The following is a 72,089-nucleotide window of genomic DNA, read 5'->3' as shown; positions in this document are numbered from 1 at the left end:
CACCAGTTTGCGCCCAAAGAGGGCACTCAGTGGCTTTTGCGCCACTGGCTACAACTACCGCGATATTTAGCGGGGCGCTAATGCCGGCGTTAGCCTGTAGTGCTGCGCCGCCACCGATGACGTCATCGGTGTGCGCAGCGCCCCACTCCCGCCCTGATGACCATATTTGGTCGCGCCCGCCTCTTCAGCGCCGGCCGCAAATAGCGACCGGTACACACGGGCCTACCTGTGGCGGTAGTGACGCTAGTTAAGGTGGAGGTGCGGCCGGCCGCTTTTTCGGCGGCCGCCTTCCAGCACCTCCGTCCCCGGCCTCCTACACACACACCTCCCCCCGGCTGTTTCCCGAGAGCCCGGCACTTCTCCTTGGTGCTGGGCTCATTTGCCGGCACTCGCGAGCGGGGATTGCGCTGTTGCAGGCACCTCCCCCTTAACAGTGGGAGGAAGGCCTGCAGTACCGCAGCGTGCCGTGCCGCAGCGTGTGGCGCAGCGTGTGGCGCTGCGGCCCTTAGCGCGCTGAAATTCAGTTTCAGCGCCCCAAGCGGGGCGCGGGAAGCCTCGATTAGCGGCCCGCTTCCATTTGGGGCGCAGAAACTGAATATCCGGATGGCGCAAGTGGCTCCGCTCGCAGCGGTAATTCCGGCGCCCAGGCGAGCTTAGCGCCCCAAACGGCGCCCAACTGAATTTTTAGCCCTATCTTCTCTAAAGTCGACCTCACCTGTGGATATCACCAGGTTCCTGTGCACCCACAAGATGTCCCGAAAACCGCAGTCATCACCCCTTTCGGCCTCTTTGAGTTCCTGCGGATGCCATTTGGCTTAAAGAATGCAGCACAGGCATTCCAGCGTTTAATGGACTCCGTTCTTCAAGACCTACGCTTCATCTTCGTCTACCTTGACGACATTCTCATCGCCAGTGCCAGCAAGGGGGAGCACATCTCCCATTTGCGTTCCCTCTTTACGCACCTCAGCCAGCACGGTTTAATCATCAACCCGGCCAAGTGCCAGTTTGGCCTGCAACAGATCGATTTCTTGGGACACCACATAACATCGGACGGCGCCGTCCCCTTAATGACGAAGGTGGAAGCGGTTACCTCTTTCCCGCGGCCACCGACAGTCAAGGCCTTGCAGGAGTTCCTGGGGATGGTCAACTTCTACCACTGTTTTGTCCCCAAGGCGGCTCAACTTATGCAACCTTTGTTTGGGGCCCTCAAGGGCAAGTCCGGTAAGGATCCAATCAGCTGGACAGCCGAGATGGTCCAGGCGTTCGGCAACACCAAGAGCGCTTTGGCCAACGCAACCATGCTGGCGCACCCACTTCCAGGTGCCACTATCGCCCTTACCACTGACGCGTCAGACTACGCCATCGGTGCAGTGCAAGAACAGTGGGTCAACGGCACCTGGCAACCGCTGGTGTTTTTCAGCCGTCAACTACGGAAAAATGAGAAAAAATACAGCACCTTCGATCGGGAGCTACTGGCCCTTTTCCTCACCATTCGCCATTTTCGGTTCTTATTGGAAGGGCGCCCCTTCACAGCTTTTGTCGACCACAAACCCCTTATGTTCGCCATGGCCAAGACCGCCGAACCGTGGTCCGCTCGTCAACAACGTCACATGACGTTCATTTCCGAATTTACCACGGACATTCAACATGTGTCTGGTAAGGACAACCTGGTGGCGGATTGCCTCTCCCATGCGACGGTCCACGCGGTGCACCTGGGGATCGACTACGCCCTCATGGCTGCAGATCAGGCCTCGGACTCTGAGGTCCAATCGTATAGAACCGTTCCCTCTAGCTTCCAAGCGACCGACGTCACTTTCCATGCCGCAGGCGCCACGCTCCTTTGCGACGTCTCCATGGGCTTTCCATGGCCTATCACGCCAGTCGCATGGTGCCGGAAGGTTTTTGATGCCATACACGGGTTGTCGCACCCTGGGATGAAGGCTTCACAACGGCTTATGTCGCCGAAGTTCGTCTGGAAGGGTAGGCACCTCGATGTCCGTGACTGGGCTAATACCTGCATCGTCTGCCAGAAGGCTAAAGTCCAGCGTCATTTTAAAGCTCCAGTGGTTGCGTTCGCTGTTCCGGAGCATCGTTTCGACCACATGCATGTGGACCTTGTGGGGCCGCTTCCGCCTTCTCAGGGTTATACTCATCTCCTCACCATGGTGGACCACACCACTAGGTGGCCAGAGGCAATTCCTTTGGTTTCCACCACTTCGGCAGATGTCGCTAGAGCTTTCATCTCCTGTTGGGTTGCCCGTTTCGGGGTACCGGCGGACATCATCTCTTCTGACCGCGGGCCACAATTTTCCTCGGAGCTTTGGAACACTGTGGCTCAGGGGCTCGGCACCAAACTTCATCGCACCACCACCTATCATCCACAGGCGAACGGCCTTTGCGAGCGATTCCACAGGTCGCTTAAAGCCTCTCTTCGGGCCAGTCTTCAAGGTGCAGGATGGGTGGACAGACTTCCATGGGTCCTTTTGGGTCTTCGTACGGCGCCCAAAGACGACCTGCAATCGTCCTCAGCTGAACTCGTCTATGGCCAGCCGCTCCGAGTACCAGGGGATTTCCTCCCTTCTCCCACAGAGCCGCGGTCCGCCTCCCAGCAACTCGTTCACCACCAGGAAGCAGCCAGATGCTTCGCTCCGGTGCCTACATCAAATCATGGTTTGCAGAACTCCTACGTGCCACCGGGACTGAAGAATGCAGAGTATGTATTCATCCGCCACGATGCTCACCGGGATCCGCTCAAGCCCCCTTGCACTGGTCCTTTCCGCGTCATCGAACCAGGCGACAAATCCTTTTCAGTCGACGTCGGAGGGAAGCCGGATCACATCTCAGTGGACCGATTGAAGCCGGCTCACCTGGACCTGGACCACCCTGTCGTAGTCGCTCAACCACCCAAACGTGGCCGACCACCCGCAGCCGCCGCACCAGATCAACCAAAGCCGCCCGCCAACTCGACCACGCTCGCCGCGCCTGCTCAACCACAACCAACTGCCAACTCGACCACCGGTCATCAACTTCCTCTACCAGGGTATCGAAGTCGATCGGACAGACTTGTCAGACCTCCTCCTCGTATTACTTTTTCTGTTAAAGACAATTCTGGGGGGCGCATGTGGCGGAACCACCAATGGACTCAGAGCGGTTGTACATAATTCCTTTAACAGCAATGTAGTTACTGTCTGTGCCTGTACCTTTAATTACACTGTTTGACTGTACAATGTCTAGTTACCTTTACAGCGCGGTTTCAACGTGATGATGTCATGCCGTCAGTCACGTGATGCCCCAATGGCGGGAAGAACGTGATGACATCATGACATCAGTCTTCTGACCAGGGGATGAGTCCTCGTAGAGCCCTCAAGGAGAGCAGACCTGTTATTGATGTGTTCTAGCAGTTTCCAGTTAAAACCTGTTTTGTTCCATTAAAGTTCATTGTTTTAATTGCCTGAGTCGAACTCAGTCTTTTCGATAGGAACCTCCGTTTCTACAATGGGATCTTTTACGTCCACCTGAGAGAACAGACGGGGCCTCGGTTTAACATCTCATCCGAAAGACGGCACCTCCGACAGTGCAGCACTCCCTCAGCACTGCACTGGAGTATCAACCTAGTTTTATGTGCTCAAATCCCTGGAGTGGGACTTGAACCCACAACCTTCTGATTCAGAGGCGAGTGTGCTACCCACTGAGCCACAGCTGACACTTAATAATAACTTCATAACTGTAGTTATTATAAATTGAAGTTATAGCAGGTATCAGAGTGTTTGGATTTCAGACAGTGCATTTTCACCTTCTCATTTGAATTCCATGAGCTCTTAGTTACAATGTGATTTAATACAAGAATTTCTGGGCATTTGATCACAATTGATTGACATCCTTGTCTTCAAAGGAATTAAAGATATAAAAGAGAAATCATTTTCAGTGTTCATCAGTTCTAGCATCATGTTTGAAGTTTGATTGAATGTATAGAAGTGGATGTGCATTTGGGCTCACGTACTACATGGGGGGTTAAATTGGATAACCCCCGGAAACGTGCCAGGGATTGTGATGCCCAATTAACTCGTGCCCATTGTTTGCACTGCTTGGCAGGACACTATCTTCATGCTGCCTACTCATTATCATGATTGCTGCGGCAGCCAGTCCTCTCCACACTGCTCACTGGCTGCACGCATCAGCAGGGGACCCAATATTGTGAGTGCCCGGCACTACTTAGAGCTAGCCTGCACTACTTAAAGCTAGCCTGCACCTATTAAAGGGGAGGTACATTGTGGCTGGTGGTGGTGCTGAGATGATTCTGAATGTTGCGCTGTGGAAGATTCAACAATGGCTGACCATGAGATAGAGCATGCACCAAGATTTTTGGAGGCTGCACTGGTGGTCTTGGTGGAAGAGATGGAAGGAAGGAGAGATGTTCTGTATTCTCGGAGGGGGGGGGCTAGAGGCCCTCCAGGCACATGCTCAGAAAGCAGTGGCAAGAGATAGCAGCAGAGGTGGTCAATGCCAGGGACCTGGATGCATTGCAGGAAGAAGTTTAATGATCTCACACGAGTTGTCAAGGTCAGAAGTGCATCTTCAAATGCCATATCCAACCAACTGCACCAATTGTCTTATCCACTGACACATTCATCACTCACCTACAAACAATCTCTATCAATCATGACTCATAGCTAACATTGATTTGCTTTACCTCACCCTCACACACTTAGCACTGTTGCAAGTCTTGCACCCACATCTCACAAACTGGCAGCTATTCAACTATGACAGCCACATCACCCAAACATATTGCATGACACTCACTGACACACTTCCCTCTTTCTTGCAGGAGAAGGTGGCGCACAACAAGAGGCAGCAGGAATTAATGGCGGGGGAGAGGATCGCCTGCATGTGTTAACCCCCATGGAGGAGACGGTAATGGCCATTATGGGAAGGGGTATTGCTGCGAGCCCTTCTCCCTCTCCACTACCTCCCTTTTCTAGCAACTTGTCCTGCTCTGCGTGGCCTCTGCTCATTCTCATGCTCAATGCCAAGTGTAATCTCTACTTGGCCACCCATTGGAAGCAACTGATTTGTGCACAAGCCTTTACATCAACAAAAATGTACTTCAGCACCAGCCCGACCACTCCTTGTAGACTATTTAAACTTTAAACAAGTATGGAAAAGCACCCAAAACATGTAGCATTGCAGCAACAGCCAGAAGAAATAATCCAGCAACTAACCTGGAGGTAGTTGATGATCAGTTTAAATAACGCTGGTGGGGGGTCCTTAATGCTGTTGACTGCATGTTCAGCTGTGCAAGGTTAAGAGAGGGCATAGGCTGCAGCGCAGAGATCCAAAATGGCAGCGCTGGCAACAAATCAGCGTTACATGCTGATTGACGTCACGATCTGCCTGCTCTGCCTGCTGCTGGCAGTCATTAGGTGTGCACGCACAAACCTCTTTAAAAATATGGTGTCAGGCGCGCTTCCCATTGGAAGTGTGCACATGCACTGCAGACGCCATTTTGGGAGTTTATGAGGCCTCCAAATGACGGGCACTACAGAGCCCAATTTTGCCCCCCATGTGTCCACGGGCACATCTTGAGACTGCATTCTGTTTACCAATTGACGACTTGTCTCGCCCTAAGAAATTCTTTCTGTAGCTTGAAAGAGATAAATTACCATCTTGTTGATTGTTTCTAAATCCTTCCGACAACTTTAGCATGCTGTACAGTGTTTCGCTATTACTACTCTAAATGATTCAGTTGTAAATAAGTTGAAGTGGACCGAGAATGTGATACTTTCCACATTCAGCATTTGACAGGAGATGAAGTGGAAATCCATTGCAAATTCTATTGCAGGGCGAGGTTCTCGCTAAGTGGCGCAAGCGCGCGGCTGTGCAGTAATCTGCAAGGTCCCGCGCAGGCTGCTCACCGGCTTTTACCGTGTAAATACCATGCAGAAATTTAAAGGGACCGCACATTAAAAGAAACAGGCCACGCAGAACAAAACGCAGCTTCCAGGGAACATTGGTGCAGGGTATTACTGTCAAATACGGTAATAGTTAACCCGGGGCTGCACAAACGTAGGCGTACACTCCCAGTGCCTGAAAGAAATCAGGTACAATTGTTGACAAAGAATCGTTAGGTGTTTAAATCGCCCAAACCATCACAATAGCCACTGAGCTGTTTTTGTTTCACCGACCTAAGGATAGGCTGGACAGTTCCAGGCCGCTGCTGCGTTGTATTACTAAGCATCGGACAGAATTTTCTGCAGAACATAGTCCACTCAAAACAGGATTCCTACGCCCATTAAAATATATCAGCAGTCTTCTCACATGCTTATAATTAATATTTATGATGAAAATGTAATCAAAGTTCTGTTTAAACATAGATTTGCATTGGACGTTCCTCTCTTCAATTGCCCCTTGTGCAGTGATACCTTTGCATTACTGTCAGTATGTACGGCAGTATCAGCTTTAGGGGCAAAAAACCAGGGCGATTGCCCAGGCCAGGACCCTAGGTCATGGGGTCTGGTGGCTGTAAGGGGTGGTGTTTTGGGGTCAGCTTCACCTCTGACTTATGAGCATTTGAATCGCTCCCACTCCCTTGGTTCTAGACCTTGGACTTATTTGGGGGTTGTGATAAAAGTACAGCAAACAACTGATTTTGGTGCAAGAACTTTGATCTTTATTTGAGAAAGAAAATACAACACAATAATAACACTCTAATAAAATGGGGAAACACTTCGACATACACGAGGGGAAAATTACAGTGGACAAATCTCTCACACCTCCCAATCCCACCTTACTAGCTAAGTTAGGCTCTGAAGGACATGGGATAATGCTCACCAAAATGACTTCTTGACAGTTGAGCTGGTTCGCGATTTTGGGGTTCACTAGATGTGTCGGTTGGGACCTGCTGTACCCAGGACTTCACCTGCATAGCTGGTCAGTCTTCGCGAGTCCGCTGATGCAGTAGGGTGCGTATTGGATCTATCAGGTGAGTACCCAATTTCCTTTGGCTAGAAATAGGGCCTAGAGACTTTTGGATAAAATCTTACCCAGGGGTAAGTCAGGATAGATTGTAGAGTGGAAAAGACTTGCGGAATCTTCGGTTTCTTCCAAGTTGGTCTTTCGTTGGTCGTGGTGGCCCAATATTACCCGGTTGGCTGTGGGTAATATTCGGTTGGTTTTTTTGTGGAGCCCTTGGTGCCGCGAGGTGTCCATTGGTGTGTTACTGCTTCTTCTTCGAGAGAGAGAGAACTGCTTCAAGATGTTTGCTCCTCGACCTCGATGTTGCTCGGCGATGGCTCTCCTTGAACTTGGAACTGTGAGATGATACCTTGCTGAACTGTACTGTTTAACTGTTGAACAGGCCCCCAATTATACAAAATGAGGCCTGCTAATCAGTGTGCCAAATCTGTTCAAGTCCTTTGTTAGATTTTGGCGGGCTTGTTAATGATAAGTTGTGTAAATTGTTTAAGCAGTTTCGAGATGGCTTCCTGAGTTGTTGAAGTACTTAAAAATGTGAGAAGTAGTTTTGGGATGGTTTTACTGAGCTGTTGAGCTCTTATCTAATTGTAGTGAATTGTCCTCAAGCTTAGAGTTTCCTGTGGGGCCTGAGTCTTTGTAGGTTGGCTAAATGATTTGTATTATGCATGATTTTGATGGGTTCTGTGAGGCTGTTCTTTCGTGGGTCTTATTGTTAGCATGTAAATTTCATGATAGGGGCTGAATGACGTTTACAGTTCCCCCAGACAGTTTGATTACCTCGAATACTCAAACTGGCTGCTGCATAGGTAGATCCCAAATTCTTTGTTGCAGCCTTTTTCCTAAACATGCCTGAACATGTCCTTTTAAAATGCCAAGTCTGATTTCTGATCTTGAATCTCCTTGTTGGGCCCAACATGCCCTTTTATCACTCCTGAAGTTTTTAGCAAGGGTCCAAAATCACTTTAATAGGGTCATCCTTTGTTTTGGGGGATCTGTTAATTTTGAGAATCTTACAGGGCCCACTAGGTTAAGTTAGGTTATATGTGTGGGAGGGAGGGGAGGGCCCATATCATGTGCTGGATTTTATCAATGGGGACGCGTTGGGGGGTGGGACTGCTGGTTGTCAGGTTTCAGTCCCGCCCCCAATCACGTCTGGCCAATCCACGCTATTTTTCCTTGATTGACCTTGTTAAGCCCGCCCTATGGGCTTAGCCTGCCAATTAAGGGAAAGCCGGTGACAGAGGACGTCAGCATTAAATGGTTCATCTGTCAAAAAATTTTGACAGATGAATTGTCATTGTTTGACAGCTTTGAGAAGCTGTCAAACACTGACAATCTCTGTTCTAAGGTGAGCCCTTGTACTGAAGACTCACCAAACCTCTTTCCTGAGCAGAAATCAGATGGCTGTTGCATCTGAGAACGCAGCAGCCATTCTGTCATCTCTGCCATTGAGATGAGGCACCTCTGGATCCCCAAGGGTTGAAGCCTTCAGGAAGAAACAAAGGTAAGGAAACTTTTTCTAACAATTTACACTCACCTGTCATACTTACCTCTCCACACTTGCACCCATCACTCACCTCCACAGCGGACTTTTCGACCCCTCTCACCCCACAGACCCACTGCTCGCCTTGCTGACCCTGGCGAGGTTTGCAGCCGTCGGGAAGCCCGCACTTGTGTGGATAAAATGGGGATAAGGCTCTTAACTGCCTGTTAACTACCTGTTAACAGGCAGTTAATTGGCTGTAATCCCCTTCCCGCCTCCTGGGAAGATGGTACGGAGGCGGGTTGGGAGCGGGGTTGGTACCATTTCCCGGCAGTCTCACCTCCATACCCACCTCCCTAGGGCTGGCAAAATTCCCCCCCATGGCGTCTGCCTGGGCCCCTAATGCCGGCACTGATGCACAGTATATTTTTCGTTATGAAATTTATTTCGATTCCTTGAGGTAAATGAAAGGATCCAAACACTGGCCTCAAACCATTTCAATATCCTTTAAACCACTGCTCTCTAGAATGGAATCCCTTCATCCTGCTTACGCTAGATTTTCTGATAGTGGCCCTTTTCCTTTATATGAAAGCAGTCATGCATAGTAAATAATATATAATAGTCGTCTCCCAATGGCCAAAATCTAAAAGTTGAATTGAGTACCAAGTAGCTGTAAAGCTTATTTGGGAGCTGAAGTCATAGCTATCCGCCGTCCTCAAAACTAGTTTTACTGTAAGCCTGAATAAAGGTTGCATGGGTTTTTTTTCTCCTGTGTTGTACATATGTGGAATCTAGGAAATCTGCTGATGTTTTAGTTCTGGTAGCACTGTGGAAATTAAGGAAAAAAATGGCAGACACTTTGGACATTGAAGTTGGTTGGAACTATGGGGCTCGATTTTAATTGCCAAAGTGTGCTGGAGTCGGGTTGCTTGGTGAACGGGTTCCGGAGCCGCTTCCAGTGGGACCAGCTGCTGATGTCCGATTTTGATCCAATGAGCTTCTTGATTTCAATGAGGCGCGCCGGCCGGTCCAATGAGTGGAATCGGGTCAGCTGGCCACCTCTGATGATGTCATCATAGCAGCTGCTTTTAAAGCTGCCATTCAGCCTAAGCCTTTCTCTTCTGGATTCCTGGACTCATTGATATTGATTTTGATGCTATGACTTCTTCCAGAGGCAAGGCAGCTCCTCGTTTTAATGATGAGTCCCTCCAACTTCTTGTTGATTCCGTCAGAGGGCGCAGGAAGATTCTCTTCCCTCCTGATGGCCGGAGGGAGCCTCCTCAGCAGACCAAGGCAGCCTGGTTGCGCATTGCCGAGGAGGTCAGCGCAAGGTCCATATGTTCATGCTCATGGATCTAGTGCAGGAAATGGTTGAATGATCTCGTGCGAACATCAAAAGTGAGTATCCCATCTCACTTGCCTTCAATCTGCTTCCCTTCTCTTCTCATCACCAGCACTCTGCGTTGTAAGCCTCCTCCTTCACATTCCACCTTACTTTTACTTCCCTTGCACCCTTTCCTATCCATCTCTGTCTCTGCACTGAATCACTTCAGCATCCTGCCTATGCACCCCTTAGACTCACTCTCACTGTCATGCAGTGACAACAACTAACAATGCACAGGGAGCTAGCTTCCTCTTGGCACCTTACCCCATCTTCGTCTCCCTCAAAGCTTCTATGGTAGGGATTAATCACACTCACTCCATCACTGTGGCTGAAACACCACTTGTGTCCCTCCTTGCAGGAAAAGATAGCCCACAATAAGAGGGAGCGAGCAATGACTGGAGGAGGAACACCTACCCTAGCCACATTGACCAGTGCTGAGGAGGCTACATATGAGATTGTTGGCGGTGGCGAGAACCTGGAAGTGGGCGATGGGGAGACGGGCACACCAGAGGAAGCTGGTGACATAATAGTTTCATCCCTCTCAGAATGCAATGGCATAGGATGTTCATAGAGAATCACGTTGTATCATCTGCTCAAAAGGATGTGTCTGCTACTTCAATATCAGATGTTTAAATCATGCCTTTACTCTCCCACAGGGCCATCGAGCGCCCCCCTCCCCAATGTCCAGGATGAAGAGCCGGACAACTCCTCAGAGGAACCTGAAGCCTCTGAGGAAGCAGCGTCACCAGGACTCAGCGCACCCAGCACCAGCGCAGCAAAGTTCACCTCGGTGGGGCCCTCGCGAGTTAGAGCAGTGTTGCCACCTGGTCTATCACAGCGCACAAGTGAGCATCAGCAGATGGTGGAGACAGCGACAGCAGTGGTGAGTCCTTGGTGGAGGTCACAGGACTCTCTTAGCTCTGCTGAGCTGCATGCAGACACTGTGCCTCTGGGGCCATCCAGAAAAAGAGCGTCTCGGGAAATACAGGAACAAGTGCAGGAGTCTCTGGTAATGTTTGCCTCCAGGGTTAGTGTGAGTGTGGCGAGAATGGAGGAGTCCATCTCTAACATCAGCACTGCCATGGTGGAGGCAATGGTGCATGAACGCACCACCATGGATAGGATGGCAACCTCCGTGGAAAGGCTGGATACCTCAGTGGAAAGGATGGCTACCGCCATGGAGAAAATAAATTGCCAGAGTCAGGAAAACATGGTGTTGTGGCGGAGCCACCAAGGGTCTCAGAACAATTAGTAATAATCCCTTTAACTACAGTGTAGTGCAGCCGCGGACTGCACCTTTAAACTGCTTGTTAATTGTACTTTCCTGCACTCCACGTGAGGACGTCATGACGCCGATCACGTGACCGCCAGTGGCGCGAAGAACGCGATGATGTCATGATGTCAGCTTCCAGAATCTTCCAGCAGTCGTCGAGTGCCCAGCAAGCTGATTAGACCTGTTTACTGTTTCTCCTGTAGTTTCCCTGTTAACTTCGTTGTTCATTAAAACCTGTTGATTTGATTCATCGAGTCGAATACCTTTATTCAGATAGGAACCTCCGTTCCTACAGTGTCTGTTCAAAATGGAGGAGCGATGGGCAGCTATTGAGCAGAGAGACCAAAGCTTCATGGACGTCCTTTTGATGAGGACTGCCAGTGCAGATACGGGTCCTCATGGTCCCCCTGATGTGCAGCAAGGTGTTTTCCAGCCACTTGCCAGCACTGAGGTGCAGCTGACCCATGAGAGAGATGTTGTTGGCAGGATAGTGTGGGCTCCTCTCAAAGCACTCACACGACCATGCCACTGCAGAGCCTTCGGTCAGAGACCCACTTTGCAGAGACAACTGAGATGGCCATTTCAGACCCTGCACCCTGAGACACCTGAGATGAGGAGGAATTTCTTCACTCAGAGGGTCATAAATCTGTGGAATTCTCTGCCCCAGAGAGCCGTGGAGGCTGGGTCATTAAATACATTTAAGGTGGAGATAGACAGATTTTTACAAGATAAGGGAGTGAAGGGTTATGGGGAGCGGGCAAAGAAGTGCTTTAAGCCCAAGATCAGCCATGATCTTATTGAATGGGGGTGCAGGCTCGAGGGGCCAAGTGGCCTATTCCTGCTCCTATTTCTTATGTTCTTCTGTTCTTATACCCAGATCTCGGCGGAACTGGAATACACCCGAAATTCTACCCATCCTAGACAGCAAATCAGGCTTTTTCTTCCCCCCTACCCCAGGGGTTTTCAGGGACACTTTACTTATGACACACAAAACAAATTACAGCACATTAGGTATTGCACAAATAACAATTATATGTTTATCACATAAACACAACTGGCTTTGTTCACTTAGCAGGGAGGGCTCATGCACAAGAAACCCACAATCAACTGTGGACATTTTCAAATAACACAATGTAAACGTGTCTCTGCAATGTGAATGTTTACTACTACATTCATAAAGTATAATAGAAGAACTGCTACTAACAGTTGACAGTTTTGGCCCATCATAATCAAAATAATTATCCATGGACTTCATGTCGATACAGTTGTATCGCTTTTTCCTCTGAATGTGGAGTAGTGGCCATCTGCTACAAACTCGATCATATACTGAAACCTTATTAACAAAGGCGTTATATCCGATGAATACTCAAGTTGGTCTGCTCATATTTTAGACTTTCTGGAACAACCTCTCCAGATATAACAAACAATAGATGGATCATCGACCTGAAATGTTAACTCTGTTTCTCTCTCCACAGATGCTGCCTGACCTGCTGAGTAGTTCCAGCATTTTCTGTTTTTATTTCAGATTTCCAGCATCCGCAGTATTTTGCTTTCGTAATAGATGAGAGGACCCTGGAGTGTAATTGCTACAGTATGCTTACTCCTGTCAGGGGGCCCTTGAGTGTCTAAATACCAATATGCAAATACAATACATATCACAAGGTAGAAGCACAAAGTGGGAGAAAGGACTTGTAAAACACTTATCATTCATTACTGTAATTATATATTTGATTTTTTTATTGGTTGTTAGCTGCCCCCTGGTCCTGCGAGGTTTGTTGCTCTGCACTGTCACCAATGAGAGAGTCCACCTTCTCCTACACTGATGCTTATGGCTGCACTCTTCTAAAGTCTCGACCTCCTCCAGATTTAAGGTATTTGGCAAAATAAACAGAGGCGAGATGAGGAGACTTTTTTTTACGCAGCGAGTTTTTATGATCTGGAATGCAATGCCTGAAAGGGCGGTGGAAGCAGATTCAATAATAACTTTCAAAAGGGAATTGGATAAATACTTGAAGGGGAAACATTTTCCGGGGTATGGGGATAAGGCAGGAGAGTGGGACTATTTTGGAGAGCTTTTTCAAAGCGCTGGCACAGGCACATTGGCCCAAATGGCTTCCTCTGTGCTGCATCATTCTATGATTCTATGAATGCCAGTACAGCATTACCTCTCTATCCTTTAGAATGAAATCGCTGGTGAAACTGAGCCCCATTCAATAATGTCATCCAATTTTTTTTATATGGGCTGCAACAAAATGTAATGTACTCTGGGGGGTGGAAATTGATTTGGGGAACTTAGTCCGCGCCTCAAAATAGCTGAATTTTCAATTAAGCGCATCCTCTGAGAGGGTCCACCTCCCAACCACTGAGTGATCACCTCAGATGCTCTGTCTTGTTGGTACACGGGATTCTCCAATGTCATATTCTATGAGCAGTGTGGAATTGGTCAGGTAGTCCAGAGCTACGGTACAGCACTCCCGATTTCACGGGAGAAGAACATTTTTCATTATTTTTGAGACCTTCAGGGTACATAAATTACAGGGAATGAACGAGCCAGGTGCAATATTCATTTTGCAATCACAGATGTTTCAAGATAGGTGCAGCGACAGCTCTTCCTGTTGGAGATTGGGCTTTTTGTTGAGCTAAACTCAGTTTACGCCTGGAATGTAGGGTGACATGAGTAAACGCCAATCATTTCAAGGAGTAATTTTTCTGCAATGTGCAAATAGCATTAGCTTGAACATTAAAAGTTACTTAACATTAACACTCGGATTGTGCTTGCAGTAACTGACTAATTTCTACCTCAATGAGTGGAAGCCAGGCATAATGATAGTTGGTGTTGTTCATGGTTATTTCCTACTCCTGGAAAGTTAAACTTCAGAAAAATAGGTTTAAAATCAGCAGTTTTATGGATAAGACATACATACGCATCTATTTAATATAAAATGGAGATCAGTCATTGGCTCACAATTTGCAGAATATATATGTCAATTTTTTTTTATTCTACAGTAGGCTTCTGGATTTTTCCCATTACCCCTTGTAAAATAAGCTGGACAAACTAAATTTGATGAGCGCAATACATCATTAAAGCAATGTAGGATCTATTACATGTGATCAAGTTACTGGGGGAATGGAAGGAATCTCAAGTGCCGCAGGCCTGTTTACCCAATTTACAACTCACTGTGTACAGGAGCTGACAAAGCAAACAGGCCAGCCATACATCATCAGATGTGAGTGGAAAGTTGCCTATTATCCAAGCGGTCAATGGGGTTATTTGGGAGGTATTATTGTTTTACACATATAAAAATAGTGGGGGTGAATGTTATATTAGTGCGAGGATTCCTTTAGTTAATGTATGGCATGCAGAGACAATTGGACCAAATAGATGTGTGTGATAGCAGTTCCAAGGAGCTAGATTAAAAATTCCACAGTACCTTTGCCAACAGCTAATGTCAGTTTCAACCTCTTTCCTTTTCCCTTGCTGCTTTAAGTGATTTTGGAGGTCCGAATTCACAGAGAGTTACAATATTAAAGAGGCTCCAACAGAAGCAGCGGTCGAATAAATCTGACTCCTCTGTAAAGATCCTTTGATGATTCTCCAAGAATATAGGCAAATCCTCCCTGACAGCCCCCTTGTTTTTAGCAGGAATCGCAGTGACATCTCGTCAGCCTTCAATTCATCAGTTACCTCCCTGGAGACACCACAAGGAACAGAGGTGGTGACAGGTTGCTGTCTGACATTATTTTAATTGCATTCATTATTTCAGCTGCACCTACAAGCAGATTATGTAATGAATCTTTTATTTTGGATAACTAGCAGTGGAGTGGCTATGCATCTTCAGCAAACAGCTATATCACAGCTGACAGGCAAAATTGGGAAAGACAATTTGTGACCTTTTTTGGGGTTCCCAGTTGAGTGCCTGTCCTTTTCAGAGAATTTGAAGATGTAGCTATTGACACATATTTGTGCATTCATGAGCAGAATTTAAGAGGAGCTCCTCCTTCCTGAAGTTATGTCTTGTTTTGGGATAACAATGACTTGCGGCCAGGGGGGATAAAAAACACAGGCAGGTAGAAATTGGTTTCGGCCAGAGTTCATGCCCATGCGCCAGAAGCTGGGTGCCTGAAGCTCACTCTTGGGTCTTGGCGTCTGTTTTTAATTATAGCGGTGAGCTGCCAGTGCCTGTCATACCACCAAGAGGCAGCTCACCCAACCTCGAGGATTGGATTTGGGCCTGCTGCCTCACCGGCAGTGGTCTACAGCTAAGTCCTGGGGTGTGGGGTGGTGGTGGGGGGGGGTTAGCGGAATATATCGCAGCAGGGCAGCAGCCCACAATATTGCTGTGGGGCCGGGAGGAGAAATCTTTTTTAAAAAACCTTTCCCTATCATTTCTTCGGCTGCCTCCAGCGGTTCTTTAAAGACCTCTGCTTAGGCCACTGTAGAACTGGAAAAACTAGTTGAATCATGCACGGTGCACAGTCTACCTAGTTTTTCACAAATTTTGCAGCAGGGTCCTGAAACGGGCACAGGAATCCATCTCTGCATATTTAAATTGATCAAACACCGATCTCAGGCGACCGCCAAAGACGCCTAAAAACAATGAGCACCAAAAATGGTGGCCGCCAAGCCCCCATCACAGATTAGGCACAGAACCCCACACCCACAAATTGATATAGATTGTGCCCGTTTTACGCGGGGAAAAACAGGTGAAATTCCTACCAATTTTTACCCCGGCATTTGAAAAATAAAGTGTTAAATAATTAGATTGCCCTAAAGTTAGTCTTCTTCGCTTGGATTTACTCAACTGAAATGGTTGCAATTTCAGTCTTGTATTAACAGCACATCACAGCCAGTGGAGTTAGATGATTTAATTTAATAAGAAGTACAGGGATTTATGACCAAGATCAGAATTGTTGGGAGGACTGAATAGGAGGAGGGACACGACACTGATGGATACAGTCAAACTGTAAAGAATATGAAGTCCATTACTGTTGGGTTTGTAGTTCAACATCGCATTAAATTATTGGAAATCTATAGTGATATAGCAGATCCATGCAAATCCTCGCTTTAGTTAATGTATGACATGCAGAGACAATTAAAACTATTGTGGTATTACTTGAACCGGTCTGTAATAGCTTGCAGTTCCACTATACAATTAAAATAGAGATCAGGGGGAAAAATTTGGTTGGTTTGCACCTCCCATTAGCGCCTTAATAGGGCGCTAATGGGGTGCAAAGCAACTAGCGCCCGGGTGCAGCGATGTTTGCGGCGTTCGCGAAATTGACCAGACATTTTGCGGCGGCGCTAAACACTACCACCACGATTTCCTGCGCTGCCAGATCGTGACATCAGTCAAGCGTGCAACGCCCCGGTAGCACCCTGCACTGGATATTGAGTGGCGCCCCCTGCCTTACCGCCTGCCGTTAGCAATGACAGGTTGAGGGGAGCGTTTCGCAGTCGGGAAGGGACTGGGGGAGCGCTATTTAAAGGCGACCGCTTCCTGCCTTTTTTTGTCACCGCCATTTTTGCGCCACGCGTTCTGAGTGAGAGAGAGAGACTTCTGGAGATATTCAACGCTGTGTTGAGGAGTTTTGGGTACTGAGCAGCACTTTGCAGGTTCATTTTGATTTGATCTTCCTTGCATCGATTTAGAAGAGAGTATGGGGGCTGCACCCTGAGGTCTTTCCCTGGGCATCTCCATTGTTCTTTCCAGCAGATTTGATGTACAGGTCTCTCCAGGCTGAGATTCAAGGCTGCAATGAGCAGGGTTTGGATGGAGAGCAAGATTGACCCTCCCCTTTAAGAACTGCCCGGCTCCAGTGTGTCTGTGTTCCATTGCTGACTGACATCACATGAGCTTCGCCAGCGCTCTGAGGTAGCGCCTTGCTCCTCGGCGTTAGCGCCTTAAAGAGAGGTGTGTAGCACCTGATTTAGCGCTCCAATCACCTCCAGGGGCGATAGAAGCCAAGTTTGCAGTCGGAGGCGATAATTAGCGCCAGGCGCTAAACTTTGCGCCCAGCCGATAAGTACGCCCTAAATGGGGTGATACCAAAATTCTCCCCCCTAGAATTTTCGTATTTTTCGATATCAGAATGATAATTGCAAAATAAATATCAACTTCTCAAGAGTTGCCGTTAAGTGTACAAAGTGTTTTAATTCTAAGAGCCTTGTATGATGAAGTTTTGCCTGTTCAGTATTCCCTGTATCATATAAAATTGCTGAATGTTAATTTTTCTGTTTTAAAACTGTAATCTCAACTTGCATGTGTACTGGGGGCACTGCACATCAGCAATACTAATCGGTTCTCAAGGCAACTCATTCGCTCAAGAAATTGAACATTTGACTGCCAACCAGTAGGTCAGGAGTTTAAATTTGAAGGCACTCCATCTACCTCGCTGGGTGAATTTCCATCCATCCTAAAATGGCAACTGGGTGACACAGGAGAAATAGTGGAGTCATTTTAATGCCCCCCACCCCCGCAGGCAGGGGATGGGGGGGGGTGTTAAAAAAATTTTAAATGGGAAACCCGACCCCAACCCACCCACTTCCAGTTGTAACGGAAGTGGGTTGCGGGGGGGCGAGTGGGGGGTGCAGACGACCAATCCACTCTCAGGAGATGGGTCGGTCACTAAAATCTTTTAAGGCAGCTGTGTTCCTCCATTTTAACTCAAGTTTTATTTTAAACACCTGCAGGCCGGGATTCCCGGGACTCAGGAATCCCAGTGGATGAAAGGAGGCGAGAAGGGCCAGGGCCGGGTCCATGAGGTAAGTGCCTTTATTGCTTTGCTTTGCTTTGCAGGAGTGCTTCTCCAGCCCCACCAAGCTTACCTATTAAACACTCCGCGATGGGCCCCCATGATCAGCCGACACCCGCCGATGTTCGGCTCCCCCCATCACGCCGCCCACCAAACCCCCCCCACCCCCCTGCCCCGCAATGTCCGATTTGCCGCTCTTTTCCGGTTCCGAGTTATTATTGGGCCCAATGAATCAGATAGTAAGTTAATCAGCTCCAAAGGGGTGAAATTGCTTGGCCTGGTATGAGGGTATAAATGCTTAGCAAGTTTGTAATAAACTCCTTCATCTGCTGTTTTAGCTGACGTGGTCTCCTGTTCAAAATGAATACATTAGTGCCTCACTTAACAGGGCAACAGAAATTCATTTGAAGTTGTCGGCATGATTTTGCCCAATTAATCTTCATTTCCTTTGTAAGCAACAAGCATTTTGGAGAGCAACTTAACACATTTGGTTGTCTTATCTATACAGGGTAAGAACATAAGAACATAAGAAGTAAGAGCAGGAGTAGGCCATACGGCCCCTGGAGCCTGCTCAGCCATTCAATAAGGTTTTGGCTGATCATTGACCTCAACTCCACTTTCCCGCCCGTCGTACAGGCTACTGTAGTCAAAAGGGAAGAGAGGAGCATAGGTACATTCCCAATAAATATCTTGGTGGCCAAAATGTGGGAGGGAAGGAAAAGGGAAAAGAAAAGAAGGCCCATTGGAAAATCTTTGAGAAATATTTTCCTTTGCCTAATGCCTGGGAACACAGGGCATCAACCAGAGGAAAGTCAGCCCCTTTAAATCTGTCAATTAACCATCACACGGTGGGCATACGGAACCAGCATTACTTGCTCCCTATAAAATTATTAATTTTAAAACGAAAATGCTGTTGACCTCTATTAAGTGTCACAGTAGTAGTGGATGGCTCTGAACTGGGATGGTTTCCATTTATTTGGAAAAACATTGTTCAGATTTCCTACCATTATGAAAATCATGCATTACATGCAGAATTGGATAGTTTGATACTTTTTGCCCATACAGTGTATGGGCACCACTCTTCTTTAGTATCACTGCAAACATTTACACACTGCCAAATTAATTATTGCAAGGTGTAGGAACTGGGGTTCCTAGCCGAAGAATTGAGATCGACTCAGAAAATCAAAAACAATAAAATTTAATGAACAAACGAAGCTGTACAGGAAACTGTAGGATACAATGCAAATAGGTCTGGTCTGCTTGAAAGCCTCGCTGGAAACTGCTAGAAGGTTCCGAGCTCAACTGCTAGCAGGTTCCGAGCTCAACTGCAAGCAGGTTCCAAGCTCAACTGCCAGCAAGTTCCGAGCTCTACTGCTAGAAGGTTCCGAGCTCTGACGTCATCACGTTCTTCCCGCCGTTGAGAGATCACGTGACGGACGGCATGACGTCATCACGTGGAGTACAGGAAAGAAGCCCTAGTACAGTTAACAGATACATTAAATGTGCAGCCCCCAGCTGTACTACATTGCTGTAAAAGGAATGATATACAATTGTCCGTAATCCTCTGGTGGTTCCGCCACATGTGTCCCCCCAGAATTGCTTTTAACAGAGAAGGTAAAGTGAGAAGGGGGTCTGACGAGTCTGTCCGACTGCGATACCCTGGCAGCTGGAACGGAGCGCTAGAAGACGAACTGGCCGTTGGCTGTGGTTGGGATGATGCCGCAAGTGGAGGAGAAGAAGAGGCCGGCTGCGGTCGACCCGGTGAGGCAGGCACTGGCGACTCGGCGGATGACTGTGGCTGTACTGGACCGGCAGTCGACGGTGGACGACCACAACGAGGCGGCTGAGCGGTGACGGCTGGTTCGCTCAGATCCAGATGCGCCGGTTTCAACCGGTCGATGGAGATATGATCAGGCTTACCGCCGACGTCGACTGTGAAGGACTTGTCACCTGACGAGATGACGCGGAATGGACCTGTGTAAGACGGTTTGCGCGGGTTCTTGCGAGCATCCTGCCGAATGAACACATATTCTGCGCTCTTAAGATCCACCGGGACATGGGAGCGCTGCAGGTCATGATGCGACGTAGGCACTGGGATGAAATTCCTAGCCGCTTCCTGATGGCTGATGAGCTGCTGAGCTGGGGACCAGGGTTCCGTGTGAGGAGGAAGAAAATCGCCAGGCACTCTGAGTGGTTGGCCGTAAACCAGCTCTGCTGAAGAAGAATGCAGGTCGTCCTTAGGCGCCGTGTGAAGACCTAGCAGCACCCAAGGGAGCCTGTCCACCCAACTAGGACCACGGAGACTAGCATGCAGTGCGGCTTTAAGGGACCTGTGGAATCTTTCACACAAACCGTTCGCCTGTGGATGGTAGGCGGTGGTACGATGAAGCTTGGTTCCCAAACCTTGAGCTACGGCGTTCCAAAGCTCAGAGGTAAATTGAGGCCCCCGGTCGGAGGAGATGTCAGCCGGTACCCCGAATCGAGCTACCCACGACGAGATGAAGGCTCTGGAGACGTCTGCCGCTGTGGTGGCAACCAAAGGAATTGCCTCTGGCCACCTGGTGGTGCGGTCTACCACGGTGAGGAGGTGAGTGTACCCATGAGAGGAAGGGAGAGGACCAACCAGGTCCACGTGCACATGGTCGAATCGACGCTCCGGAACCAGAAAAGTGGCGACTGGGGCCTTAACATGGTGTTGTATCTTGGACTTCTGGCAACTCACGCAGGTATTGGTCCAGTCACGGGCGTCGAGATGCATGCCCTTCCAGATGAATTTCTTTGCCATGAGTCGATGTGACGCTCTCATGCCAGGGTGTGACAACCCGTGGATAGGGTCGAAAATTCTCCTGCGCCATTCGACTGGAACGATTGGACGTGGGACGCCCATCGAGATGTCACACAGGAGTGTGGTCCCTGCGGCCTGGAAACTGAAAGCAGCCACTTGTAAGCTGGAAGGTGCGGTCCGGTATGCCTGCACTTCAGGGTCTGCTTTCTGTTCTTTTGCCAAACCAACATAGTCGACTCCCAGGTGTACTGCGTGGAGCTGGGCGCAGGAGAGACAATCTGCCACCAGGTTGTCTTTGCCCGAGACATGTTGTATGTCGGTTGTAAATTCAGGTATGTACGTAAGATGACGTTGTTGCCGTGCTGACCATGGTTCCGCTGTTGCTGTGCTGACCAACAACTCCCTATCAAAAGCACTATACTTGCGTTCGTTCTTCCGCAATTGGCGGCTGAAGAAAGCCAGTGGTTGCCATGTGCCATCGACCCACTGCTCCTGTACTGCCCCGATGGCATAATCAGATGCGTCGGTGGTAAGGGCAATGGTTGTGCCCGGAAGGGGATGTGCCAACATGGTCGCAGCAGCCAAAGCGTTCTTAGTGTCGAGGAAAGCCTGGTCCATCTGGGGTGTCCAATCGATCGGGTATTTGCCCGATTTACCTCTGAGGGACTCGTACAAAGGTTGCATCAACAATGCCGCCTTGGGGACAAACCGATGATAACAATTGACCATTCCCAGAAATTCCTGGAGGGCCCTGACGGTCTGAGGAAGAGGGAACGAGGTGACTGCTTCCACCTTCGTGGCCAGCGGGACGGCGCTTTCTGAGGTGATTCTGTGTCCCAGGAAATCAATGCTGTGCAACCCAAACTGGCACTTGGCCGGGTTGATAATAAGGCCATGTTGGCTGAGATGAGAAAAAAGGGCACGCAAGAGCGTAATGTGTTCTTTCGTGCTGTTACTAGCAATAAGGATGTCGTCTAGGTAGACGAAGATGAACGGCAGATCGCGCAACACGGAATCCATGAAACATTGGAAGGCTTGTGCTGCATTCTTCAGCCCAAATGGCATACGAAGGAACTCAAAGAGCCCAAAAGGTGTGATGACGGCAGTTTTGGGGACGTCCTGAGGATGCACGGGCACTTGATGATAGCCTCGGACGAGGTCTACTTTGGAAAAGATGGAATTCCCTGCCAGATGGGCCGAAAAATCCTGAATGTGAGGAATTGGGTACCGATCCGGTGTGGTAGCCTCATTCAGGCGTCTGTAGTCGCCGCATGTTCGCCATCCGCCACCCGGCTTAGGAACAATGTGTAATGGCGAGGACCAAGGACTATTCGAACGTTGAATAATGCCCAGGCATTCCATTGTATGGAACTCCGCCTTGGCGGCCGCGAGTTTACCGGGTTCCAGCCTTCGAGCTCTCGCATAAACGGGGGATCCTGTCATGGTAATGTGGTGCGCCACACCGTGCCTCACGACTGAAGAAGAAAATGTGGGCCTAGTGAGCGCAGGGAACTCACTGAGAAGACGAGTGAACTCATTTGGAGATGGGACTGCACAGGCAACTGACCAAGACATCGCGGTGCTTCGATGGCAGGGGACCGAGTGAAAAGTGGAGGCACTGATTAGCCGGCAGTGTCGGACATCAACGAGAAACCCGTTTGCGCAGAAGAAATCTGCCCCCAGGATGGCCTGTGAGACTTTCGCCATGATGAACTCCCAAACAAAACGTTGGCCGCCAAAACTCAACTGGACCCTACACTTTCCGAACGTGCGAATGGTCGTACCATTGGCTGCCTCGAGGGGGGGACCTTGACCGCCGGATTGAAGATCTAGCTTCGACGCTGGTAGGATACTGCACCGGGAGCCAGTATCACAGAGAAAACATCGCCTTGACAGGGAGTCTGTAATGTATGGGAGTTTCCCTGCGGACCCAACGGCCTTCGCAACTCCGGCGCGTCCCTTAGGCCTTATTGATCTTCTCAGAAACCGCTGGTTTGAGGTAGGTTTTTTTTGGGGGAGAAACTGCAGGGCGGACGGCAATTTCTGACCTTCGCGCCAAAACAAGCGTGGTATGCACACCAGCCTGCAGGAGGAGGAGTCAGATTCACTCTTGTGGGGGGATGGGCGCCTCGTGGCTGCACAAGATTGTTGTGAGACGGTGAATATTTTATCCGCTTCCGAGGCGAGTTCAGCACAATCCGTGATCGCGGAATTGGCCAAGGCCATCTGTACTGGCTCTGGTAGTTGACAGAGAAACAGCTCGCGGAACAGAAAACATTATGATTCCGAGCCCAAAAGCGTGAGCATTTGGCTCATGAGCTCTGAGGGTTTTGAGTCCCCGAGGCCGGGCATGGAGATAAGTCTGCGAGCGCGCTCCGACTTGGACAGACCGAAAATCTGCAGTAAACGTGCTTTTAAAGCTTCGTACTTGCCATCGTTCGGTGGACTCTCGAGGAGGCTGATGACCCGCGAGGCGGTGGCACTGTCGAGGGCGGAGACCACGTAATAATAACGGGTTGAATCCGCTGCTACTCCCCGGATTGCAAATTGGGCTTCCGCCTGGAAAAACCACGCGGCCGGTTGTTGCTCCCAAAATTGTGGCAGTTTGAGGGTGACGCCATTCGTATCCATGATGTAACTTCAACGAAAATTGTTCGAAGAAATTGGGGTCACCAATGTAGGAACTGGGGTTCCTAGCCAAAGAATTGAGATCGACTCAGAAAATCAAAAACAATAAAATTTAATGAACAAACGAAGCTGTACAGGAAACTGTAAGATACAATGCAAATAGGTCTGGTCTGCTTGAAAGCCTCTCTGGAAACAGCTAGAAGGTTCCGAGCTCAACCGCTAGCAGGTTCCGAGCTCAACTGCTAGCAGGTTCCGAGCTCAACTGCCAGCAGGTTCCGAGCTCTACTGCTAGAAAGTTCCAAGCTCTGACGTCATCACGTTCTTCCCACCGTTGAGAGATCACGTGACGGACGGCATGACGTCATCACGCGGAGTACAGGAAAGAAGCCCTAGTACAGTTAACAGGTACATTAAAGGTGTAGCCCCCAGCTGTACTACATTGCTGTAAAAGGAATTATATACAATTGTCTGTAATCCTCTGGTTGGGCACCACTCTTCTTTAGTATCACTGCAAACATTTACACACTGCCACATTAATTATTGCAAGGACCATTTCCATGCTAATGGAACGCAAGCACCCATTCCCATGATGCATTACATCTAATTAGGCATTCACATCGAATTCTGTTTCCCTAACGTTTGGGCAGGAGGTAACTATCAAAGGCACCATTTCTTGTGAATGGAGGAATTCATGTCTCTGATGTTTGTTTCTCTGACAGCCAAAGGCCTTTGGATTTTCATTTCTTAACCATTGTAGCAGGTGTGTAGCAGTTCAACAATCAGAAAGAGCACTAATGCAAGGTGATTAAAAGTAAAATGTGCACATCTCCGTGGGGTGAAACCTTGCTAATCTTGGCACAGCCTTGAACTGTAGATATGTCAGTAACTAATTTGACGCTTAGTGTATTGAACAGGTTTGTGCTAATCCTTTAAAAATAATTCCATGGAAACTAAAAATAGCCCAACATCTGATTTCACTCTAATACTGTAGCGAGAATCCAAAAATACTCAGTGGTTCAGTATTTATCTCTACATATCCTTTCTGGGAGTAATTTTATGACTCTGTGTGTCTAGTGGCAGGGGGCGGGGGAATGGTTGAAAATTCAGCCAGGTACTCTGGCTGATTTCAACCAATCATTCAAATAGTTAGAAGATCATGTGTAGCAGCACCCAACTTCCCAATACGCGCTCCTGGCGGGCAAGGGCTCCCGCTGCAAACGCAGCGTCTGTAATTTACCGTAAATAGTTTCTCAATTGTAGAAGAGTGCTTAAATCATTATTAGATGAACTAAAGGCCATTGTTGTGTGCCTCTGCCCTCACATTACAACACTGGTTACTCTTCCAAAGTACTTCATAGGCTGTGAATTGCTTGGGGGTGTCCTAAGGCAGAAGTTCCCAAACTTGACTTATTGCGTACCGCCTTCCAGATCTGCCAGCTGTCCGCATACCCCCTACCAGCAGACAGTTTAATAACCCCTTTCATGTACAAAATGCACAAATTATAATACACATATACAACTTAAATACTGGCTTAATAGTACTGCTCACCATTAATGTGGTGGATGAGGTTGTTTGTTCGAGCATAAGCACACAATGTTTGGAGTGATAGGCGATAGTTTGATTCATAAGTTGTTTTCTACACAAAGGCGCTGATGATACTTTGAATTCATTCCAGTGAGTGATGAAAATCTACTTTCATACAGGTAACTTGTAGTAAACGGTATCAAAAGCTTGACAGTCCCGTCTGACAATTTGGGGAACTCTGCTTGCGTTTGGACCCAAAACTCAGCCAACTGCTTTTGTTGAAACTCAATCTTGAGTCCACCATCAGCTGAGATGTTCAGGAGGTTCTTGTGTTCTTTTATTGACAGGTCTTGCGGCATGGGTACCGCAGATAAATTTGTGAAAGGGTATCAGACCCAGCTGTTTGCGTTTCCCATTGAAGGACTATGCTCATGTAATTGCCTCGCCAGTTCAGTGAGATGATTCTTGATGTCACCTTTAACATGGCCCTGCAACTGTAGTTCATTCGTTGTCAGGAATTCATGCATGTTTGGGAAAATTTCAGTGTTGTTTTCCTCCACAAAGCGAGCCCAGAATGCCAGCATTTTTTTTTATCATTGACCCAATTTTGTCACGGGCATTGAAGATGGCTGCATTCAGCCCTTGCAGTCCTAGATTTAGCTCATTCAGGTGAGAGAATCTATCTGATAAGTAGCCCAGCCGTGAGAGCCAGGCCATGTCATGCAAACAGTGAGAGAGTGGGAATGGGTGGTCTGTAAAGAATAACTTGACCTCGGAGTGAAGTTCAAAGAAACGTGCCAAGACCTTGCCACATGACAGCCATCGAACCTCCATGTGGAGCAATAGGTTGATGTGCTCACTTCCCATCTCATTACATAGAGCGGAAAATATTCGGGAATTAAAGGCTCGAGCTTTTATAAAGTTTACCATCTTCACAGCATTGTCCTGCACCTCCTTCAAGCCGGTAGGCTTGCTCTTGGCAGTGAATGCTTCCCTCTGTATACTGCAATGCACCCGCATCGGATTGGGAGCGACTGTTCTGATACGCGTCACTACTTCAGAGCAAAGTACTGGCTGCTAATGACACGGCTCACTAATTGAGTTAAGACATCATTGGCCATGTCATTAATTCGACGTGGCACTGTGTTGTTTGATGATGGCACTAACTGAATTAATTTTTGGGCCTTCTCTCCAAGCATAGTGCTTACCATGCCTGCTGCCGCAGGTAGCATTAGTTCCTCTGCTATGGTGTGAGGTTCTCCTGACTGCACAACTCTGTAACTCATGAAGTATGAGGCTTCAAGAGCCTTAATGTCGTCATCAGCAGCAGAGCGCAAACTGTCTTGCTCGCCATTAGCTGTGCCCACGTCCGTTTGAAGTGTTTGGGCAGTTTGTCCTTGTGTTGTTCCTATTTTTGTTTCCAAGTGTCTGCGTAGAAGAGATGGTTTTAGGCTGTAATTCGGCAGGAAATCCCCACATAACACACACTGCGGCTGAGCGCATTCACCAGCTCCAGTCCAAGTAAATCTCATTTCAATGTACTTTTCGACATATTTAGGTCTCTTTGATATAGATCCTGTTTTGTGCCTGGTGTCAATGTTTCGCTTCACAGGCTGAAATTCGCATGTTGAGTCAGTAGCCGTCGTCTCACCAGCGATTTCAGCAAGTGTACTGGTACTGGCAAGCCAAATTTCATTACTTTGCTTCTCATCACTGTTACCTTGTGTGTTCTTCTTAACACTGCCTGCCTTTAGCCAGCTGTCCATTTTTTATTTTTACATTCCGGCAGATATAGTTCTAGTGCGATTTATACAACCGAAAAAGTTCGACTTAGTTCTGAGCTCAGTTAGACTGGACAGTTGCTGGTCAAATCAAGCCACGCTGTAGTGTCCGGTGATTGGAGGCAAGGGCTTTATTCATCATTGTCTCTGTGTATCTGTGTTCTCATTGGTACATCCTGAAGTAAATTAACTACTTTATATAACAATTAATAAATAAAATCCACCATTAGACAATTTCCCCTGCGTACCCACCAGAGATGTCTTGCGTACCATTGTACCACAGTTTGTCAACCCCTCTCCTAAGGTCATCAAAGGCGTTATAAATACACGTTCTTTGTTTCTTTTTCTTTACTTTCACACTTCCACCATCATTTGTAAAATTGATACTAAAGATTGGATATATCTGGAATACCTTCATCCTCCACATCTAGATGTTCTTCCTTCATCCCCGAGTGCTCTTACCCTCTCTTGAATAATTATTTTACTTTAATATGCTTATAGAAGCCCTTACAATTTATTTTATACTAGCAGGGGAGCCCCGCGTTGCGAGGGCTTTTTTGGGGCTGGTCGATGTGTGGGCCGGGAGCCTGGGACTGGATTTGGGATGTCAGCAGTTTCCAGGGCTTTTTTGGGCCTGGTGGATGTGTGGGCCAGAAGCCTGGGACTGGATTTGGGCTGTTGGCAGTTGGAGAAGCCTAGGCCCATTTTGCACTGTTTTTTAACCTTAACATTTCTAGCTTTTAATACCTTCAAAGATGAAAGTTAAAGTACTTATAAAACATTTTTGGTAAATCTTATTTTTTTTTAAAAAGAAACTGACCTGGATTAGCAAAGTTTTGAGCTGCCCTGGCTGCTGTATAATGGCTGACAGATCCCTGAGATGAAAACGATTAGTCCCGCCCACACACACACCGATTGGTCAACCATCAGGTGACTGAACTGTAGGATTGGTCAATCATCACAGGATTGGTCGACCTTGACATCAGTCAATGCTAATGAATGGATAATGAGTGGAATTTTGAAGGTTTTTTGTATAATGTGCGAACAATTTTTGTCCGGCCAAAAAGTAAATATGCTTATGACCGTCCTGGAATCGTAAGCTTTCTTTTGATGTAACGCACGTGTAGGTACGCTCTATAACTTGAGAGTGTATAGCCGGACAAACAGACGGAAGGACAGACAGACAGATCGATCCTTTTATTTATATATATATACTAGCTGGAGTGCCCGGCGGTGCCGAGGCTTTTTCGAGGGCATGTTGTTGTTGGAAGAGAGAGAGCGACTGGGGGGGAAGAGAGAGAGCGACTGGGGGGGAAGAGAGAGAGCGACTGGGGGGGGAAGAGAGAGAGCGACTGGGGGGGAAGAGAGAGAGCGACTGGGGGGGAAGAGATAGAGCGACTGGGGGGGAAGAGAGAGAGCGACTGGGGGCAGAAGAGAGAGAGCGACTGGGGGGGAAGAGAGAGAGCGACTGGGGGGAGGAGAGAGAGCGACTGGGGGGGAAGAGAGAGAGCGACTGGGGGGGGAAGAGAGAGAGCGACTGGGGGGGAAGAGAGAGAGCGACTGAGGGGAAGAGAGAGAGCGACTGGGGTGAAGAGAAAGCGTGACTGGGGGGAAGGGGGGAAAAGGGGGGAGGGGGGAAGTGGGGGGAGGGGGAGAAAGGGGGGAAGTGGGGGGAGGGGGAGAAAGGGGGGAAGGGGGGAAGGGGGGAGGGGAGAAGGGGGGGAGGGGGGAAGGGGAAGGGGGGAGAGAGAGCGCAACTGGGGGGAGGGGGGAGGGGGGAAGGGGAAGGGGGAGAGAGAGCGTGACTGGAGGGCAGGGGGAGGGAGGGGGAGGGGGAGGGAGGAGGGGAGGGGGAGGGGGGGAGGAGGAGGGGAGAGGGGGAGGGGGAGGGGGAGGGGGGGAAGGGGAGGGGGGAGGTAGGAAGGGGGAGGGGAGTGGAAGGGGAGGGAGGGGAGGGGGAGGTGGGGGAAGGAGGGGGGGAGAAAGGGAGGGGAGGGGAGGGGAGGGGGGAGGAAGGGGAGGGGAGAGGAATGGGAGAGGGTAGGAAGGGGGGGAAGGGGAGGGGGGAAGGGAAGGGGGATGGAGGGGGGAGAAAGAGTGGGGGGAGCCAGCAGACCCACTCCCCTCTGCCGGCGATGGCTCCGCTGTGCTTCGTGCCGCCCCATGCACTGACATGCCGAGCACAGCGCCCCGGTGAGCCCGAGCCCCGCCCTCCCGAGGCCGGGCCTGAGACGGCCGATTGTGGCTGGCCGGGCCCGGTTGCCTTGGTAACCCTCCTCCCCTCTCCGCTCCCCGATCTCCAGGCCTGGGCCTGAGCGGCTTGAGACGGCCGATTGCGGCTGGCGAGCTCGGTTGCCGGGGTAACCCTCTCCACTCCCCCTCCCCACCCAAGCCCCGCCCCCCCAACCTACTCACTTCCCTCTGGCCGCTTTCTGTGTGGAGGTGCGCGTGCGCCATGCAGCGCGAGCGAGGAGCTTGCAGTGAGCCCAGCCAGCCTCTACCAAGATGGCTGGCCGCTGGTTCGGAATCGGGCCCAGCGGGATGGCCGGTACGTCGCTCGGGCGTGGCTGGGCAACAGATGCCTAGGCTTCGAGGCCTGCCTGGAAAAACGATGAAAGGTAGGAAAATTACAGAGGTTAGAAAAAAGATTTACATATGAATTAACTTTTTTAAAAACAATTTGTGTTTTAAAAGCAACTTTTTTTTGGTGGTAATGTAGATTTGAAAAGAAACACGCAGAAAACGGGAAAAAGAAATGAAAAGTTTGGAATCAACATGGCGGCGACTCACCTCGGTTCAGAACGATAAGGCCCGCCCACACACGCACCGATTGGTCGACCATCAGGACACCGAAGCGTAGGATTGGTCAATCGTCCCGTCACTCGAATCTAGGAGGGCCCGCCCGCATGCGCCAGGAACCCGCCCCCGCCACGCAGCGATTGGTCGACCGTCGAGTCGCTCGACCGTACGATTGGTCGACCTTAATGTCACTCGATGCTAATGAGCGGATAATGAGATGCTAATGAGCAGAATTTTGAACTTTTTTTGGATACCGCGGGTGCAATTTTTGTCTCGCTGAAACGTAAATACACTTATGACCGTTCCGGAATCGTAAGCTTTCTTTTGATGTAACGCATGTGTAGGTACGCTCTATAACTTCAGAGTGTATAGCCGGACAGACACACCGAAGGACAGACAGACAGACAGACAGACAGACAGACGTATCCTTTTTTATATATATAGATAGACTAGCTGAAGTGCCCGGCGGTGCCGAGGGTCTTTTGAGGGCATGTTGTTGTTGGAAGAGAGAGAGAGAGATCGACTGGGGGGAAGAGAGAGAGCGACTGGGGGGAAGAGAGAGGGCGACTGGGGGGAAGAGAGAGAGCGACGGGGGAAGAGAGAGCGTGACTGGGGGGAAGGGGGGAAGGGGAGGGGAGGGGTGAAGGGAGGGGAGGAGGGGGGAAAGGAAGGGTGGAATGGGGGGAGGGGGAAAGAGAGGGGAATGGGGGGAGGGGGAAAGGGGGAGGGGGGAAGGGGTGAAGAAGTGGGGGAGAAGGGAGGGGGGTGGAGGGGGGAAGAGGAAGGGGGGAGGGGGGAGGAGGGGAGGGGGAGAGGGGGAGTCCCCGAGCCCCGCCCCCCCGATCTCCCGATGTCCCGCCCCCCGATGTCCCGTCCCCCGATCTCCCGTCCCCCGATCTCCCGTCCCCCGATGTCCCGCCCCCCGATGTCCCGCCCCCCGATCTCCTGATCTCCCGTCCCCCGATCTCTCGATGTCCCGCCCCCCCGATCTCCCGATGTCCCGCCCCCCGATCTCCCGATGTCCCGCCCCGCGATCTCCCGATGTCCCGCCCCGGGATCTCCCGATGTCCCGCCCCCGATCTCCCGATGTCCCGCCCCCGATCTCCCGATGTCCCACCCCGCGATCTCCCGATGTCCCGCCCCACGATCTCCCGATGTCCCGCCCCCCGATCTCCCGTCCCCTGATCTCCCGGTGTCCCGAGCCCCGCCACGGATGTCCCGAGCCCCGCCCCCCCCCCCGAGCACCGGCCTCCTGCTCTCCGGAGCCCCGCCCTCCCGCTCTCCGGAGCCCCGCCCTCCCGAGCGGGCTTCAAGACCGCCGATTGCGGCTGTGAGAGACGGCCGGCAGGCCCGGTTGCCGGGGTAACCCTTCCCGCTCTCCAGGCACCGCCCGAGATCCGCACTCCCAAGAGCCCCGCCCCCCGCCCGAGCCGAGCGGGGAACAGAGAGAGACGCCACGTCTCAGCTGCTCCTGCTGCGTGCGCACCCTGTGTATGTCCCGTGAACCTCGTGGCTGACGCCGTTGCCCCGGGTAACGTGACGGTGTGGGGGGGGGGAGCTTAGCAGAAGCCGTGGGACAATTACCTAGCTCGGGCGTGGCTGGGCAGGAGAGGCCCAGGCTTTGAGGCCTAGGTTCTGAGGCCTTACAAAAACGGGGAAAGGTAGGAAAAAGAATCTTCAGTTTAGAGAAAATATTTACAAATGAATGAAGTTTTTTTTTAAACAATTCAATAAAAGCAATTTTTTTTTGCTGGAAATGTAGGTTTGAAAAGAAAAATGCAGAAAGCGGGAAAAAAAATGGAATCAAGATGGCAGCGACTCACCTCGGTTCAGAACGATAAGGCCGGCCCACACACGTACCGATTGGTCGACCGTCAGGTCACCGAAGCGTAGGATTGGTCAATCGACCCGTCACTCGACTGTAGGAGGGCCCGCCCGCATGCGCCAGGAACCCGGCGTACGATTGGTCGACCTCGACGTCACTCTATTGCTAATGAGCGGATAATGAGATGCTAATGAGCAGAATTTTGAACGTTTTTTGGATACCGCGGGTGCAATTTTTGTCCGGCCGAAATGTAAATACGCTTACGACCGTTTTGGAATTTTAAGCTTTCTTTTGATGTAACGCACGCGTAGGTACGCTCTATAACTTTCGAGTGCATAGCCGGACAGACGCACACCGAAAGACAGACAGACAGACAGACAGATCTATCCGTTTATATATATAGACTAGCTGGCATGCCCGGCGGTGCCGAGGCTTTTTCGAGGGCATGTTGTTGTTGGAAGAGAGAGAGCGACTGGGGGGGAAGAGAGAGAGCGACTGGGGGGGAAGAGAGAGAGCGACTGGGGGGGAAGAGAGAGAGCGACTGGGGGCGAAGAGAGAGAGCGACGGGGGGAAAAGAGAGAGCGCGATGGGGGGAAGAGAGAGAGAGCGACGGGGGGAAGAGAGAGCGACGGGGGATGAAGAGAGAGAGCGACGGGGGGGAAGAGAGAGAGCGACAGGGGGGAAGAGAGAGAGCGACGGGGGACGAGAGAGAGCGGGGGCGGGGGGGAAGAGAGGGAGCGACGGGGGGAAGAGAGAGAGCGACGGGGGGAAGAGAGAGAGCGACGGGGGGGAAGAGAGAGAGTGACGGGGGGAAGAGAGAGAGTGATGGGGGAAGGGAGAGAGCGACTGGGGGGGAGAGAGAGAGCGACTGGGGGGGAAGAGAGAGAGCGACTGGGAGGGAAGAGAGAGAGCGACTGGGGGGGAAGAGAGAGAGCGACAGGGGGGAAGAGAGAGAGCGACTGCGGGGAATTGAGAGAGCCACTGGGGGGGGAGAGAGAGAGCGACTGGGGGGAAGAGAGAGGGCGACTGGGGGGGAAGAGAGAGAGCGACTGGGGGTCGAAGAGAGAGAGCGACTGGGGGGAAGAGAGAGAGCGACTGGGGGGGACGAGAGAGAGCGACTGGGGGGGACGAGAGAGAGCGACTGGGAGGAAGAGAGAGAGCGACGGGGGGAAGAGAGAGAGCGACTGGGGGGGAAGAGAGAGAGCGACTGGGGTGAAGAGAGAGCACGACTGGTGGGAAGAGAGAGAGAGACTGGGGGGGAAGAGAGAGAGCGACTGGGGGGGAAGAGAGAGAGCGACTGGGGGGGAAGAGAGAGAGCGACTGGGGGGAAGAGAGAGAGCGACTGGGGGGAAGAGAGAGCGTGACTGGGGGGAAGAGAGAGCGCGACTGGTGGGAAGAGAGAGCGCGACTGGGGGGACGAGAGAGCGCGACTGGGGGGAAGAGGGAGGGTGGGGAGGGAGGGCGGGGAGGGGGGCGGGGAGGGAGGGGGCGGGGCGGGGAGGGAGGGGAGCGATGAGGGAGGGGGGCTGGGGGCAGGGAGGGGGGACAGGGAGGGTGGACAGAGGGCAGGGAGCAGGGGGAGAGAAGGGGGAGCGGGGCAGAGAAGGGGGTCGAGAAAGGGGGAGGGGGAGAGAGAGGGGGGAGAGAAGGGGGGAGGGGGGAGGAGGGGGGAGAGGGGAGAGAAGGGGGGGAGGGAGGGGGGGGAGGAGAGGGGGTTAGAGAAGGGGGGAGGGGGGGAAGGAGAGAGAGAGACAGAGGGAAGGAGAGAGAGAGGGCGAGTGGCCCGCGGCCGCAAATGGAGCCAAGCCCCGGGAACAGGCGTGAGCCGGCTTGAGGCTGAGAGACGGCCACGCCCGGTTGCCGGGGTAACCCTTCCCCCCCTTCCGAGCCCCCGTCCTCCTGAGCACCAGCCGCGCCGCCCCGCCCTGCACACCCGAGAGCCCCGCTCTCCAAGCCCCGGCCGCCCTGCACTCCCGAGAGCCCCGCTCTCCAAGCTCCGGCCGCCCCGCACTCCCGGGAGCCCCGCTCTCTGAGCCCCGGCTGCCCCGCCCCGCACTCCCGAGAGCCCCGCTCTCCAAGCCCCGGCCGCCCCGCACTCCCGAGAGCCCCGCTCTCCGAGCCCCGGCTGCCCCGCCCCGCACTCCCGAGAGCCCCGCTCTCTGAGCCCTGCCCGCCCCGCATTCCCGAGAGCCCCGCTCTCTGAACCCCGCCCCCCCCCGCCCGAACCGGCTTCAAGACCGCCGAGTGGGGAAGAGAGAGAGACGCCGCATATCAGATGCTGGCTTCCCGTGCTCTGTGCATCGCCTGCTGCACGCGCACCCTGTGCATGTCCCGTGATCCTCGCGGCCGACGCCGTTGCCCCGGGTAACATGATGTGGGGGGGACTGGGGTGGGGAGGAGCTTACCAGAAGCCGTGGGACAATTAACTAGCTCGGGCATGGCTGGGCAGGAGAGGCCCAGGCTTTGAGACCTTACAAAAACGGGGAAAGGTAGGAAAGAGAATCATCAGGTTAGAGAAAATATTTACAAATGAATGAACTTTTTTTGAAAACAATTTAATAAAAGCAATTTTTTTTTGCTGGAAATGTAGGTTTGAAAAGAAAAACTTGGAAAGCGGGAAAAAGAATGGAATCAAGATGGCTGACACTCACCTTGGTTCAGAACGATAAGGCCCGCCCACACACACACCGATTGGTCGACCGTCAGGTCACCGAAGCGTAGGATTGGTCAATCGTCCTGTCACTCGACTGTAGGAGGGCCCGCCCGCATGCGCCAGGAATCCGGCGTACGATTGGTCGACCTCGACGTCACTCTATTGCTAATGAGCGGATAATGAGATGCTAATGAGTGGAATTTTGAAAGTTTTTTGGATACCGCGGGTGCAATTTTTGTCCAGCCGAAACGTAAATACGCTTGCGACCGTTTTGGAATCGTAAGCTTTCTTTTGACGTAACGCACGTGTAGGTACGCTCTATAACTTTTGAGTGTATAGCCGGACAGACGCACACCGAAGGACAGACAGACAGACAGATAGACAGACAGATAGACAGACAGACAGATGTATCCTTTTATATATATAGATTATCTGCTAGCTCTTTTTCATATTCACTTTTAGTCCTTCTAATATCCTTTTTCATCTCTCCACTACACTTCACATATTCCTGATTTTCTTCAGTGTTGATAGCCCCAATGTCATGTTTACGTATGTTTAATTTTTATCTTTCTATTTATCCATGGAGCTCTATCTATTTGTACTCTATCCATCTCATAGTTGTACATTTCCCAACTCTGCCTTTATCTCTGTGATTCTGAAATCCTAATCTTTGCCTTCATCACCCCGCCACTTGACTTATCAACTTCTCTCTACACAAATTAGAGCTTATCTTATCGCCATGACTCATGTCCTCATTCACTGACCCAATGTGGACGTGGCAAGAGGGCACTTGGAAAATCACAATATGGTTAGGCAGAGTCAATACAGTTTTATGAAAGGGAAAATGTGTTTGACAAATCTATTGGAGTTTTTTGAGGGTGTAACTAGCAGTGTAGATAAGGGAGAACCAGTGAATTTAGTGTATTTGGATTTTCAGAAGGCATTCGATAAGATGTCACCCAAGAGGTTGTTACACAAGATTAGGGCTCTTGGGATTGGGGGTAATATATTAGCATGGATTGCGGATTGGTTAATGGACTGAAAACAGAGTAGGAATAAATGAGTCATTTTCAGGATGGCAGGCTGTAACAATTGGAGTGCTGCAAGGATCAGTGCTTGGGTCTCAGCTATTTACAATCTATATCAATGACTTAGATGAGGGAACTGAGTGTAATATATCCAAGTTTGCTGATGATACAAAGCTAGGTGGGAAAGTAAGCTGTGAGAAGGATACAACGAGGCTGCAAAGGGATGTAGACCGGTTAAGTGATTGGGCAAGAAGGTGGCAGATAGAGTATAATGTGGGGAAGTGTGAAATTGTCCACTATGGTAGCAAGAATGGAAAAGCAGAACAAAGGTTCACTAGATTGATTTCTGGGCTGAGAGGGCTGTCCTATGAGGGGAGATTTAGTAGAATGGGCTTATCACTCGAGTTTAGAAGAATGAAAGATGATCTCATTGAAACATATAAAATTCTTAGAGGGCTTGACAGGGTAGATGCAGAAAGGCGGTTTCCCTTGGTTGGAGAGTCTAGGACTAGGGGTCATCGCCTAAGGATAAGAGATCGACCATTTAGGATGGAGATGAGGAGAAATTTCTTCATTGAGAGGGTTGTGAATCTTTGGAATTCTCTACTCCAGAGGGCTGTGGAGGCTTAGTCTTTGAGTATATTCAAGACTGAGATCGATAGATTTTTGGGCACTAAGAGAATCAAGGGATATGGGGATAGGGCGGGAAATTCGAGTTGATGTAGACGTTCAGCCATGATCTTATTGAATGGCGTAGCAGTCTCGAGGGGCCGTATGGCTGACTCCTGCTCCTAGTTCTTATCCTCTGATCTTATGTTCCAACAAACCCATCCTGACCAAGCTCTGCTTTATCAGCAATTTGTCCTTAAGATCTGTGTCTTGTTTTCAAATCCCTCATGGTCTCATCTGACCCAAACTCAGTGATCTCTGACTGTCATACATACCAGCTTACACTCCAATGCCAGGCTACACCTCATTCCTTGCTCCACCACTGGTAGCCGCTACTTCAGTCCTACATTCTGGAACTATCCCCCTAAATCCTCATGTCTCATCACGATTTTCGCTCATGATTTTCAATACCCTACTAAAACCCTCCTTTTCCATGTGCTTTCAGAAACACCTCCCTCAACTTCCCTGTTTTTCCTTTTCTTCTAGTGCTCTTCTTCAATCCTTCTTCTGCAGTTTAATGTGCATTGAGATAACTTTCTCTATGTGAGGAGCGTGGCAGAAGTGCAAGATGTTGCTGTACAGTACCAAATGAACTAATCTTAGGTATTGGTGCAGGAATAAAACATTAGTATTATTCCTGATGAGGGACACTTGACAAACTTGATTGGTGTACAATTCAAAATAAATTACTTAGAATATAGTTAACTTTACTATTGGCTTGAATCCAATCTAAATTGCTACGAAATAATTGACTAGAATCGGTTAGTTTTTGCTTTGAGGGGAAGCAATGCAGGGGATCAATCCACCTTGCAAAAGGGCATCTCCTGAGCAAAACTAATCTGATGTTCCTCAAAATAAAACCGGCCTTTTGTTTCTCCCTCTGGCAAGATACATGTCGTGTATTGATTGCGAGTTTGACACCAGTCAATACGGTAATGTAATGTGCATGGCATTATGGGAGTTACCCGGGAAAACGGCAGTCGGCCATTTTATGCAATAAAGTGAACATCGCAGTTATAAGCCTGTCTGCCTGACTCTGATTTAATTCGACGTATCTACATGCTTGATTGAACGCATTAAAGCATAGATACAACATTGGCGACAAGGATAACGAATGGAATTATTTTATATAGGTAGTTGCCCAAATTTTAGTTAGCTAGGATGGAGAAGACCGGCATTCAAAATTTTGCATGCTTCGCCGAGCCAGCCACGTTGGGTCCAAGATGGACGAGGTTGTTAATGTCTTTTGCGCTTTATGCCGATGGCAAAGGACTCATTATCGACGATACCTCTACAGGTGCCACAAAGCAGAGGAGAAGAGCTCTACTTCTACACCTAGCAGGACCAGATGTCCAGGATATCTTTTCAACTCTACCGGACACAGGAGAGCCAGCAGACTACACAGCGGCGGTTAGTGCTTTGAATCACTAATTCGTGCCCCAGGTCAACGCAGCATTTGCTAGACAGAATTTTCATAAGTTGTCTCAGAAGACAGGTGAGACTGTGCAACAATTTGCTACTCACTTGCGGCAGGCTGCTAAAGACTGTGCTTTTGGGGGGGATGCGGATAATCAAATAAGAGACACTATCCTGAGTAGGTGCACGTCAGCCTATGTGCGGAGGAAATTGCTAGAGGAAGGGCAAGGTCTGACGCTCGCCCGCACGTTACAATTGGCCTCACAATGTGAAAACGTCGAGGAGCAGATGTCAGCCATGTCATGTACAGAGAAGGCGGAGACAGATACTGTTCGTCGTGTTACACAGAAAAGAGGGTATTATGTGAAAAGCTCGACAGAGAAACCAAAGGGAAATGGCAATAGGAAGGAAAGGAAATGTTACAGATGTGGACACACAGACCACATGGGCAGAAATCCGAAAGGCCGAGCACGCCGACAAACGTGTCATAAGTGCAAGGGAAAGGATCATTTCTCCAAAGTATGCCGCACAAAGGGTACAAAGAAACACAGTGTGAACAATGTAGAGGAACAAAATGACTTTGCATTTGCTGTTACTGGAAATAACGTGACAGGGAGGCTTACCTTTTGTGTGGGGGAAGTAAACCTGAGAATGTTAATTGATTCGGGTGCAACTAGTAATGTGATAGATGAGAATACATGGGAAGGATTAAAGTCAGAACACATTAAGTATCAGTCACATGTCCCTAAGACAGAGAGAAAGTTATTCTCTTATGCTTCTAGCCGACCACTGTCAGTTAAAGGTGTATTCACATGTGGGATTCCGATAGGTAAGAGAACTGAGCAGGCGGGGTTCATTGTGGTTAAAGGTCATGGAGAGCCATTGCTAGGAAGGGAGACAGCCATGAAACGGAGTTTTAAAAATAGGCGCAGATGTCTCAGCTGTGTTAGATGCAAGACAGCGACTAGAACAGCGGTATCCAAAGGTGTTGCAGGTAGTTGGAAGGCTGAACACAAAACAGATCAGTTTGTATATCGACTCACAAGTGAAGCCTGTGGCCCAGCCACTCAGGCGTATACCATTCAACTTAAGGGGGGCAGTGGAGGCCAAAATAAAACAATTGAGTGACATGGACATTATCGAACGTGTAACTGGTCCCACCCCATGGGTAAATCCTGTGGTTATTGTACCAAAAGCGGATAAGGGTGTAAGGTTATGCCTAGACATGAGACGAGCAAACCAGGCAATAGTGAGGGAACGATATCCAATCCCCACCATTGATGAGATACTCCAAGGTATGAACGGCTCGACGGTGTTTAGTAAGCTAGACCTGAAATGGGGTTATCACCAGCTAGAACTGACCCCTGAGTCACGAGAAATCACAACGTTTGCAGTACATAACGGAGTATACAGGTACAAGAGGCTGATATTCGGTGTATCTTCAGCTAGTGAGCAATATCAGCATGAGATAGCTAATGCCTTAGCTGGAATAGAGGGTGTTGAAAACATCTCAGACGACAGTATCATGCATGCACATGACCAGGAAACGCACGACAGACGCCTGCACGCTGTCATGACCAGACTAATGGAAAGTGGACTGACACTAAACTCAGAGAAGTGCCAATTCAACATGGAGCGATTGATTTTCATGGGAATCCTGTTGTCTGAAAAGGGCATCGGACGAACAGCAGAGAGCGTGCGAGCAGTGGCAGAAGCTCGGTAACCAGTGAATGCTACAGAGGTGAGGAGTTTCTTGGGACTCGTTGGGTACAGTAGCAGATTCATCCCGCAGTTTGCAATGCTATCAGAGCCACTGCGACGCCTGGCGAGAAAAGACACACCATTTAAATTTGGATCCCAACAGAGACAGTCATTCAGTGCACTCAAGGAAGAGTTGGCCAGAGCCGGCACTTTAGCATATTTTGATAAGGACGCACCAACCAAGGTGATAGCAGATGCCAGTCCTGTAGGTTTAGGCGCAGTACTAGTTCAGGACCAACAGTGACAAGAGGTGCCAATATGCTATGTAAGTCGTAGTTTAACAGACTGCGAGAGGAAATACTCTCAAACAGAGAAAGTGGCCTTAGTTCTTGTATGGGCTTGTGAGAGGCTGCATCCATATGCGTATGGCTGAAAATTTAACTTGGTAACTGACCATAAGCCATTACAAGTGATTTACGGCCCACACTCTAAACCCTGTGCCCGTATAGAGAGATGGGTACTTAGATTACAGCCGTACGATTTTAAGGTGATACACATTCCAGGCAAGCAAAACATTGCAGACCCACTGTCACGATTGCTGGGGGAGACAGCAAAACAGGAGAGACATTCTCATGGCTCAGATGAATACATGAGATTTGTAGCTGTGAGTGCGACACCAAAAGCACTCACTACTGGAGAGGTGGAGGAAGCCTCTGCTACCGACCCAGAGCTGATTGAGGTATGGAAGGCAATCACAAATGGACATTTTGAGAACTGTAAAGCTTATGCAGCAATTGCAAATGAGCTGTGTGTAGTGGGGTACCTAGTTCTTCGGGGAACACGCATCGTGCTCCCCACAGTGTTACACGCACGAGCCCTGGTGTTAGCACATGAAGGACACTTGGGAATAGTTGGAACAAAGCAACATCTCAGAACCAAGGTTTGGTGGCCTGGCATGGACAAGGCAGCTGAAAAACACTGTAAAGCGTGCCACGGCTGTCAGATAGCAGCCAGACCCAACCCACCTGAACCGTTGAGACCAACACCATTACCGGAAGGCCCCTGGCAGGATGTAGCTATAGACTTACTGGGACCCTTGCCATCCAACCACTCCATTCTTGTGGTAGTTGATTATTATAATCGCTACTATGAATATGACATCATGATCTCCACAACAACAGAGAAGGTTATTGATAGTTTAGAGTCAATCTTCAGCCATCATGGTTTGCCAATCACCTGCAAATCTGATAATGGTCCCCAATTCAGCTCAGAATTATTCAAAGAATACTGTGAAAACAACGGGATCAAACACCTGAAAACAACAGCAAAATGGGCTCAGGCTAACGGAGAAGTCGAACGCCAGAATGCATCGCTGATGAAGAGAATCAGAATTGCTCAGTCAGAAAGACTAGATTGGAAACGTGAACTTAGAAAATATGTGACTGTGTGCCGGAGCATTGACCATGCCACGACAGGAAAGAGCCCGGCAGAGCTGCTCTTTAAACGAAAAATGAGAGGAAAGCTGCGAGACATCACGGAGTCGCGCGCAGACATCGAAGTACTTGACTGGGATGCAGAACAAAAAGGCAAGTCCAAATTGTACGCAGATGAACAGTGGAGAACACAATACTCAGAGGTGAAAGTTGGCGACATGGTGCTGGTACGGCAGGACAAAGTGGACAAGTTCACTACTCCTTTTAATGCCACACCCCACAAAGTTTTGAGTAAAACAGGGAGTCAGATAGTAGTAGAATCTCCAGATGGAGCACGCTACTCGAGAAACACTACGTTTGTGAAGAAATACAGAACCAATGGACCAAAGGAGACACTCCATGAGCAGAAGGAAACACAAGGGACTGAGGACAGTATAGTAGACCCTGACACACATACCACTGTGACACAGGCAATACCCACTGACACCAACATGTCAGACATACCCAATACAGCCACACCTCAAAGGGTTAAAAGAAAACCCCAAAGAATGTCTGATTATGTCACAACATAAACTGTGCAAGAACTGCATGGGTGATGTTAAATGTTTAAACCTGGGAATTATTTAGTTGTGTGGTAAGACACAAGTTTGTAAAAAGTTTATAAACCAAATAAGTTATGCAGTGTTATTGTAAGCAACTGTTTGTAAACTGCAAGTTTGTTTCCAAGGGAAAGTGGGATGTCGTGTATTGATTGCGAGTTTGACACCAGTCAATACGGTAATGTAATGTGCATGGCATTATGGGAATTACCCGGGAAAACGGCAGTCGGTCATTTTACGCAATAAAGTGAACATCGCAGTTATAAGCCTGTCTGCCTGACTCTGATTTAATTCGACGTATCTACATGCTTGATTGAACGCATTAAAGCATAGATACAACAATACACTGCCTTGATAATATGTCAACCTAATAAAAAAGGACTGAGGAGGAGCATGCTGCTTTGGCCCGAGCTTGAGTCTGTACTGTGCACACTCCAATTGTAATGGTAACTGTTCCCCTTGTAAAGGCAGCACTTTAAGGTAGACTGACGGGTATCTCCATTTTCTTAGCTCTCTATGATGCTGAATAAATGCATCTTCTTTACAAAACTGCAATTCTTAAGATCTTCCAGATTGACCTTCTGAATCAAAGCAACTGCCTTCTCCAAGTTCCCTGCCAGGTCCTTTATGAATCCTTCAACTGAATGAAACAGGGCTAGACACAAAAACTGAATGAGCCAATGCAGTCTGCACTGTGGTGAAGGAGAAGAAGACTGATCCCAATCTGCAATCTGTTTCATCAAGACAAGGTTCATACTTGAAGTCAGCAAAACATCAACATTGCTAGAAATAACAACAGAAAATGCTGGAAATACTCAGCAGGCCAGGCAGCATCCGTGGAGAGAGAAACAGAGTTAGCGTTTCAGGTCTGGGACCCTTCATTAGAACTGGAAAAAGCTGGAGTTGTAACAGATATTAAGCAGGTGCAGAGACAGTGGGGGGCGGTTAGGAGGGGAGGAAGGAATTGAAAGAACACCCTGTACTTTTGCAGAGGCAAGAAAGATAAAATGTTGCAGATGGGAATGGCAAAAATCATACTGCATGAAAAATGGGGGCAGCGATAATGATAATAAAATATAATGGCCCAGTAATTCCTCTCTGAGCGCGTGAGTACGGTCGGGGTACTCACGCGTCTGGCCGGAGGAAATGCCCGTGTTCAGCATGCACAGCGCATGTGGGGAAAACCGGCATTTCCAGTCCTCTGAACGAAGGGGTTCATAGGCACAGCGCGTGCGACTGCACAGGCAGCGCGTGCGCAGTGAACTTCGTCGATTTCATTCATGGATTCAGTGAGGGTAAGTCCTTACAAGTTACACTTGAAAAAAGCATGTGTAAAGTTGCTCCAAGGCTGCGGAGGAAGATATATTTTATCGTGGAGCTTCTGAAAGGCAATATTTTTGTTTGGGAAAGGGAGGAAAGTTATTTTAAGAAATGCTGAGGTAAGTTTTAAAGTTTAAATTTTTTTTTTTAAACGGGTTTTCAGTACGGTAGGTAGAAGGAGCAATTGTGGCTGTGTGAATTGAATGTGAGAATGAGTGTTCTAAAATGAGTAATGTAACATTTCCAACACTTTTAAGAAAGAAACTTTTCATCAGTAATAAGTAATTATGTATATATGTCCGCATATATTCCTTTACGTATATGTATGTATGTTTTATATTCCTTTACTTATGTGTATGAATGTATGTTTTTAATTATGATTTTCCAATAAGTTACTTTCTCTGAAAGTCATAATTAAATACATACATTCATACACATAAGTAAAGGAATATATACATACACGCAAAGGAATATATACAGACATACATACATAATTACTTAAAAGAATATATTACTGATGAAAAGTTTCTTTCTTAAAAATGTTGGAGTCATTTTCACATTTAATAAACACAGCAAATTCAATTCACATAGCCACAATTGATCCTTCTACCTACAGTACTGAAAACACATTTTAAAAAACAAAAATAATCTTTAAAACTTATCTCAGCATTTCTTAAAATAACTTTCCTCCCTTTCCCAAACAAAAATATTGCCTTTCAGAAGCTCCACGATAAGAAATATCTTCCTCCGCAGCCTCTGGAGCAACTGTACTCATGCTTTTTTCATGTGTAAGTTATAAGGACTTGACCTCACTGAAAGCATGAATGAAAGCGGCGAATTTTACTGCGCATGCGCTGCCTGTACAGTCGCACGCGTTCTGCCTCTGAACCCCTTCGTTCAGAGGACAGGAAATGCTGGTTTTCCCCACATGCGCTGTGCATGCTGAAAACCGGCATTTCCTCCGGCCAGACGCATAAGTACCCCGACCGTACTCGCGCGTTTGGAAGGGAATTACTGGGCCAACATTTTACATGTCAATAAAATGAAAAATTTAACAATTGCACGATTTGCCCCCTCGCATCTGCGACTGAGGGTCCAAGGAGGTGCATTGCGCAAGAGGTCATCGTCGTACGTATCCTCACACTGTTCCCTTTCGGGAACTGTATGAAGAGGTGGAAGGATTTCTGGCCACGTTAACACTCCTTCCGTGACCATAACCATCTTCATACCAGCCATTAGGGTGGTTAGTCCTATGGCGTGAGGGTTTTACGGGCTCCCACAACCCATCTGAGGGGGGGGGCCACCCACACCCACGGACGCAAGTATCCCGCTGGATGTCCACCCAGAATTTATAGTTGGTGCTCCGACTCCACTTGCCGGGGCTGTCTGGAGCGGGGTTCGAAACCCTACTCCTTCTGGCCCAGCGGCGGGGATGCTTACCGCTACGCAAAAGGTCCACTCCACGCAAAAGGTGACACCCATACGTTTCCTGCGCCTTTTCCCTCCCCGTGACTGGAGCCCTATGCTGCCACTTGAAAGACCAAGCTATCATCTGTCCTTTTTGCGGCGCCTTTGACTTCTCATTACCAATCATGAGCAGGCGCTGCGCCTCCACCTCGTTGAGGAGATTGCTGAGGTCATCATCAGTTCAATTGTGAGTTCTTTTAATGCCGTGAATTGTGCTCATTCCAGCCATTTCACGTTGCTAATCGGATTGGGCCTTTGGCGTAGAGGTAGGATCCCCGCCGCTGGGCCAGACAGGGGAGGGTTTCAAACCCCGCTCCAGACAGTCCCAGCAAGTGGAGTCGGAGCTCCGGCTCTAAATTCTGGGTTGACATCCAGTGGGATATTTGCGTCCGTGGGTGTGGGTGGCCCCCCCTCCTTGTATAGCTTGTGGGAGCCTGTAAAACCCTCCCGCCATAGGACTAAACCACCCTAATGGCTGGTTCAAAGATGGTTACGGTCACGGAATGAGCGTTAATCACGGCCATAAATCCTTCCACCACTTCATACAGTTCCCCAAAGGGAACAGTGTGAAGACACGTATGACGACGACATTGCTAAATAAATAAATGGAATAAAAAAATTCTTTTAGGGCTTTTAAAAGTCTTTAAATTGCTTTAATTCTGTTTAAAACTACTTCAGATTCTTCAAAATAATGTAAACGTTTTTAAAAGTTTATAAAAGTTACCAAAAGCTTCATAAAAATACCAAAAACCTATTTAAAATGCTGCTTTGCATGTAAAAATGCTTAGCAGCTAGTGAGAAACATTGGGGGCATGTCCTATTAAACTGAGACCTCAAGGGGCGTGTCTCAGTTGCACTGCGCGCTCCAGGCTTCGCGCTGGCTGCACTCCTGGGCGGCGTGACGTCAGACGCTGCCCGGGAGTCAACATTTTAAAACAGCAATTCCAGGCGTCCCTGAAGCTCAACGGCCGGCGCGTCGGGTAAGTGCATATCGGGGGCTTGCACGCGCGGCAAGCCCCCGACCCGAATTTCTGGGCCAATAAAAATGCCCCCATTTTTCATGCAGTATGATTTTTGCCATTCCCATCTGCAACATTTTATCTTTCCTGCCTCTGCAAAAGTACAGGGTGTTCTTTCAATTCCTTCCTCCCCTCCTAACCACCCCCCCCCGCCCGCCCCGCCATCTCTGCACCTGCTTAATATCTGTTACATCTCCAGCTTTTTCCAGTTCTGATGAAGGGACCCAGACCTGAATCGTTAACTCTGTTTCTCTCTCCATGGATGCTGCCTGGCCTGCTGAGTATTTCCAGCATTTTCTGTTGTTATATCAGATTTCCAGCATCCGCAGTATTTTGCTATTATATCAGCATTGCTAGGTCTGCAGTTGACGCTATCAACAGCCAACTGAGGAACCGATAATGGCCAATTCGCACAGCACTCTAACTGTGTTTCTTGGTCATCATGGAAAATGTTTTGAAGGGAGCATTGGTATACAAACTGACTCAGAGAGTTCTGGATAACATTACTGGGAAAGGAGAGCACAAACCTTAATCCTCATCAAGCACATCCAATATAAGGGCGTCCATTCTTAATTGTCCTATCTGCCAATAATGGAATAGTTCTGGCAGTGGCTGGGGACACCCCCTCAGGTCCCATCATCCTTTTGTGACTGAAAAATTAGCCATGGAAACAATTCACTTCCATTCAATTTCATTTAACACAAATTCTCACTATATTCTCGGGAAAAAGGTTAATATGTGATCACTAGAATGGAGTTGATGCCTACCCCACTCAGAGACTTTTGCTGATCTGTAACCACCTGGTTGTGAATTCAACAAGAAGAAGCAGATTCTAAATGGACATATTCATATGAACATGTCATTAAAGACAGAATGATGAATCTGTTACTGGAGTGAAATATCAACAGGGTGGTTTTAATAATGTGCTTCCTTGGTTTTTTTATGAGGTTGCATCATCTCACCGGCACTGCACTCATTCCAAGCATCACTCCTCATGAGGAATGTGTGATTGGTTAATTTACCCTGCGGTTTCATATTTTCTGATGACCTTCCAGTGAAGAGATAATTACTAGTCCTAGCCCCTTTAGGGCTACCCCGGATCAAGCATATTCATCAGATGTTCACTTTCAACTAAAGTTTGAGGTAGCTGAATCCTAAAGACACTTAATTGGATCTAAAGGTCCGGACTATCTCTCCCTAAAGGAAAGGAGCAACCTGAAAATGTTACCGTCTTCCAGATAGCATTTTTAATAAGTTTAGCTAGACTGTAACGTTCCGGATATTATGAGGGTCCAGAAAACTCTCCCAGAATTCTGCAACTCCTCACCAAAGAGTGTACAGAGATTGAGTTTGCGAGTTTGATATAGAAGTCTTATGTGAGACAATTCTAAAAATATATAGATTTATTAAAGAACCGACATGTAATTTACAGTTGGTGAGTCAATCGCAACATCAACAGTTCCAAAAAGAGAAAGCTTACAATCCTATTATCAGAGAACCTTACTCTCAAATCTTAACTGCGCTACAGCTTTAAAGCTCTTAAAGTTCTATTCAGGATATCCACCAAAATCAAATACCTTTGATCCCCGAGGTACAAAGAGTTGGAGACTTACAGAGCCGCCTCTGAAGCCGAGAATCTACGTCTAGAAAGTGAGTCTACTATCCCATTTGAGAGTTCAATATTTATAACCTTTTCCAGTGGTATTTCCTTTAAGGTTATCTGCTGATGTAAGCTAATTATCTCTAGTCATTTTTCTGCTGACCCCTGCAATTCTTACAGTCACCTCAGCTGGTAGCATTACAGAATTATGGTGGAAAAATTTGGTATCGCCTCATTTGGGGCGCCATTATTGGCGGTGCGCAAAGTTTAGCGCCTAGCGCTAATTATCGTCTCCGACAGCAAACTGGCTTTTATCACCCCTGGAGGTGATTGGAGTGCTAAATCAGGTGCTACACACCGCTCTTAAGGCGCTAAGGCCGAGGAGCGAGGTGCTACCTCAGAGGGCGGGCGCAGCACAGGTGCTGTCAGTTAGCGATTGAACACAGACACACTAGTGCCGGTCAGTTCTTAAAGGGGAGGATCGATCTTGTTCTGCAGCCACACCCTGCTCATTGGAGCCTTGAACCTCAGCCTGGGTGGACCTGTGGCTAAATCCTGTAGCCAAGGACTATGGAGAGGGCCAGGGAGTGAGCACAGCGCTTCTGCGAGCGGGTCTTGGAGGCTCTGGTTGTCGCGGTGGAGCGCAGAAGATCTATTCTGTACCCAGAGAGTGGCAGGAGGCCTTTGCCACGCGAGTACAGAAGAGTGTGGAGGGAGGTGGTTCAGAGAGTCTCCTCAAGCAGCATGGTGCCTAGAACCCATCTCCAATGTAGGAAAAAGTTCAACGACCTCACTCGGGTCGTCAGGATGAGTGCCTTTTTTTCAAAACCTCTCCATCCCTCCATCTCAACCTCACTTTATGGCCAGAGGGTCTTAAAAGTCCCAATGCACAACACTCATCCAACACCTATGGCCCTTTCATCAAACACACATGCACATTCCACACTTTGCATACAGTAAGGGCTATTCAACTATGGCAGGCATTTCAGGCAAGAACATGGCTGCATACAGTAAGGGCTATTCAACTATGGCAGGCATTTCAGGCAAGACCATGGCTGCATACAGTAAGGGCTATTCAACTATGGCAGGCATTTCAGGCAAGACCATGGCTGCATACAGTAAGGGCTATTCAACTATGGCAAGCATTTCAGGCAAGGCCATGGCTGTATATTTACTCAGATGCCGTCCTTTTTCTTGCAGGCCACGCTGTCTCATAATAGGAGACTGCAGCAATGGACTGGTGGAGGGCGGCCTCAGCGGCAACCCCTCAGCGATCTTGAGGTGCACATCCAGAGGATTGTGGCAAGCTGGGTGATTGGTCCCGTCACCACTGGAGACGCCGACCCTGTTCTGGACAGCAATGGTAAGGTCATCACGTTTTTGTCCTCTCTCCTCCACTTGTTCCTCACAACACCAGCCTTTGACACTTTCAATCCAAATTACTAAATCACTGCACTCATGCCTCCCTTGCTACCACCCTGTCCTCACGCTAAAGCCACTCTTGTACCTCCCTGCTTTCAGATGGTGGTTCACCAGGTGAGGAGACAGGCCCTCAAGCTGCCAGTGGGAGTGAAGCTGAGGGCGAGGAGGAAGAGGAAGCCGGACCATCAGCGCCACCCTCTCCTGAGGAAGCCCATGCCCACAATGGGAACACACCTACCCTGGAGGGGAGTAGGGGGGAATGGTCTGATGAGGGTGAAGCTCCAGCACCCAGCGGGCTCCAGCAATGCGATGGGGTTAGGGAAGCTCGGGAGCCTTCTCCATGGAGGGAAAGTATGGCATCGAGTCCTGCTACACTGGACGCAGAGGAGGAGCGGGTCCTCGCTGAAATGAGTGCCCAGGTGGAGCGCAGGCACACTGAGCTCATGGCTGCAGTGGCAAGGGTGCCAGATTCCATTGAATCACTGGCAAGGAGTGTGGAGCACTTCGGTGTAGCACAGATGGCTGCCACACAAATGCTTAGTGCTGCAATGCAGTCACTGGCTGGTCTCATGCAGACACAGATTGAGGCCACATGAGCACTGACTGCTGCCACCCTTGCTGGATCGGGCACATTTCCCCGGGGCTCTCATCGCGCCGCAGCAGGCCAGCAATCTGTGCTCCATCAGAATGCTCCGGATGCTGAAGTGCTGCCCCGTGGGAGTGCCAGTGTGTCGGTCAAGCAGAGAGTTGCTGTCCTCTCTCAAGATGACAGCATTCCTGCTGCCACCACTGGCACTTCTCCACTGCAGTTGCCACCGCCTGTAGGACAGACTGCTGCCGCCCATGCAGAGTTGGTGCAGTCTTCAGCCAGGCCCTCCAGGCCCAGAGCTGGTCCAGGCCATCCTTCAAGGGCATCTGCAGTCTCAGGTTGTGACAATCAGCAGCCTTCCACCAGCCTTGCTCCAGCCACTGGGGTCCCATTACAGAGGAGATGCAGGGTGGGAAGGGGGGAATTTCGCAAGGGAAGGAGATCACCCTCGAAGGGCAAAAGGTAGGAGGTGTGACAAAATATTTTTAATTGTTTTATTAAAGGCCGAGGTTCGTGGTCAAATTTTTGTAACTGTTTTGGACATTGTCTCCAGGTTATGAGAGCCAGTTATGTTAATGACTGTTTTTTTTGTGTTTCTTTCTATTAGTTTGTCATGCAGAAATGAGACACACAGAGTTTGTCAAATAAAGAAATGTCTATATACAAAATGTACATGTTTGGTCTTTGCAATCATTGATGCCTTGATCGGCTTAGGGGTTGCGGGATGGTTTCATTCAGGTTGTTTGAATGGCAGAAACAATTTCCTCAGAGGGGGCCTAGAAGTGACTTGCTATGAGCCTTTGATGGACGGCCCTTCCACTTTGTACATTGTGTGTCTCCCTCCCGCCTTGGTGCTGCTGATGATCATCCTACTCATCTTTCTCCTCCTCATCCTCCTCCTCCTCTGCTGGTGCTCTAATGCCTGCTGGCATTGGCTGGATCCTGAGGATTGCAAGGTTATGCAGCATGCAGCACACAACATCAAAGTGGGAGACTCGCTCAGGCAAGTACTGAAGGGCTCCTCCAGAATGGTCCAGACAGTGGAACCTTTGCTTGAGCACTCCGATTGTGTGCTCAACGATGTTCCTGGTAGCTTGATGGCTCTCGTTGTATCACAGCTCAGCAGGGGTGTTGGGCGTATGGAGTGGTGTCAGCAGCCATGTGCACAGAGGATATCCCTTGTCCCCGAGAAGCCAAACTCCTGGGTGATGCAGTGCCTGGAAAAGGTCTGCCACAGAATTCTGGCGCAGGATGAAGGCATCGTGGCTGCTGCCAGGAAAGTGGGCATTGACAGCGAGTATCAGCTGTCTGTGGTCACAGACCAACTGAACGTTTAAGGAATGGAAGCCCTTTCGGTTGCGGGAATCCTCGGCATTCTCTTGCGGCGCACGCAAAGCCACATGCGTGCAGTCAATGGCCCCCTGCACCATGGGGAAGCCCGCTATCATCGCAAAGCCCAGTGCACATTCTTGCTGCTTGTCCGGAGTCATGGGGAAAGAGATGTACTCTCGTCTCCTTTTAAAGAGGGCATTTGTTACCTGCCGGATGCAGCAATGCATCGTGAACTGGGAGATATTGGCGATGTCCCCAGAAGCTGATTGAAATGAGCCGGTGGCATAAAAGTTGAGAGCCACTGTTATCTTCACTGCCACCGACAGAGACGTCCTGCTCCTCAGTTGAGGCTGCAGATCTGGCTGAAGCAGGTGGCAGAGCTCAGTGACCACCTCCTTGCTGAAGCGCAGCCTTCACAAACACTGCTCCTCAGACATAGTGATGTAGGAGAACTGTTGGCGAAAAACCCTGAGAGGGTAAGGTCTCCTGTACAGAGGCCTGTTGGTCCTCCTCCGTCTGGCCATGATTGCCACTCTCTCTCTGCGTCTCTGTGCCCTCCAAATGTGATGGAGAAGGACGACGTTCCCATCCATTCCAGCCCCCACAGTATCTAGGCAATCAAAGTTATGAAGGTCAAAAAGCAAGGTACCTGCAAAGTTATGGTCAGAAGCCAAAACTACCTCAGACAGCATTGACTCAATGCAGAAGTCTCTCTCTCTCTCTCTCTCAGAACGAGTGGTGCAAAAATGGCTACCACACAGATGCCAGGAAGATGCCCCCTTTAAATAGCGTCCCCCCAGCCCCACAGCGACTGGGAAGCGTTCCAATCAACCTGTCGTTGGGTGCGCCAGGTGGAAAGGAGGGGGATGCCACTCAATTTCCGTTCTGGGGCGTCACAAGGGCGTTGCATGCTCGAAAAACATCAAGATCTGCATGCGCAGGAGACAGGGCGGCATTGTTTAGCGCTGCTGCAAAATGTCCGGTCAATTTGGCGAGAGGCACAGATATCGCCGCGCCCGGGCGCGAGTTTCTTTGCGCCCCACTTGGCACCCTCTTAAGGTGCTAACGGAAGGCGCAATCAACTGAATTTTTCCCCCTATGTCTCTTCTTTAGGTGTTCTACATTTACCATAAAAAACAGTGTTACGGCAGGTGTGTTTTTTACTTGATGTCATTTTTACGAAGGCAGATGTTTCTTACTTTTATGTGCTTCTTTACGAAGTGTAAATTAGAACACCTTGTCCAGGGTGAACCATTGTTTCATTTCAAAAGGTTCAGCCTGCCGGAGCCTTTAACCTTCTGTTTCAATAAGGTTATTGATTCAGCGTCAACAACTATCTTATCTCTATAGCCAGAATGCTTTCACAGCTTTTTCATAGTTAGGTTTCTAGATTTCCAAACCCAGTTTGTCATGTTTTAAAATGGCCAGACTTCTTTTATAAGATGATATATTTTTCTGAATAGGTTATTGTAACATTTGCATATCGAATTATCATTGGCCCGCAGGCATCTGTAAGGAATACCTATTGGCCTAGAAATTCAGTATAGCCAGTTTTGGGGCAGTAAAGTCGGGCGGGCGCTAAAGTTTGCGCCCGGCGCAAAGTCGAGGCTGTGGTGTATGTAACCTGTTCCACCTTAAGAGAACTTAAGCCTGTTCCACCTTAAGAGATGTACTACTTTCTCTGGCTGCTGTATACGTAATACCGGTGGTGACCACCGGTATATAAGTACTGTGTAGTGATATTGTATTTAGTATAGTCCTGACCTCCAACTAGTAAAGACCTGTTGAACTTTATTCTTGTAGTCTGTGTCAGTAATTAATCTTAATACAACTGGAACACACAGACTTAACAGTGGCGACGAGTCCGATTCTTACCCTGCGGCAGGTTATATCCACAGCGGCTTCGTCCACAGAACGGGCGTCGAAGAGAGGCATCCACCCTCATCACCCTGCTGGAAGACACGTCGCGCGGCAGGCATCGAGAACCCGGAGTGCAGAAGACATCCTGAACTCGAAGCCTCCATCAGCGGCAGTCAGCTATCTTCTTTCTACCTCGGTGGTGGGTAAGCCGGTCAGCGACGCGAGCAGAAAGTCGGCCACGTTGGCTGTACAGACGGGGGGAGGAAGACGGAGGAAGAAGGGCGGTGAGATCGATCGCGACCGGAGATAAGGGCCGGGCCGCATTCGGGCCGAAAGGCACAGCGCGGGGACATCGATCGCGGCTGGTGATAAGGGCTGGGCCGCTTTCGGGCCAAAAAGGCGCAGCATCTGGGGTGACTGAAGGCGCAAGAGCCGCGGTGAAGGTGAACGCAGCCGGTGCTAATAACCGGGCTGCAAGAAGGGCTGCAAGGCGCGACATCGGGGAAGCGCGAATGCCCGCGGGAGCCGCGGTGAAGCGGAGACAGCGTCGGGGGAGTTACTAACCGCTGGGAAAGGGGAGCAGCAGCGGCACGCCAAACGCCATTGCAGCCAGTGGGTGAAGACCGCCAAGCGTGGGAAAACCGCCATTTTGTAGGCGGAGGACGAAGACAAGAGCGGGAAGCCGCCATCTTGGGATAAAATAAATTGCAACGATGCCTAAACATGGGAACATTGATACCTTTGATGGCGACATCGAAGATTGGGCCATGTATGTAGAACGCATACAAAATTATTGTAAAGCAAATAAAATCCCAGATGCAGAGAAAGCACTAACTTTATTGAACTTAATGGGTGCGAAGACATACGGGCAATTGAAACACCTTTTATCACCAGATGAACCGGCGAATAAGACGTTCGAGGAGATTGTTACTGTCCTGAAAAATCATCTAAACCCCACGCCGCTGATGCTAGCGGAACGATTTAAATTTTACAGCAGAAGGCAGCTGAAGAATGAAAGCAATGCTGAATATTTAATGGAATTGCGTAAGCTAGCAAAGTTCTGTCAGTTTGGAACGGGACTAACAGAAGCGCTAAGAGATAAACTTGTGTGTGGATTATTAAAAGAAGATACACAAAAGCGACTGCTCGAGGAGAATGAGCTGACGCTTGAGAAAGCGGTCACTATGGCAGCAGCACACAAAGCTGCAACGAGAGGCACGGCAGTAATGCAGCTACGGTCACCGGAACACAGTACAAATAAATTGGGTTTGAGTACTGTAAAATGTTATCGTTGTGGAAAGACAACACACGATCAGAACCAGTGTTGGCTTAAAAAACAAGAATGCAGAACGTGTGGCAGGCTTGGCCACATAGCTAAAGTATGCCGGTCAGGAAAGAAGACCAGCAACAAAATTCACCGCAAGGAAAATACATAAAGGTGCACAAGGTGACAAAGACCAGTTCGAACGAACAGAAGTCAGATTCAGACGCTAGCAGTAATGAACTGGGTAGCTTAAGCTTACACAACGTTGGTAAGGATGCAGATCTCCAGACAATTTGGGTCACTCTTCAGATAGCAGGAGTCCAAGTAAAGATGGAATTGGACACTGGATCGGCATTGACGGTCATGAATAAGAAAGATTACAAAAGGTTATTCCAACATATTCCCCTACGGGATACGGAGATTATATTGAAAACATACATGGGGCAAAGAGTGTACCCCATCGGAAAGATAGAGGTAAAAGTGGTCCACAAGGGCGAAGAAAGCCAAGTAATGGACTTATATGTGCTACCTGAAGGAGGTCCACCACTACTGGGATGGGAGTGGATTAGGAAAATGAATATGGACTGGCACTCCTTAAAAGCACTAACGGTAGATTCCGGGGAAACAGATGTCAAACCTAAACGATTGTCCAAAATATTGGATGATGCTAAAGAGGTGTTCCAGCAAGGACTGGGAACACTGAAAGGAATTACGGCAAACATCAAGATTGATGAACATGCACAACCAAAATTTTTCAAAGCCAGACCGGTACCCTATGCAATACGACCTACTGTAGAAGCGGAACTGGAAGCGCTAGAACGTTCAGGTGTACTGTCTAAGGTAGATTGGAGTGAGTGGGCTATGCCCATTGTTCCCGTTATGAAACGTCCTTCGAGCAACAAGCCAGGAGAACCAGGGAAGGTTCGCATCTGTGGAGATTTCAAGATCACCGTTAATCCGGTGCTTCACACGGTGCAGTATCTGCTTCCGCGGATTGAGGATATTTTTGCTTCGTTGTCTGGCGGGAAACACTTCACCAAGATAGACCTGGCGCAGGCGTACTTGCAGATGGAGGTTGATGAAGAGTCACGCCAGTACCTCACGATCAACATGCATAGAGGTTTGTACCGGTATAATAGGCTGGTTTTTGGAGTGGCATCGGCTCCGGCAATTTGGCAGAGGGCCATGGAGCAGGTATTACAGGGAATTCCAGGCACACAATGTTACCTGGACGATATTCTGATTACAGGTGATGGTGATGAAGAACACCTCGCAAACTTGGAACTGGTGCTCAACAGACTGAAAGAGTATGGACTTAGAGTTAATCAGCAGAAATGTGAGTTCTTTCAGAAGCGGATCTCGTACTGTGGTCATGTCATTGACCGGGAGGGGCTTCATAAGTCTCCTGACAAGATAGAGGCAGTTGTAAAGGCCCCCGCTCCGGATAATGTCTCTCAGCTGAGGTCGTTTCTGGGATTGATGAACTATTACCATAAGTTTCTACCAAATCTATCCACGGTACTGCACCCGCTGAACGCTCTTTTACAGAAGGGGGTACCATGGGAATGGAGCGAAAACTGTAAGAAGGCATTTCGCAAAAGCAAAGAATTCATCACCTCAGAGGAAGTGTTGGCTCACTTCAACCCGACACTGCCTATTCAGTTGGCTTGTGATGCTTCTCCATATGGTATTGGGGCAGTACTCTCACACAAGTTGCCAAATGGCACGGAAAGGCCAGTAGCGTTTGCATCCAGATCATTGACCTCCGCTGAGCGCAACTATGCGCAGATCGACAGGGAGGCTCTCAGCCTTGTATGGGGAGTGAAGAAGTTTAATCATTACCTGCAGGGCCAAAAATTCACACTTCTGACAGACCATCAGCCGTTGGTATCCATTTTTAACCCTAAGAAGGGTGTTTCGGTGATGACAGCACAGCGACTCCAGAGATGGTCCCTTTTCCTAGGGGCACATCAATATCAAATAGAATTCAAAGGTACAAAGCAGCATGGCAATGCTGATGGGCTGTCGCGCCTGCCACTACCTGAAGCAGAAGAGACGACGAAAGTTGACCCTGTTGAGTTATTTCATTCGACCATCATCGAGTGTTTACCAGTCACCAATGCAAGTATTGAAAGAGAAACCAGGAACGACCCGACACTGTCCCGAGTTTACGAGGTGACAGTGAAGGGATGGCCAACACATGGTGATCCTCTGTTACCGGCATTCTCGGCAAGGCGAGACCAGCTGTCCGTCTGCCATGGTACTTTGATGTACGGGACAAGAGTGATTATTCCTCCCAAGTTACGGGAAAGAGTTCTAAAGGAACTGCATGAAGGTCATCTGGGGGGAGTTAAGATGAAAAGTCTTGCTAGGGCTTATGTATGGTGGCCGGGCATTGACCAACAGATAGAGGAGTTGACAAAAAGCTGCGTGGGGTGCCAAAAAGTGCAAAATGCACCTCCGATCGCACCGCTACACCCATGGGAATGGCCTTCAGCCCCATGGCAATGCGTACATATTGACTTTGCTGGTCCATTCATGGACTCCATGTTCCTAATTGCGGTGGACGCACATTCCAAATGGCCAGAAGTGATCAAGATGAATACCACTACTTCAGAAAAGACAATTGCGGTGTTAAGAACAATATTCGCAAGGAACGGATTGCCAGAACAGATATGTTCGGACAACGGACCACAGTTCGTGTCGGAAGAATTCCAAAAATTCTTAAAGAAGAATGGGGTGAAACATTATACCTCTGCCCCATATCATCCGGCGACAAACGGGTTGGCCGAGAGATTTGTCCAAACATTCAAAAAGGCAATAAAGGCCATGAACGATGATCAGATTCCGTTACAACACAAGGTGGACAATTTCCTAATGGCATATCGAAACGCCGCTCATGCAGTGACTAACCAAAGTCCTGCCATGATGTTTTATAACAGGAGGTTGCGGTCCAGGTTGGACTTGTTAAAACCAAATGTGCGGAGGGAAGTGGAAAACAAACAGTTCCGGCATATTAATAACAAGTCCACTCGAAGTTTCGACGTAGGACAACCAGTGTTGGCAAGTGGCTATGGAAACGAAAAATGGCAGTCCGGAACAATTCGGGCCAAACAAGGACCTCTGATGTACACAGTAGATATTGGTAAAAATGTGATAAGGCCTCATGCGGATCAACTGCTAGAATCAAGAGCAAGGGTCGAACCCATGGTTGCGACAGAGACAACTGTGGAAGACGTTAATGAACCTGAAGCATCAACCTCGGCAGGGACTGTACCTGATGATGACGTCCAATACATAGGAAACCAACAAGAGTCACCTCAGCAACAAGAATCAGAGACCACTGAAAGGCGTTATCCAGACCGAATCAGAAGGCCTCCTGAGAGACTGAACCTTTGAACTGTTTATACCTGAAGTTATATATGTATATATGTTATGATGTTATGTTAAATGGGGATATGACTGTTAAGCTAAAAAGGGAGGATTGTGGTGTATGTAACCTGTTCCACCTTAAGAGAACTTAAGCCTGTTCCACCTTAAGAAATGTACTACTTTCTCTGGCTGCTGTATACGTAATACCGGTGGTGACCACCGGTATATAAGTACTGTGTAGTGATATTGTATTTAGTATAGTCCTGACCTCCAACTAGTAAAGACCTGTTGAACTTTATTCTTGTAGTCTGTGTCAGTAATTAATCTTAATACAACTGGAACATACAGACTTAACAGAGGCCACTTCGCCGATATTCAGTAGCTTCGCCCTAAGAGTTTGCTCGAGCGCTAAAACTGGCGTTACACAACTATCTTTAGGCGCAAAGCCGGCGGTGCTGAGGGATAGCGCCGAGGCCGGGCGCAGCGCAGGTGCGGTCATTTCTTGATTGACAGCAGACACCGTGGCGCCGGGCAGCTCTTAAAGGGGGAAGGGTCGACTTGGTCTGCTGCAACGGCCTGCACACTGCAGCCTTCCAGCTAGGCCTGAACACTGCTGGTGAGCAGAAGGAGCCATGGCAATGGCACAGAAGGCCCGTGAGCGTGCCCTGCGCTTCTCAGCCCATGACTTGAAGATGATGGTGACGGCCTTGGAGAAGAGACAGCACATCTTGTTCCCGGACACTGGCAGGAAGCCTCCCACCAGCGTCTATAGGAAAGCCTGGAGGGAGGTCGCCCGCAGGGTGTCGGCCACCGGCAATGCCCCCAGGGACAATGTCCAATGCCGGAAGAAGTTCAATGACCTGACCAGGATTGTCAGGGTGAGTACCCTTTCCAGTCTCCTCCTCATCCTTGCATGTACACCTGACATGATGGGCAAAGTGACCTGAAAGCCCTAATGGCCAGCCCTCAGCCAGCAGCTATGGGACAGTCATGAACATCAATTGCACATTCTGCACTTTACACCATGGGAGGCAGTGCACACCACATCAGGGCTACACACTGGCCAAGCTATTTCACCATGGGAGGCAGTGCACACCACATCAGGGCTACACACTGGCCAAGCTATTCCACCATGGGAGGCAGTGCACACCACATCAGGGCTACACACTGGCCAAGCTATTCCACCATGGGAGGTAGTGCACACCACATCAGGGCTACACACTGGCCAAGCTATTCCACCATGGGAGGCAGTGCACACCACATCAGGGCTACACACCGTACTTACAGGCCGTCCTTTCTCTTGCAGGCAAAACTTGCAAACAACCGAAGGCACCAGGAGGAGACCGGGGGAGGCCGCCCCCAGATCCAGGAGCTCACTCCCCTGGAGGAGCGCGTGAGTCGCCTCATGGGAGCCCGGGTGATTGGGCCCGTCGCCTGTGGAGATGCCGACCCTCTTCTGGGCCACAATGGTAAGGACATCACCTTTTGGACCTCTCTCGTCGCACTTGCGCATCCGATCTACCTCCTTTGCCACTGTCCGACCAATGCGCTGAATGCCACCAGTCATGCCTCCCTCGCTGACGCCCTCTCCTCACTCTAAAGCTACTCTTGTGCCTTCCTGCTTTCAGCTGGTGACGAGGAGCTCCCTGAAGCTGCCAGTGACAGCCCCTCCGAAGAGGAGGAGGAGGAGGAGGAGGAGGAAGAGGAAGGCGGACCATCAGGGCAGCACTCAGGTCCGGCTGCAGATGCCGAAGTAGTGGACACGTCTTCCCTGGAGGAGAGCCTGGAGGAAGTGTTGGAGGGGAGTGGAGCTGCTGGGACCAGTGGCGTCCAGCAACCCAGGAGGGCTGCGGTTGGTCCGCGGCCTTCCCCCCAGAGGGGGGATGGATCGGAGGGGAGTGCAGTTGCTGGGCCCAGTCGCCGCCGGCAATGTGGCAAGGGTCGGGCAGCTCGGCCCCCTGCTCCCCAGCGGGCGAGTCCGGACTCCAGTCCGGCCACGTTCAACTCAGAGGAGGCGTGCCACCTCGATCAAATGGCCCAGGATTCGGATCGCCGGCACACCGAGCTGATGGGGTAGTGGCACGGATGCCTGAGGCAATCGAGTCCCTGGCTAGCAGTGTGCGCAAGTTCGGGGCCTCACATGCCGCGAGTGACCGGCTGATCAGTGATGCCGTCCAGACAGTGGCTGCTCTGTTGCGGTCGCAGACCAGGGCAACAGGGGCACTCACTGCTGCCACACGCGCTGCGTCAGCCAGGCATCGCCTGGACACCCGCCGCGCTGCAGCAGCACAGCGGGCTGCCCTTCGGCAGATTGGTGCGCATGCTGCAGTGCGGGCCCGGGCGAGTGCCAGCGTGCCACATCACCAGCCAGCGCCTCCCATCCGCCAGCTTGCACACATTCCTCCAGCCGTCACCGCCACTCCCCCAGTGGAGCCTCAACGGCAAGCGGCTGCGAATGATGTTGGCCAGGCACAGCTGCGCCAATCACCAGCCGGCCCCTCGAGGGCCAAACCCCGTCTAGGCTGCCCCCAAGGGCATCTGCCGGGAGGACATCTGACCCTCAGGAGCCTTCCCCCAGCCTCGCAGCAGCCACTGGGCAGAGCTTGCGGAGGAGCAGCAGGCCGGGCAGGGGCCCCAAAAGGCTCGACAAGGTCTCGCCCTCGCGGCCCAATAAGTAGACGGTGTGGCCAAGTGTTATTTTATATGGCGATGGCTATGTTTCTTTTGGGGATGGTTGTTTTGTTTCTGGGGATGTTTTTTGGGTTAAGGCCGAGGATGAAGGCCATTTTTGTCCAAATGTTCAGTTATTCCTCCCCAGGTTGTGGGAGTGAGTCATTTGATGTACTGTTTTTTGGGGCCGTTGAATGTTTCTGGGTTTCATGTGGGAAGGGGTTTCATTTGTCTATAATAAAGATTTCTCTTTATTCAGAGAGTGTCCATGTTTGTTGTTGTAAGTGTTTGTTGCCTTCGCCGGCTGAGGGCTTGTGGAGCGGCTGCGTTCATGTTCCTTCATGGCCACAAGGCATTCCCTGACAGGGGGCTTAGAAGTGACGTTCAATAAGCCACCGACGGACGGCCCTTGGACCTTCTCGCTCCCTCCTGGGATGGTACTCCTCCTCCTCCTGCTCCTCCTCCTCATGCTCCTCCTGCTCCTCCTCCTGAGGTGGTGGTCCAACGTGAGGTGGCAGTGCCTGAGTCCTGCGGAGAGCCAGGTTGTGCAGCATGCAGCAAACTACGACGAATTGGGAGACTCGGTCCGGCGAATACTGCAGAGATCCGCCGGAACGATCCAGGCAGCGGAACCGCTGCTTGAGGACGCCAATTGTTTGCTCGATTATGTTCCTGCTCGCTTGATGACTCTCGTTGTATGCCTCTTCAGCAGGGGTCCTGGGCGCGCGGAGCGGGGTCATGAGCCAGGTACACAAAGGATAGCCTTTGTCCCCGAGAAGCCATCCTCTTGGGGGAGGCTGTGCCTCGAACATGTCACGCACAGTTGTCTGCCGCAGGATAAAGGCATCGTGGCTGCTGCCTGGAAAGCGGGCATTGACAGCTAGGATGCGCTGCTTGTGGTCACACACCAGCTGCACATTGAGGGAATGGTAGCCCTTCCGGTTGCGGTAATCCTCGGCATGCTCCACAGGTGCCCGCAAAGCCACATGCGTACAGTCAATGGCGCCCTGCACCAAGGAGAAGGCCGCAAATCTTGCAAATCCCAGTGCACGCTGATGCTGCCTCTCCAGGGCCATGGGGCAGGAGATGAATTGGCGTCTCCTTCTGAAAAGGGCATCAGTCACCTGGCGGATGCAGCAATGCATGGCGAACTGGGATATGTTAGCAATGTCCCCAGCAGCGGATTGGAAGGAGCCGGTGGCATAGAAGTTCAAGGCCACCATCACCTTCGCTTCCACCGACAGAGACATCCTGCTCCTGAGCTTTGGACGCAGATCTCTGCGAAGCAGCTGGCAGATCTCTGCAACCACCTCCTTTCGGAATCTCAGCCTTTTTACACATCGCGCGCCACTCATGTTGAGGTAGGAGCGCTGCTGGCGGTATGCCCTGACTGGGTAAGGCCTATGTTGCTGACGCCTGTTGCCCCCTCTGCGTCTAGCCAGGGCTGCCCCTCTCACACCGCGTCTGCGAGCCCTACGGACATGACGCTGAAACTCAGCGTTGGCACCCCATGCAGCCCCCATAATATGCTGCCAAACAGTCAAATATCCAAGAGGCCACTTGCAACGCTCTGGCCTGAAGCCAAAAATACCTGAGCTAGTGTTGGCCCAAACCAGAAAGCTCTCTTCCTTGGTCTCTCTCCAGAAATCCGTTGCACAAGAGTGTTTGCTGCAAAATGGCTGCCCTTTATAGTGCAGGGTAAGTGCCCTTTAATTTGCGCTCCCCGGGGCCCGCGTCGGCTCTGTTGCGTTCCACTAAACAAGCGTTCGGGCCGCCGGCCGCACAATGGGGCGGTCCCACTGAAGTTCTGGATCGGGGCGCGCAAAGGGCGTTGCACGAGGATATGACGTCATTTTCTGCGCGCGCAGGTGAGCGTGCGCTAAGACTTTGCACCGGCGCTAAATGTCTACTTAATTTGGGGCGAGGCGCAGATCGCGCTGCGCCCGGACGCTACACGCATAGCGCCCGAAATTCACTGCTCTTAAGGCGCTAACGGCTGGCGCAACCAACTGAATTTCTAGGCCATTATATTCACATGTGATCGCATGCTGAGTTGTCATTGGCCTGCAGGCATCTGTAAGGACTGCTATTGTTTAGAAGACCCAGGGGTCCTGACTCCATTTTGTCCACACGATGCTGTATTGATTGAGAAAGCTTACAGACCTGATGCTTCATTAAAAGAGTTTAAACTGTAATACTCCGTTGTCCTGCAATTTATTATTTTGTACAAAGTGTGCAAAACAAGACATGGTGTCAGAACAGGGATTTGAAATGGGCATCGTTGGAGCTCCCTTACCTCAAATGAATTGGGAATCTTTGAACTTACATAGAGAATGGTGCAAGTTCAAGCAACACGTGCAGTTGATGTTTTCGGGTCCATTGAAAAGCAAAGGGGAGGAAGAAAGATACAGCTATCTACTCCTGTGGATCGAAGAAAAAGGGAGAGACATTTTTAACACATGGTCTCTCACCGCGGATGAAGCAAAGGTACTGAAAAGTTATTTTGACCATTTTGAAGCATATGTGATGCCCAAGACAAATACGATATTCGCTAGGTACAAGTTTCAGGAGAAAGTACAAGGAGCTAGTGAGTCATTTGAACAGTTCGTGACTGAGTTAAAACTGCTGGTAAAAGACTGTATATATGCAGATAAAGATGAGATGGTCAGAGACCACATCATGATTGGAATACATTCAGCTAAAGTGAGAGAGAAACTTTTGAATGTTGGGTCTGGGCTAACGCTGGACAAAGCTATAGACATAGCTAGATCGCACGAGATAGCCCAAGCACAGTTGAAAACCATAACCAGCGCCATGAGCAGCTCGAGTGAACAGGCAGTGCACGCAGTTAATATATACACACCAAAGAACACTGCCCAGTGAGCGAGTTTCAGAACAGAAAGAACAGCGAGAGTTCTAAAAATGGGCGACACAGACATAAAATGCTTCAAAAACTGTGGATATTGTGGAAACAACTGGCATGGAGAAAAGGAGTACTGCCCTGCCAAAGGAAGGCAATATGCTACATGTGGTAAACGGAACCACTTTGCTAAAGTTTGCAGGACTGTTTTCGGAATAACAGTACACACAGTGAGTGACAGCCAAATGCCAGATAGAGAGCCAAATGCAGAGGAACTGTTTATTGATTCTGTGTCACAGAAAAAACATATTTCAGAGACTGAGCAAGCTTTTGCCGATATTGAGATAGGAAAACAGGGCAAAGAGCTTAAGTTTAAACTAGACACTGGATCTCAGGTTAATGTAATTCCTCTGAGTGAGTATCGCAGCTTGAAGGATGAGTGTGAGCTACAGCCCACCTCACGTAGACTGACCGGCTATGGGGGTGAGCAGCTCATTGTAAAAGGCACATGCATGATGAAATGCAAGTACAAAGAAAGCGACATAATGTTGAACTTTTACATTGTTGACACTCAAGCACCTCCAGTGCTAGGTCTAAAGGCATGTTTAGACATGGACCTCGTCAAGCTAGTGCTATCATTGACAGCACCAGTTGAGAAGCAGACAGTCATGGAGGAGTTTGTTGACGTTTTCAAAGGAATCGGACTATTCCCAGGTGAATGCACTATTCACCTTGACCCAGCAGCAACCCCTATGGTTTGCCCACCGAGAAGGATACCCCTTGCTCTACGTAGTCACCTGAAGGAGGAGCTGCAGAGCATGCAGAATACAGAAATCATCGTCCGTGAAACAGAACCGACAGAGTGGGTCAACGCGTTAGTAGTGGTTGTGAAACCACATTCAGGCAAGCTCAGAGTCCGTCTCGACCCCAGAGATGTGAACAAGGCTATCAAACGCCCTCACTACCCTCTACCAACGCTAGATGACATCACACCCAAGCTAGTGGGAGCACGTTACTTCAGTGTAATGGACGTACGATCAGGATACTGGACTATCAAGCTCACGGAAGAGTCATCTAAGGTAACAATGTTCAACGCACCATTTGGACACTACCGATTTCTGCTTTTACCATTTGGTCTTATCTCAGCTCAGGATGAATTCCAGCGGCAGATCGACGAAACCTATGAAGGCCGCGACGGAGTAGTCGCAATCGTAGATGACATCCTCATCTATGGCAGGAATAGAGAGGAACATGACAGGAACCTTCGTGCGATGCTACAGCGGTCACGGGAGAAAGGTATCTGGCTCAACGCCAAGAAAAGCATAATCGGATCCACCGAGATCAGTTATTTCGGGCATCGCCTCTCAACTGATGGCATTAAGCTGGATCCAGAGAAAATCTCCGCCATCAAGAAGATGGAGCCGCCAAAGAACCGCGCAGAGCTAGGGACAGTACTAGGCATGGTTAACTACTTAGCCAAGTTTGCCCCGAGCCTCTCCGAAATCAACTCACCCATGCGCCAGTTGCTCAAACAATCCAGTGAGTTCCTGTGGGACAAACAACATGACACAGCATTTGAGAAAATGAAAGACCTAACCACCAGATTACGATAGGTAAGAGAACTGAGCAGGCGGAGTTAATTGTGGTTAAAGGCCATGGAGAGCCGTTGCTAGGAAGGGAGACAGCCATGAAACTGGGAGTTTTAAAAATAGGCGCAGATGTCTCAGCTGTGGTAGATATAAGACAGCTACTAGAACAGCAGTATCCAAAGGTGTTCCAAGGAGTAGGAAGGCTGAACACAAAACAGATCAGTTTGTATATCGACCCACAAGTGAAGCCTGTGGCCCAGCCACTCAGGCGTATACCATTCAACTTAAGGGGGGCAGTAGAGGCCAAAATAAAACAATTGAGGGACATGGACATTATCGAACCTGTAACTGGTCCCACCCCATGGGTAAGTCCTGTGGTTATTGTACCAAAAGCGGATAAGGATGTAAGGTTATGCCTAGACATGAGACGAGCAAACCAGGCAATAGTGAGGGAACGATATCCAATCCCCACCATTGATGAGATACTCCAAGGTATGAACGGCTCGACGGTGTTTAGTATGCTAGACCTGAAATGGGGTTATCACCAGCTAGAACTGACCCTGAGTCACGAGAAATCACAACATTTGCAGTACATAACGGAGTATACAGGCACAAGAGGCTGATATTCGGTGTATCTTCAGCTAGTGAGCAATATCAGCACGAGATAGCTAATGCCTTAGCTGGAATAGAGGGTGTTGAAAACATCTCAGATGACATTATCGTGCATGCACACGACCAGGAAACGCACGACAGATGCCTGCACGCTGTCATGACCAGACTAATGGAAAGTGGACTGACACTAAACTCAGAGAAGTGCCAATTCAACATGGACCAATTGATTTTCATGGGAATCCTGTTGTCTGAAAAGGGCATCGGACCAACAGCAGAGAGAGTGCGAGCAGTGGCAGAAGCTCGGGAACCAGAGAATGCTACAGAGGTGAGGAGTTTCTTGGGACTCGTTGGGTACAGTAGCAGATTCATCCCGCACTTTGCAACGCTATCAGAGCCACTGCGACGCCTGATGAGGAAAGACACACCATTTAAATTTGGATCCCAACAGAGACAGTCATTCAGTGCACTCAAGGAAGAGTTGGCCAGAGCCGGCACTTTAGCATATTTTGATAAGGACGCACCAACCAAGGTGATAGCAGATGCCAGTCCTGTAGGTTTAGGCGCAGTACTAGTTCAGGACCAACAGGGACAAGAGGCGCCAATATGCTATGTAAGTCGTAGTTTAACAGACTGTGAGAGGAAATACTCTCAAACAGAGAGAGAGGGCTTAGCTCTTGTATGTGCTTGTGAGAGGCTGCATCCATATGTGTATGGCCGAAAATTTAAATTAGTAACTGACCATAAGCCACTACAAGTGATATACGGCCCACACTCTAAACCCTGTGCCCGTATAGAGAGATGGGTACTTAGATTGCAGCCGTACGATTTTAAGGTGACACACATTCCAGGCAAGCAAAACATTGCAGACCCACTGTCACGATTGCTGGGGGAGACAGCAAAACAGGAGAGACATTCTCATGGCTCAGATGAATACGTGAGATTTGTAGCTATGGGTGCGACACCAAAAGCACTCACTACTAGAGAGGTGGAGGAAGCCTCTGCTACCGACCCAGAGCTGATTGAGGTATGGAAGGCAATCACAAACGGACATTTTGAGAACTGTAAAGCTTATGCAGCAATTGCAAATGAGCTGTGCGTAGTGGGGTACCTAGTTCTTCGGGGAACACGCATCATGCTACCCAGAGTGTTACACACACGAGCCCTTGTGTTAGCACATGAAGGACACTTGGGAATAGTTGGAACAAAGCAACATCTCAGAACCAAGGTTTGGTGGCCTGGCATGGACAAGGCAGCTGAAAAACACTGTAAAGCGTGCCACGGCTGTCAGATAGCAGCCAGACCCAACCCACCTGAACTGTTGAGACCAACACCATTACCGCAGGGTCCCTGGCAGGATGTAGCTATAGACTTACTGGGACCCTTGCCATCCAACCACTCCATTCTTGTGGCAGTTGATTATTATAGTCGCTACCATGAATACGACATCATGACCTCCACAACAACAGAGAAGGTTATTGATAGTTTAGAGTCAATCTTTAGCCGTCATGGTTTGCCAATCACCTGCAAATCTGATAATGGTCCCCAATTCAGCTCAGAATTATTCAAAGAATACTGTGAAAACAACGGGATCAAACACCTGAAAATGACAGCAAAATGGGCTCAGGCTAACGGAGAAGTCGAGCGCCAGAATGCATCGCTGATGAAGAGAATCAGAATTGCTCAGTCAGAAGGACTAGATTGGAAACGTGAACTTAGAAAATATGTGACTGTGTACAGGAGCACTGACCATGCCACGACAGGAAAGAGCCCGGCAGAGCTGCTCTTTAAACGGAAAATGAGAGGAAAGCTGCCAGACATCACGGAGTCGCACGCAGACATGGAAGTACGTGACCGGGATGCAGAACAAAAAGACAAGTCCAAACTGTACGCAGATGAACAGCGAAGAACTCAATACTCAGAGGTGGAAGTTGGCGACATGGTGCTGGTACAGCAGGACAAAGTGGACAAGTTCACCACTCCTTTTAATGCCACACCCCACAAAGTTTTGAGTAAAACAGGGAGTCAAGTAGTAGTAGAATCTCCAGACGGAGCACGCTACTCGAGAAACACTACGTTTGTGAAGAAATACAGAACCAATGGACCAGAGGAGACACTCCATGAGCAGAAGGAAACACAAGGGACTGAGGACAGTATAGTAGACCCTGACACACATACCACTGTGACACAGGCAATACCCACTGACACCAACATGTCAGACATACCCAATACAGCCAGACCTCAAAGGGTTAAAAGAAAACCCCAAAGAATGTCTGATTATGTCACAACATAAACTGTGCGAGAACTGCATGGCTGATGTTAAATGTTTAAACCTGGGAATTATTTAGTTGTGTGGTAAGACACAAGTTTGTAAAAGGTTTATAAACCAAATAAGTTATGCAATGTTATTGTAAGCAACTGTTTGTAAACTGCAAGTTTTTTTCCAAGGAAAAGTGGGATGTCGTGTATTGATTGCGAGTTTGACACCAGTCAATACGGTAATGTAATGTGCATGGCATTATGGGAATTACCCGGGAAAATGGCAGTCGGCCATTTTACGCAATAAAGTGAACATCGCAGTTATAAGCCTGTCTGCCTGACTCTGATTTAATTCGACGTATCTACATGCTTGATTGAACGCATTAAAGCATAGATACAACAATACACTGCCTTGATAATATGTCAACCTAATAAAAAAGGACTGAGGAGGAGCATGCTGCTTTGGCCCGAGCTTGAGTCTGTACTGTGCACACTCCAATTGTAATGGTAACTGTTCCCCTTGTAAAGGCAGCACTTTAAGGTAGACTGACGGGTATCTCCATTTTCTTAGCTCTCTATGATGCTGAATAAATGCATCTTCTTTACAAAACTGCAATTCTTAAGATCTTCCAGATTGACCTTCTGAATCAAAGCAACTGCCTTCTCCAAGTTCCCTGCCAGGTCCTTTCTGAATCCTTCAACTGAATGAAACAGGGCTAGACACAAAAACTGAATGAGCCAATGCAGTCTGCACTGTGGTGAAGGAGAAGAAGACTGATCCCAATCTGCAATCTGTTTCATCAAGACAAGGTTCATACTTGAAGTCAGCAAAACATCAACATTGCTAGAAATAACAAAAGAAAATGCTGGAAATACTCAGCAGGCCAGGCAGCATCCGTGGAGAGAGAAACAGAGTTAGTGTTTCAGGTCTGGGACCCTTCATCAGAACTGGAAAAAGCTGGAGTTGTAACAGATATTAAGCAGGTGCAGAGACAGTGGGGGGTGGTGGGGGGGTGGTTAGGAGGGGAGGAAGGAATTGAATGAACACCCTGTACTTTTGCAGAGGCAGGAAAGATAAAATGTTGCAGATGGGAATGGCAAAAATCATACTGCATGAAAAATGGGGGCAGCGATAATTATAATAAAATACAATAAAAATGCCCCCATTTTTCATGCAGTATGATTTTTGCCATTCCCATCTGCAACATTTTATCTTTCCTGCCTCTGCAAAAGTACAGGGTGTTCATTCAATTCCTTCCTCCCCTCCTAACCACCCCCCCCGCCCCGCGCCCGCCCCGCCATCTCTGCACCTGCTTAATATCTGTTACATCTCCAGCTTTTTCCAGTTCTGATGAATGGTCCCAGACCTGAATCGTTAACTCTGTTTCTCTCTCCATGGATGCTGCCTTGCCTGCTGAGTATTTCCAGCATTTTCTGTTGTTATATCAGATTTCCAGCATCCGCAGTATTTTGCTATTATATCAGCATTGCTAGGTCTGCAGTTGACGCTATCAACAGCCAACTGAGGAACCGATAATGGCCAATTCGCACAGCACTCTAACTGTGTTTCTTGGTCATCATGGAAAATGTTTTGAAGGGGGCATTGGTATACAAACTGACTCAGTGAGTTCTGGATACCATTACTGGGAAAGGAGAGCACAAACCTTAATCCTCATCCAGCACATCCAATATAAGGGCGTCCATTCTTAATTGTCCTATCTGCCACTAATGGAATTGTAGTGTATGTGCCTTTAAGAGCCCCATGTGTACTGTAATGCCGGTAATGGCCACTCGGGCTATATAAGCCTGTATCTTGTGCTGTATCAGTTAGTTCCCCTCTAGACTTTGTTTAGTAAACACCTATGATACCAACTCCTGTCTTCAGTGTCTCTATCAACACACAGACACAACAGTGGCGACGAATTGGAAACGGACTTATCTGCTATTCGGCAGCACCTCAAGGACATCGATTCCTCTGGCGTCCAAAGTTGAAGAAAAATCAAGAAAAAGAAAAAGCTGTAGTTTCACCAGCTAGCCAAGCTGGTGGCTGGTACTGCAATAATCCTTCCTGGGTGTCGGGCTGGGGCTCCAGCGGCTGGCTCTACAGCTGGGCCAAGCAGCGAAAGCGGAGGCAACCAGTAACAGACGGGGAGGGAGCACTCGGGAGACGGCCGGCACTGCAAGCAGGTCGGCGTTCAGACCTAGAGAGAGAGTCCGGCGGGAACGAGTCTCCAACTGTAAATAAAAAGAACAGAAACCGCAGGAAACAGCGTTGTCATCGGCAGCAGCGGTGGGGAAGCGCGGGAAGCGCCATATCTTTTCTGCAGAAAAGAAAGAAAAGCGCGGGAAGCGCCATTTTTTTTCTAGGATGCCTAAGTCTGGCAATATTGATGCTTTCGATAACGAGATAGAGGATTGGACCACATATGTGGAAAGCGTGGAGGTATATTGCACCGCAAATGGAATAGAAGATGAAAAAAAAGCTTCAGTACTACTAAATCTAATGGGTGCAAAGACATACGGGCTGTTACGAAATTTAATCACTCCAGCCAAACCAAAGGACAAGAATTTTAAAGAAATTGTTGATACCCTACAGGAGCACTTAAACCCAACACCACTGCTGATAGCGGAACGATTCAAATTCTTCAAGAGAAATCAACACAAGAATGAAAGTAACGCTGATTACCTCACCGAATTAAGAAAGCTATCAAAACACTGCCAGTTTGGGGCAGGACTAGCAGATTATCTTTGAGACAAATTCGTCTGTGGTCTCTTAAGTGAAGGAACACAGAAAAGGCTGCTTTCTGAAAAAGATTTAACACTGGACAAGGCTTTCAGTATGGCTGTATCATACGAAGCAGCCGCAAGAGGAGCTGCAGAGATACAACAAAAGACACAGGACTTCGGCACCCATGAAATGACACAGGGTTTCGAGAGATGTTATCGCTGCGGCAGATCCACCGATGACCAGAGGGACTGCTGGTTCAAGGACAAAGCATGCAGGCAATGCGGAAAGATTGGACACATTGCACGGGTATGCCGATCTGGACAAAAGAAATCCACAGACAGGAAAAAAAAAATCAATAAAGAAAAGTACAGAAAGGTACAAATGATGACGGACAGTAGCTCCGAAGACCAGAAGAGCGATAGCGACTCCGAAAACAAGAGACTAAACTGTCTCAAATTACATAATGTAATTGCCAAAGATGATTACCAGACCATTTGGGTTACCCTCACGATAGCAGGGTCCCCAGTTAAAATGGAGCTAGATACAGGATCAGCTCTGACCGTCATAAATCGACGGATTACAAGCGGCTATTTCCGCATATACCTTTAAAAGACACATCCATTATCTTGAAAACATATACGGGGCAGAAAGTATACCCCAAAGGAAAAATAAGGGTGCCTGTTGTATACAACGGCAAGGAAATACAAAAGTTGTATTTATACATTCTACAAGATGGTGGTCCACCGCTGTTGGGACGTGAATGGATCAGGAAAATACGTTTAGACTGGCACTCCATTCAGGCACTGAAGGTGACCAGTAAGAAAAAAAACGATGACGACGCCATACCTGAACGATTAAAAGACATCTTGGCCAACGCCAAAGAAGTGTTTCAAGAGAAACTAGGAACCTTGAAAGGCATCACCGCCTCAATAAAAGTGGAAGATGCAGCAATTCCCAAGTTTTTTAAGGCAAGACCGGTGCCATACGCAATTCGTCCAGCAGTCGAGGCAGAGCTGGAGAATTTGGAAAAGGCAGGCGTATTATCCAAAATAGATTGAAGCGAGTGGGCAACACCCATCGTTCCAGTCATGAAGAAAGCATTGAATAATGATAAATCTGAAGAACAGAGAAAAATTCGCATCTGTGGAGACTTCAAGGTGACTGTAAACCCGGTCCTTCACATGGTACAGTATCCTCTTCCGAGGATAGAAGATATTTTCGCCTCACTGTCCGGAGGGAAACGTTTCACCAAAATTGACTTGGCACAGGCATATCTACAGATGGAGGTTGAAGAGGCCTCTAAATAATATCTCACGATAAATACACACAAAGGTCTGTACCAGTACAATCGACTGGTTTTCGGAGTAGCATCCACTCCAGCTATCTGGCAAAGAGCTATGGAGCAAGTCCTCCAAGGGATTCCGGGGACTCAATGCTACCTAGACGACATCCTTGTAACAGGAGAAAATGACAATGAGCACCTTGCCAATTTGGAGCAGGTGCTCGCTAGGCTGAGAGAACGGGGCCTACGAGCAAATCGCCCCAAGTGCAAATTTTTCCAAAATTAAATATCATATTGTGGCCACACAATTAATAAGGAAGGGTTGCATAAGTCACCTGAAAAAATTGAAGCGGTCATAAAAGCCCCAGCACCTGAAAATGTTTCACAATTAAGGTCGTTCCTGGGATTAATAAATTACTATCATAAATTAAATTATCAACTCTTCTACACCCTCTTAATGAACGACTACAAACAGGAGTAATTTGGAAATGGAGCGAAGACTGTAAACGTGCCTTCCATAAATGCAAAAACTTAATCACGTCCAAAGAAGTTTTGGCTCATTACAACCCATCACTGCCAATCAGACTGGCGTGCGATGCATCCTCTTACGGCGTAGGAGCAGTATTATCGCATAAATTGCCTGATGGCTCGGAACGGCCGATAGCTTTTGCGTCACGCTCATTGAACTCAGCTGAGCGTAACTATGCCCAAATTGACAGGGAAGCACTCAGCCTGGTATGGGGAGTGAAGAAATTCAACCATTACCTACACGGACAAAAATTTACCTTGTTGACTGACCATCAACCCCTCATCTCCATATTCAACCTAAAAAGGGTGTTCCCATTATGACAGCGCAAAGGCTACAGAGGTGGTCCCTTTTTCTAGGGGCACACCAATACAACATAGAATACAAAGGATCAAAATAGCATGGGAATGCTGACGGGTTATCGCGCCTACCGTTGCCAATGGTAGAAGAAGCACCTACCGTAGACCCAGTGGAGATTTTCCACTCTACCATAGTCGAATGTCTACCAGTAACAAATTCTGCCATTGAAAGGGAAACTAGAAATTATCCGACTCTCTCACGAGTCTACGATTTAACAGTGAAGGGATGGCCAGCACATGGCGAACCACTGTTGCCAGCATTCTCGCAAAGAAGAGAACAGCTGTCAGTGTGCCGAGGAACCTTGATGTGTGGATCCAGAGTGGTGATTCCACCCAAACTCCAGGATAAAGTTCTAAAGGAGCTTCACGAGGGGCATCTGGGTGAAGTGAAAATGAAGATCCTAGCCAGGGCGTTTGTATGGTGGCCAGGTATCGATGGAGACATCGAAGAAATGACCAAGAGCTGCCTAGGATGCCAGAAGGTCCAAAACGCTCCACCCCAAGCCCCTCTACATCCATGGGAGTGGCCCTCATCTCCCTGGCAAAGGGTACACATCGACTTTGCTGGTCCATTTATGGACTCAATGTTCTTAATCGCGGTTGATGCACACTCCAAGTGGCCGGAGGTAATAAAGATGTCCTCCACCACCACAGAAAAAACCATCACAGTATTAAGGACCATATTTGCCAGGAATGGGCTGCCGGAACAGATCTGTTCTGATAATGGACCGCAATTTGTGTCCGAAGAATTCAGGAAGTTCTTAAAAAACAATGGGGTTAAGCACTACACGTCCGCCCCATACCATCCCGCCACCAATAGATTGGCTGAAAGGTTTGTCCAAACCTTCAAGAAGGCCATAAAGGCCATGGGTAATGAAGACATAAAACTTCAGCACAAGGTGGATAACTTCTTGTTCGCATACAGGAATGCAACACATATGGTTACAAACCAAACTCCCGCCATGATGTTCTTCAATAGAAGCCTAAGATGCCAGCTGGATTTGATCAAGCTCAACATCAGAAGGGACGTGGAGAACCGGCAATTTCAAGGCATGAATGAAAGGCCAACTAGAACCTTCCAGATAGGTCAACAAGTTTTGGCCCAGGACTACCGTACTGAGAAATGGCAGCCTGGAACTATCTGCACACGACTAGGACCGCTGATGTATACCGTGGATATTGGAGAAAGCATAATAAGGCGCCATGCTGACCAAATCATAGAGTCATCTGAAAAGGGACAACCTACACCACAACT

This window comes from Somniosus microcephalus, chromosome 6 (genome assembly GCF_052327205.1).
Source record: "Somniosus microcephalus isolate GS21.2 chromosome 6, FLI_Smic_1.0, whole genome shotgun sequence".
Lineage (NCBI taxonomy): Eukaryota > Metazoa > Chordata > Chondrichthyes > Squaliformes > Somniosidae > Somniosus > Somniosus microcephalus.
Note: the sequence above shows the minus strand (reverse complement) of the source record.